This window comes from Bufo bufo, chromosome 11 (genome assembly GCF_905171765.1).
Source record: "Bufo bufo chromosome 11, aBufBuf1.1, whole genome shotgun sequence".
NCBI lineage: Eukaryota > Metazoa > Chordata > Amphibia > Anura > Bufonidae > Bufo > Bufo bufo.
Window position 1 is genome coordinate 78,009,128 of NC_053399.1, and position 72,089 is coordinate 78,081,216.

General features: G+C 44.9%; 1 protein-coding gene across 1 annotated transcript; it reads left to right on the forward strand.

Annotated features, from left to right (window-relative positions):
* Positions 1 to 18,276: 18,276 nt before the first annotated feature.
* Positions 18,277 to 54,732, forward strand: LOC120981467 (prolactin-releasing peptide receptor-like). Its single transcript, XM_040411007.1, has 2 exons — positions 18,277 to 18,410; positions 53,606 to 54,732. The coding sequence occupies exon 2, from the start codon at positions 53,641 to 53,643 to the stop codon at positions 54,730 to 54,732; it is 1,092 nt and encodes a 363-aa protein (XP_040266941.1). The 5' UTR covers positions 18,277 to 18,410; positions 53,606 to 53,640.
* Positions 54,733 to 72,089: the final 17,357 nt, after the last annotated feature.

Consider the following 72,089-nt stretch of genomic DNA (forward strand, 5'->3'; position numbering starts at 1 on the left):
GCCAGGTTAGGTCAAGTAGGGAGGCACTAGGGCTAGTTTCTCATTGAGGCTACTCTAGTACCTGGCCGTCTGAACACCTAGGATGTCTGTTTTCTTCCACCTATGGACATCTGATGGAATACCTACCTGCTCCATGTGACCTCCTCCTGCATTAACCCTATACATGCGGTTATCCAAGTGAGGCCTCCTTAAGATCTGGTAAGACCGTTCCATTTCTTAACTACCTGATTTCCTACCGTCTTACCCTAGACACTAGGAATCACATGTGTCCTCCATTTTCGGCCCTTGTATCACTTACCATAGGCCTATCGAGGACGGCACCTGGTTGTGTCCGTAGTAATACACACGTGGCACTTCTCTCCAGGGGCCTTGTCTGTCTTTTTTGTGTTTTTTTGTTTGTAAGGGGTCTTTTACTCCCTCTTGGGAGAACAGACATATTAAAAGTTACATTTTAAATCGTTACTGCTCCCCTTCTTTTCATATACTTTACTCTCTGAGCGGTACCCAGGTGAACTGCCCCTGCAGCCATATATCCTGGGAAGACACCAATTATATTACTGTCCAACATAATTTGTCACTCGCACATCCTGAGAGAAGGTCATTGTTCTCAGTTCATGTTATCAGGGCTACTCTGAAAGGTTTGCGGAATAGTAGTTCAGGTACTAGTTCCCGTAGACAACCCATTTCCGGCACGGTATTTAGAGGCATGTCTGACTTACTTCATAGGAGCCCCTTCGGTTTCATCCTGTCCTTACCGAAAACCAAAACTTCTCAGTCAGGCTCTCCCACACAGATCAAATTTTTCCGCACTACGCACCGATGGTGTCCAGTTCAGGTGTTACAGAAGTTGTTATGTTCTTTGGCTGACCGCAGTGCAGATAGTCCTTTGTTACCCTTTCGCTCGGTGCCTCTTTCCACCTCCCAATTCGTATCTCATGTGCGTATTTTGGCCATAAATTTAGGTATCAACCCGGTCACCATTTCTGGGCATTCTTTTAGGATAGGTGCTGCATCGACTGCTTCTAAGAATCAAGTGCCTGCGCATATTATTCGTAAATTGGGCCGTTGGCGCTCATCATGCTTTAATAGGTATATTCCTAACCCCGTCCAAGAAATTTATTTTACTGGTAGCCCCGACCACAATTAACACTTGTGCGTGCATAAATATGGGCAGACATTCTGCCCCAGTAAAAGAATAATTTTTGGACATTTGTGGAGGACAATACAATCTTTCTTCTTACAGTTAACACTTGTGCGTGCATAATTACAATATGCAATACTATTGCTATCATTGCATTCAGGAGCTTGGGAAGGAAAGGAGGATGTAGAGAAAGAGCAACATTTCTTTAAAAATGAACAAAAAGAGATATAATCTATTCATAAAAAATCTGAGTCCTAGCTGACTAGATAATGTTATGTACCAATTTTCAGGGCAATTGGAGCAACTTAAATTCACAACAAATTGATTCAGGTCCAAACCGAACTTTTTGAAAAAGTCATCAAAGTTCGCTCATCTCTAATAGACACCCATCCCGACTCCAGTGCTACTTCATTCTTTTTTTCTCATGCCATGACTGTTCACAGCTGAGATTGGCAGTTGTTATGCAAGCTGCAGCTCCCGATTCTTCTTCAGTCTGGAAGCTCCATTCTAGCTCTAAGTGGTGTCGGTTTGCCCTGGTGCCAGAAAATGAAATGTATTTAAAATAACACTCCACCCGTAGATGTTCCCTGATTACAGGGTTAGTATCTATGTTCTGCTACCTGATGTTTTGGCTTAATTCTGTCGTTTCTTTTGTGTGTACCCCTTGGACTTAGTGAACTTCACTTTTTCCTGCTATAGACAATTTTTTTGTCCATACCACACCAGATTTTAACACTTTATATATATGTACATTTAACTCTGTGCTGTATTTTCGAAGAATTGCATACCATGATTCTGCTTAGCAGGCTTGTATGTCATGGAAGGCATACAAATAGAGCAGGGTTGTAAGAGTGTTAAAGGGTTTCGCCATATCTGGTCAACAAATTTTTTATCAGAAACAGCTGTCTATAGTTTTATGTCTTTTCATAGCAGCATATGGGGCTTTCAGATGGAGTTTTCTTCTGTCAGATTCCATACTAATGTCAATTTTGCTATGCTTGCCCGAACACTTTATTACAGAGGCAATCTCCTGTAGGTAGATGTCACGATCAGTGTGGGGGGGAACTCCCCACTGAAAACAGGAGGGAAGGGGAACAGTAACTGGGCCTGGAAACTAGGGAAGAAATAGGTCACCCTCTAGACAACCCTAATCCGGGCCCTAACTACCTATCAATATGAATAGACCTTGAAGGTAGGAATATTTATAAGCAATATACCTAGGCCCTGATTTCCCTATAAGGCCCTGGAATAAGTATAGGACCAGAAACAACCCATTCCTCCCCAGAAGGACAAATGGAAGTCTCTGTCTCAGGCCCAGATACAACAACAGGGAATATAACAAATACAAACAAACGTGACACTTAACTTCTGTAGAGATGCAATAACAAGAACACCAGAGAGGATCTCACACCAGCTCAGCCAAACCCAAATGAAGCTATCTACCGCATAGTCAGAAGGGTGGGCTGAGACTATAAAGGGTAGAAGTGATGACCACTGAGCAACAGCTGAAAAAAGGGAAGTGGTCATTAACCCTATCAACACCGAATCAAGAGAAATCAAGGAGGCTGTTAGATTTCTCCACGCTCACCCAATCTCCTTGATTTCCTGACATCAGTCACCTGAGGGACCGTGACAGTAGCTCAGAGCATTAATTTTGCTTGTCAAAGGTGTGAAATTGTACTTGCAGTAAAATAGTTAATATATATATATATATATATATATATATACACAGTCAGGTCCATAAATATTGGGACATCGACACAATTCTAACATTTTGGGCTCTATACACCACCACAATGGATTTGAAATGAAACGAACAAGATGTGCTTTACCTGCAGACTGTCAGCTTTAATTTGAGGGTATTTGCATCCAAATCAGCTGAACAGTGTAGGAATTATAACAGTTTGCATATGTGCCTCCCACTTGTTAAGGGACCAAAAGTAATGGGACAATTGACTTCTCAACTGTTCAATAGCCAGGTGTGTGTTATTCCCTCATTATCCCAATTACAATGAGCAGATAAAAGGTCCAGAGTTCATTTCCAGTCTGCTATTTGCATATGGAATCTGTTGCTGTCAACTCTCAAGATGAGATCCAAAGAGCTGTCACTATCAGTGAAGCAAGCCATCATTAGGCTGAAAAAAAAAAAAAAAAACCCATCAGAGAGATAGCAAAAACATTAGGCGTGGCCAAAACAACAGTTTGGAACACCCTTAAAAAGAAGGAACGCACCGTTGAGCTCAGCAACACCAAGAGACCCGGAAGACCACGGAAAACAACTGTGGTGGATGACCAAAGAATTATTTCCCTGGTGAAGAAAACACCCTTCACAACACTCTCCAGGAGGTAGGTGTATGTGTGTCAAAGTCAACAATCAAGAGAAGACTTCACCAGAGTAAATACAGAGGGTTCACCTCAAGATGTAAACCATTGGTGAGCCTCAAAAACAGGAAGGCCAGATTAGAGTTTGCCAAACGACATCTAAAAAAGCCTTCACAGTTCAGGAAAAACAATTCAATGGACAGATGAGACCAAGATCAACTTGTACCAGAGTGATAGGAAGAGAAGAGTATGGAGAAGGAAAGGAACTGCTCATGATCCTAAGCATACCACCTCATCAGTGAAGCATGGTGGTGGTAGTGTCATGGCGTGGGCATGTATGGCTGCCAATGGAACTGGTTCTCTTGTATTTATTAATGATGTGACTGCTGACAAAAGCAGCAGGATGAATTCTGAAGTGTTTCAGGCAATATTATCTGCTCATATTCAGCCAAATGCTTCAGAACTCATTGGACGGCGCTTCACAGTGCAGATGGACAATGACCCAAAGCATACTGCAAAAGCAACCAAAGAGTTTTTTAAGGGAAAGAAGTGGAATGTTATGCAATGGCCAAGTCAATCACCTGACCTGAATCCGATTGAGCGTGCATTTCACCTGCTGAAGACAAAACTGAAGGGAAAATGCACGATGAACAAGCAGGAACTGAAGACAGTTGCAGTAGAGGCCTGGCAGAGCGTCACCAGGGATGAAACCCAGCGTCTGGTGATGTCTATGCGTTCCAGACTTCAGGCTGTAATTGACTGCAAAGGATTTGCAACCAAGTATTAAAAAGTGAAAGTTTTATTTATGATTATTATTCTGTCCATTTACTTTTGGTCCCGTAACAAGTGGGAGGCACATATGCAAACTGTTGTAATTCCTGCACCGTTCACCTGATTTGGATGTAAATACCCTCAAATTAAAGCTGACAGTCTGCAGGTAAAGCACATCTTGTTTGTTTTATTTCAAATCCATTGCGGTGGTGTATAGAGCCAAAAATGTTAGAATTGTGTCGATGTCCCAATATTTATGGACCTGACTGTGTATATATATATAAAATTATTTATAGGGCATTTTGGTCTCTTTCACTCCTTCCCTAAATGTCTTAATAAAGGGTAATTGACGTGTTGATAAAATAATATGCAGAAACAGGTATAGGGCAGGAAACACAAGGGGAAACAAAATGTTCTTTGTCGATTTGCATTGACCCCAAGGCAAAATTAATATAGGTACATGCTGACTAGACACACTTCTTGACAGGTACGCCTATGTGATTTGGCAGCTCTGTCGGATACCTAGCACCATTTGTATTTTCTGGAATGCATTTTAGTATTTAAAGCATGGTTTATGTGCAGCATTTCACATAAAAGGAGAGGATTAGAAACACATTGACGCGGAGGAGTGGTAAGCACTTTTGTTAACAAGCAATCATTCAGACCTAGTGCTGTACGGAGAGACATCAATGCTCCAATCACTTATTCTGAATTTAAGTGGAGGACATGCGGACTTCAATATTCATCGACTACATACAGTACAAAAGACATTAGGAAATGTGAGCGGAAAGCCTTGACAATAGTATTTCACATTGGATAGTTTTATCTATTATTCTTGCCGCTGTCCTGTCACTAGGAACAGAATCTAGTGTATGAAGAGCAAATACAATGAGTGGCTAATCAGTGGCTAAAGCTCATCAGGGACTGTATACCTGTTATAAAGTATACTGCCTATAAAATGTATGCAGACACGGTGACCAGGTAGGCACACAGAATTATAATTCTTGCATACTGTACTTGCTTTACTAGAACATATACTATTCTTCCATTGGATGGTGAGATTGAACCATGTGACCAAAGGGGTTGCCATTTTTTTTCCAGAACTAAAATATAACTACTTAGTGAAACATTGTGAATATGTTTGTTATCTGTGCAGACTGTGCTCTGCTAATAGAAGCAACGGCGAAAGCAGGAAATAGCTATCGCTAGGCTAAATGTCCAGCCCTGTCACTCTTGCACCAGGTGGGCTCTTCTTCACCTGCAGGGACAGCCCCCGTAATGAGACAAATCGATTTGTTAGAATCAATTTGCTCATCTCTAATGCAAAGCCATTAGACCATGAGGCTCAAAGTTTAGTTTCCCTTTTCCCAAGAAAATGCAGTATTGCCTATCCACAGGATAAGTGCTAAGTATCAGATTGCCAGAGTTCCTAGAGATTCAATGTTGACAGTAGAATATACTGTAGTCGTAGTATTAAGTCTTTTGGCACAAAATGCCTAAATTTGGTGCATTAGATGGCAGCCTCCAGCTGAGAATTGGCATAGATTTGAACTATCATTTGTTGGCTTTGAAGCACCACCTGCTAAACCTCACCCCTTTACAAGCCACTTTGAAAAGTGTTGAGAAAAGATAAAAGCCCTATATCATGGCTTAAATAAAATGCACACCATAATTTTCAACTATGGTAGCATAAACCCCCATTTAACATAAGCAGAGCTCTGTTAGTTCCATAAAAATGAATAGAGTGGTGAATCTACATGTACAGTACAGACCAAAAGTTTGGACACACCTTCTCATTCAAAGAGTTTTCTTTATTTTCATGACTATGAAAATTGTAGATTCACACTGAAGGCATCAAAACTATGAATTAACACATGTGGAATTATATACATAACAAACAAGTGTGAAACAACTGAAAATATGTCATATTCTAAGTTCTTCAAAGTAGCCACCTTTTGATTTGATTACTGCTTTGCACACTCTTGGCATTCTCTTGATGAGCTTCAAGAGGTAGTCCCCTGAAATGGTCTTCACTTCACAGGTGTGCCCTGTCAGGTTTAATAAGTGGGATTTCTTGCCTTATAAATGGGGTTGGGATCATGAGTTGCGTTGAGAAGTCAGGTGGATACACAGCTAATAGTCCTACTGAATAGACTGTTAGAATTTGTATTATGGCAAGAAAAAAGCAGCTAAGTAAAGAAAAACGAGTGGCCATCATTACTTTAAGAAATGAAGGTCAGTCAGTCAGCCGAAAAATTGGGAAAACTTTGAAAGTAAGGGCTATTTGAACATGAAGGAGAGTGATCGGGTGCTGCGCCAGATGACCTGGCCTCCACAGTCCCCGGACCTGAACCCAATCGAGATGGTTTGGGGTGAGCTGGACCGCAGAGTGAAGGCAAAAGGGCCAACAAGTGCTAAGCATCTCTGGGAACTCCTTCAAGACTGTTGGAAGACCATTTCAGGGGACTACCTCTTGAAGCTCATCAAGAGAATGCCAAGAGTGTGCAAAGCAGTAATCAAAGCAAAAGGTGGCTACTTTGAAGAACCTAGAATATGACATTTTCAGTTGCTTCACACTTGTTTGTTATGTATATAATTCCACATGTGTTAATTCATAGTTTTGATGCCTTCATAGTCATGAAAATAAAGAAAACTCTTTGAATGAGAAGGTGTGTCCAAACTTTTGGTCTGTACTGTACATTACTACATTACCGGATCCACCCAGGACAGGGTCAGAACATCTATAGAAGCAAACTGTCACACCCATGACAGGTGGTAGAAGATCTGAAAGACTGGCTGCACGTCAGTGATCTGACAGATTCTTTTGCTTTCACTTTGTCTATGTGTTGCTGGGATGTCCACACCTCCTTTTCAGGTGTAGATCATGTGACCATTACTACTCCCTTCTTAGTCTGGCTTTACCCATCACTCCTTGCGGTTGAAAACTCATTCTGGTTATGGATCGTTTGGTGTCTGAATTTTGGCTGAGTTCCTGCTTTCCATTTACCCGGAGTTAAGTGTCTTTCCTTTTTGTATTGTGTTTATTTCCCTGTCTCTTGGTACCAGACCTGAGGCAGACTCTTGTTCCTTCAGCTGGAAGGAACAGGTCATCTGTGGCCCAATCACTATCTTCAGGGCCTTCAAGGGTGAGCCAGGCTTAGGTTCCTGTGGATGAACAGTCCTACCATCGGGGTCTGTTCATTCTGTTAGCAGTCAGGGCTCGGATTGGGATTTATTAGGTGGTGACCTTACCCCTTTCTCTAGTTTGTAGGCCTGGTACTTTCTACTTCCCTTTTGTGTTTGGTGTGGAGTTACCCTCCCACACCACGCCGTGACACAAACCAGATGTAGAAAAGGAGGTGCAGAGAAAGCGCAGTAGAGTAACCTGTCTAAAATGACTTTATAGAACTTTAGAACCGTTAGTACAACTACTACTACTACATTCCTGCGGGCACTCTTTGGTACTCTGGTGGCCCAGTCAGTCCTGACCCTGTTCTGATAACAACCTACTGTGGCTGCAGGGCTTCCACAAGCTATTGCAATACCTGTCAACAGACCACACTGCATTGACCATACAGGAATCTGCTTATGACACATGCAAGGTAATGGCAGAGAATTTAAATGTGCTTGTAGAAATATCAATAATCCCATTATATTAGGGTATGGAAGTCATTTTCTCCAGAGGTTTAACTTGTCATGACACAGTAGCACTATAATTACAAGCATCAATAAGATGCCTATGAGCAGTAGATATAGCTAATGACTGATGGGATGTTCATCCTCAAGCACGACCCATTCTATTGAAAGGGACTGTGAAAGTAGCAAATGACACTCAGGACCTCTGGTTTGGGTCAGAGGACTCTATGCACCCACTTTCCAAACTGCTCATATGCATCTTACTATTGTCTCATAGCACCTTATTTAAGAATTTTGAGATTGGAGCGACAATGAACATTGATTGTATATATAAAAAAAAAAAGCTAAAATCACACATATACTTCATAATTATTGTTTCTTCTCTCTGGTATTTAGATGTTATGACCTGGGTAATGTAACCCTATGAATATCCATGAAGCACCACGTCTTAGGATGCTACTGTATGTACGTCCTATACACAAAATGAAATTCAGGTCTTACATATATGTCTAGAACTGAGCGTTAAAGGAATCAGGGTAAATTTACAAGTATGAATGTAGAAACTATATAAAGCTTTTCAAAATAAATTTTAAAAAGTAAACTGAACTGATGGGGTTTTCCAACATGATAGGTGATAAATGTGTGATTGCTGGGCATACCATCACTAGGACTCCCACTGCTGGAAGAATGATCTTAACTGCCATATACCCTCTTACTGCATTACCACAGTCTGAATGTAGGGGTGGTTGAGCATATACCCAACCTTTTAATTCAATGGTGCTGGTATAAGAAGCTGGGTGCTGTGTATGCCATCTGTTTCTGGCATTTTCATAGACGCTTGATCACCACTCCAGTCAAGCTTTTCCTTACTGTGGTCACACAGTGTGGGTCCCAGCAGTAGGTCCCCAGTGATCAGAGATTTATCGCCTATCTTGTGTATAGGTAAACATTGCTCCTTGTAGGACACCCCTTTAAGCTTTATTTCCCTTAAAAAAAAAATCCCAGTAAATATAACTCCTTGAGTTGTCCTCTTCTGGTAAATAGTTATAAGGGGTATTCCCACAATAAATATTATCCTTAAAAGGTGTTCCCTAATCTTAGAGATGTCACATAGGTACGGATCCCACCTCTGGGACGTTCACCTATCCTTAGACTGTAACCCCTGAAGTGAATGGAAAGCCGCCACGCAAGCATGGCCAGCCTCCATTCATTTTTATGGGACTGCCAAAAAGTGCTGGCTTGGCTATCTCAGGCAGTCTCATAGAAGTAATTGAAAAGATAGCTGGGCTTGCATGGTGTTCTCTCTATTCTTTTCTATGGGACTTCCAAAAATAGGCAAGTACGGCTCGTGTGTGGGAGGAAAACACCACACTGAGCATAGGAGTGAAAGGGGATACCGGAATAAGGCCTGGAAACTAGGTAAGGAAAATGGACACCTCCTAGAAAAAACCCTAACTCCAGGTAGGCAAGTTCATACTCCGGATACCTAGAATCCTAGCTCACCCTATAGGACCCTGGTACTAATGTCAAGACTGAGTCTACCTATTCCTCCAAAAGGAAGGACGAACAGGAGTCTCCCTCAGGCCTAATGACAAACATACTAGCGACGTGCACCTGCGCATTGGGATGTGCTGACCCCTCCCCCCCTTTTTGTGTTTGTAGTATTATATATAGGAGTAGTGGCTGACTCCTATGGTCGTGCACTCCCTTAGCCTCTTCTGCCTCACAGGCTGATTTTAATTAGCATGAGTATATAGTCTGCTCAGCATGCATGCTGGTATTTGTAGTCCCTGGATTCAATGAAGGCCATTTTGGCTCCACACAGATATGGATCAAAAGGGGCCCAGCATGCATATGCGACCTGCACTTCCTGGATTTCATGGTTGCTGTTATGGCACCCAACAGGTGAGCTTTAGTGTTAGGACCCGTCTTCTAGAGATCGCCTTGGCGTGCGGCAGACGGGCTCAAATTATTTTGTACAAAATGTATTTGCTAAGCATCTCTAAGTTATTAGCATAGCATTTACAATGTAATATAGTTTTGTACTCTACTTTTGGTTTGTAGATTGCTGTTGCACTATGTGTTTGTCAGATGTATATTTGCAGCCACACTAGCGACGTGCACCTGCACATTGGGATGTGCTGACCCCTCCCCCCCTTTTTGTGTTTGGAGGCCTAATGACAAACAACAGGAAAAGGCAACACACACATATATCAAAACAAAATACAAAAGAGAACGGAAACACTTATCTTCAATGAAGCTTTGGTAGCACCAGGAACTCAGCTGAGAACCAAACACAACTCCAACAGAAGCTTTAAACCGCATAGCATAGTGGGAGAAACAACAATAAATCGAGAAGGTTAAATGACCACAATAGCCACACCTGGGGAAAGAAGGTGTAGCAAGCATCAGAAACAATACAGACGTCATTTGATCCAATAGGAAAACATGGCAGATCAAACCACGTGTTGCCAGTCTCACAGATCTGCCACCTGTCGCAGGAACGTCCGTGACAGTGTAACTTAGACTTATTTTCAAAGTTGTATGGTTCCAAAGAAAGATTTCCTCCAATTAAGCCAAATCATTTGTTATCCAGCAGCTACTATATGCAGCTCATGGAGGCGTTGAATGACAGGACTTCCTAGTAGTACACCCGACACCCCTGTCACTACATAACTCTGCCTCACAAAAACTAAATGAGAAGGGTATGATTGCTGTAATGGTGGGTTCACTAGTTCTCACCCAGTTTTCTCAGAAAAAATATAAAAGGAGGAAAGCTGGATGTACATATTTTTAAGGGTAACAATGTTTGGAACTTTTGACTTTCAGGCTTCATACCATATTTCACCATCCACTACAGCCTCGAATGTGAGACTACCATCATTGTATAGACATCCATCTTGGCTATCTCATACATAAATTGGACTTGCATATGATTAGTTATGCAGATTCTTGTTATGTAACTGCATGGTTACTGTTTTGTTCCTACAATTCTAAATTTTTATTATTTTGTTAGCAGTGGCGTCTCTAGCTTTCAAATTTTGGGGGGGCACACTGGGGGCCAGGACAAAAGTAGGGGGGGCAGCTATAACAACGATACATTTACACAAGTACGCTTAGAAATGCTGCAATACTTTACCCAATACCTAAAACCGCAACAGGGAAGAAAAGTCCAGCTGTCTGTGGATGACACTTTTATAGAGAGGGGGATCTGTGGGTGACACTGCTATGGGGGGATCTGTGGATGCCACATACCGTATATAGCATCTTATGCTATATGTGTCATCCACAGATCCACCCCATGACAGTGTCATCCCCATTTCCCCCTCCATAACAGCGTCATCCACAGATCTCCCTCCCTATAACAGTGTCATCCACAGATCTCCCTCCCCGCCTCTCACAGGAGTGTACATATATAAAATAAACATATTTCACATGAAAACATACAGTTACTTGGCTTGGCCCTTGGGGATCTCGGACGCCACTTCAACACTTGGCTGGGGGGCTCGGCGGAGCTGATGTTGTGTTTTATCCTAATGAAAAAGATTTCATAATAAGGATTTGGAGAAGGGGCAGAGGGATAGCAGAGCAGGGAGAGGATGGTGCTGCTACTAGGGGGTCATACCATGGGGGAGTAATAAAACCCACCATAATGCCCCCCAGTAGAAATAATTCTCCTTATAATGTGCAAAACATACCCCCTTATGCCCCCAGTTGAGCTAATTTCCCCCATAATGTGCCAGTATAAAATACCCCTATATAGTGCACCAGTAAATGCCTCCATAGTGCTCCTCTCCCCCCTTCCTGCTAGTGCCCCCCATAATGTACCAGTATAAAATGTCCCATATATCGTGCCCCAGTAGATGCCCTCAGTGTCCCCCATAATTTGCAAGTATAAAATACCCCTTCTTAGTGCCCCCCGTAGATGACTCCATAGTACTCCTCTCTCCCCTTCTCCATAGTACCCACCATAATGTGTCCCAGTATAAAATGCTACTGTACAGAGCCCCCCATATAAAACACCCCTTCTTTGTGGCCTCAGTAGATGCCCCTATAGTGCCCACCAATAATGTGCCAGTAATAAGTGCCCTCAATAACGTGCCAGTAACAAGAGCCCCCCAATGTGCCAGTAATAAGCCCCCATCACGTGCCAGTAACAAGAGCCCCCATCACGTGCCAGTAATAGGCCCCCCATCACGTACCAGTAATAAGCCCCCATCACGTGCCAGTAATGAGCCCCCCATCACGTGCCAGTAATGAGCCCCCATCACGTGCCAGTAATAAGCCCCCCATCACGTGCCAGTAATAAGCCCCCCATCACGTGCCAGTATTAAGCCCCCCCATGTTCCAGTATTAAGTCCCCCCATCATCATGTGCGAGTATTAAGTCCCCCCATCATCATGTGCGAGTATTAAGTCCCCCCATCATCATGTGCCAGTATTAAGTCCCCCCATCATCATGTGCCAGTATTAAGTCCCCCATCATCATGTGCGAGTATTAAGTCCCCCCATCATCATGTGCCAGTATTAAGTCCCCCATCATCATGTGCGAGTATTAAGTCCCCCCATCATCATGTGCCAGTATTAAGTCCCCCCATCATCATGTGCCAGTATTAAGTCCCCCATCATCATGTGCGAGTATTAAGTCCCCCCATCATCATGTGCCAGTATTAAGTCCCCCATCATCATGTGCCAGTATTAAGTCCCCCATCATCATGTGCCAGTATTAAGTCCCCCATCATCATGTGCCAGTATTAAGTCCCCCCCATCATCATGTGCCAGTATTAAGTCTCCCCCATCATCATGTGCCAGTATTAAGTCCCCCCCATCATCATGTGCCAGTATTAAGTCCCCCATCATGTGCCAGTATTAAGTCCCCCCATCATGTGCCAGTATTAAGTCCCCCCCATCATGTGCCAGTATTAAGTCCCCCCCATCATCATGTGCCAGTATTAAGTCCCCCCATCATCATGTGCCAGTATTAAGTCCCCCATCATCATGTGCCAGTATTAAGTCCCCCCCATCATCATGTGCCAGTATTAAGTCTCCCCCATCATCATGTGCCAGTATTAAGTCCCCCCCATCATCATGTGCCAGTATTAAGTCCCCCATCATGTGCCAGTATTAAGTCCCCCCATCATGTGCCAGTATTAAGTCCCCCCCATCATGTGCCAGTATTAAGTCCCCCCCATCATCATGTGCCAGTATTAAGTCCCCCCATCATCATGTGCCAGTATTAAGTCCCTCCCATCATCATGTGCCAGTATTAAGTCCCCCCATCATCATGTGCCAGTATAAAGTCCCCCCCCATCATCATGTGCCAGTTTTGTAATAAGCCCCCCCAATGTGCCAGTAACACTATTGTAAAAAACAAAACAAAAAAAAACACTTATACTTACCTAAGTGTCAGCGATGCGATGCAGCCTCTTCCTGTGTCCCACGCTGTAATGTAAGGCTCAGGCGGCACGATGACGTCATTGCGCCGGCCTCTGATAGGCTGCCGGCCTAGTGCCAGCAGCCAGGGGCGTACATAAAAATCACTGGGCCCCATAGCAGGAATCTAAATTGGGCCCCCATTCCCCTTTTATAGCCCCTCCCTTTGTTCCATGAACTATTCTTGCTGCTGCGTTTTATAATTTATGCCATCAGGGCCGGAATGGGATTACAAAACAGCCCTGGCACACAAAAGAGGTATAATAGATGCAGATGTATATTATATACAGCAGTGTACAGTTATGTGAGGTACGCGGTATAATATATGCAGTGTGTACAGGTATATAGTATATTCCCTAGTGTTCTGATATGTGAGGTACAGGGTATAATAGATGCAGTGTGTACAGGTATATAGTATATTCCCTAGTGTTCTGATATGTGAGGTACAGGGTATAATAGATGCAGTGTGTACAGGTATATAGTATATACAGCAGTGTACTGATATGTGAGGTACTAGGTATAATAGATGCAGTGTGTACAGGTATATAGTATATACAGCAGTGTACTGATATGTGAGGTACGGGGTATAATATATGCAGTGTGTACAGTATATACAGTAGTGTAATATGTGAGGTACGAGGTATAATAGATGCAGTGTGTACAGCTATATAGTAAATACAGCAGTGTATTGACACCTCGTACCTCAGATATCAGTACACCGCTGTATATACTATATATCTGTACACACAGCATCTATTATACCTTGTACCTCACATATCAGTGCACTGCGGTATATACTATATATCTGTACATATTACATGTATAATACTGTGTAATATATGCAGTGTGTGTGCATGTATGTGTGTGTATCTATCTATATATATATATATATACAGAGCAGTGTATTGATGTGACACATAGAAGGTATAATACTGTAGATGCAGTGTTTATAGAAATATGTGGTCAGTTATGCATTATAGTCACTGTGAGGTACATGAGGTAGTGGTAACTGTCTGAAGTAGTATACATGAGTGAGCAATGAGTAAAAACAGGGCATGGGGGGGAGGTAAATGATGAAAAGTGGAGGACCTCCTCTTACCTCTCCATTCCAGTCTGTATGGATCAATGCAGAGCTGCTTGTGAACTTTTAATACTTGCTGTTAGGGGTTGAAGGACCTGTGATGATGTCATCACAGGTCCTGGCAGATGTACCTTTGAAACCTAGGAACTACACCATTTTTGGTGCAGTTCCTTTGCTAAATTCTGCAGGACCTGTGATGTTGAAGATGATGTCATCACAGGTCCTGGCAGATGCACTGTTCTAACCTGGGAACTACACTTTACACTGTGCAGTTCCCTTACAGGACCTGTGATGACATCATCTAAGGTCCTTTAGCTTTAGAAAGGTAAACAGGAATAATTAGGGGGCGGGGCCTCTCCTCCACTTCGGTGCCTGCCTGCAGCCTATCAGAGGAAAGGAAAGGGACACGCCTCTCCCTCCCCTGCACCTCCGCTAGCACAGGCAGTTTACAATGGAGATGAACGCAATGGAAGCGCTCATCTCCCTGTGCCCGGCGGCGGCTGCTCACTTGGGGGGGTGGGGGTGTCATTTTAGTTGGGGGGGCACATGGGGGGGCACAGCATGATGTAGGGGGGGCCGTGGCCCCCTCTGGCCCCCCCCTGGCGACGCCACTGTTTGTTAGTATTTTCTAAATCCACCTTTGGCTTTCAACATTGCCTGAATCCTTCTGGGCATGCTCTCCATCAGATTCAAGCATGTCTAGACTGAAATCTGTTCCCAGGTCTCTTCTACAGGTTCCCAATGTTGGTGCATACTGGTTGACTCACTTGGATACAAATACAGCTTTTTCTTCAACTCTACCCACAAGTGTTCGATTGGGTTTAGGTCTGGGGACTGTGGGGGTTAATCCAGTACCTTTACTTCATTGTCATTGAACCATTTTTTCATCAATCTCGACGTATGCTTCGAAAAAATGCGTATAGCAGCACAACGAAAAATTAAAGTCTTATCTTGTGGTGGTGCCAGCCGTGTTGGGAGCCAGTCAGAAGTTCCCCCTTGGATGCGTCATATAGAATAAACCGCAGCACTATCCTGTCTTCAATTCAGTGGAATTTATTTCACCAGCAAAAAAAAAAGCGACGTTTCGACCGTAAAGGTCTTTCTCAAGCGAGAAAGACCTTTACGGTCGAAACGTCGCATTTTTTTTGCTGGTGAAATAAATTCCACTGAATTGAAGACAGGAGAGTGCTGCGGTTTCTTCTATATTATGTATGCTTCGAGTCGATGTCCTGCTGGAATATTATGTCGTCCTTTTTCAGGTCACCATTTCAGTCTTGTGTAATGCGTGTTGCATGGTGTTTGCATGGACATCTGTGATCTCACTATTACGAGGCATACAAGCCACCTCCACTGCCATGTTTGTCACGCCAGAACAGATAGACCTTGTGATGAGCTGACTTGTTGACTCCAATATTTTGCCTGGACGTCCACCTCTTGGCTTTGGAATGGATGGAATTCATTTTGTATTCTTCCAACCGTCATGGCGCTCACATGATGCTGCTTGATGATTTTCTTGGCCGAGATACCACTATCGATGAGCAGGATAATGCTGTTTATCTTTTCTTGGGGAATCTTCTTCATGGCTGCTTCTGGATTCCACCCAGTGACCTTTCATTTGGGAATCAACCTAACACACTGAGCTATTAGGGAATGTGAGAACAGGTTGTAATTTATAGTATAGAGGTGAAACTAGGAAAAATTAGAATATCGTGCAAAGTTCATTTATTTCAGTAATGCAACTTAAAAGGTGAAACTAATATATGAGATTATAACAAAATAATAACAAAGACAGGTGCACTCTGCGGTCTTACTAAACCCTCAAACTGATTTTAAAATTGAGAGATTAGCCAACATATCCTACGGTGTAGGACATGTCTGAGCCCGAGCACCGCGCCAAGGTTTGTCAAGTAGCTTGGGGACCTAACACTCACCTACCTGGGCCATATGGGCTATACCAGGAGCCACATGAGGCCGACTCACAAACAACTCACCAGTTACCTCCAGCATGTAACCATGCTTGCAATGGGAGGAGGGAGGAGTCTGCGAGTCCCACTCAAGACTGGCTGATAAGGCCCAGGCCTCACAGGTGCACCTAAATGTAGCCTGTAGATGGAAAACAGGCACATTTAAATTGGAGTTTATACACCTCCAGGTCCCCAAGCTTACTTGACAAACCTTGGCGCGGTGCTCGGGCTCAGACATGTCCTACACGGTAGGATATGTTGGCTTATCTCTCAATTTTAAAATCAGTTTGAGGGTTTAGTAAGACCGCAGAGTGCACCTGTCTTTGTTATTATTTTGTTATATTGTCATATTGATTATCACATCCACATAATTGCTATCTTGTGTAGGATGTCTATTGTGGTACTTGTGGTTCGCTGCGGTCCTCCACTGTATGCATTTTTGCTGGGGATTGTCATTAGCAACGGGCCACAAGTGCAGGATTTGCTCCCCTATATATATATGCACAACTGCATGTGCATTCTTTCCAGTTTGTAATATATGAGATTGACTCATTACATGCAAAGCGAGATATTTCAAGCCTTTATTTGTTATAATTTGGATGATTATGGCTTACAGCTTATGAAGACCCCAAAGTCACAATCTCAGGTACCCTTTGTTCAGGGGGTATGGATTAATTAGCTGACTAGAGCTTAGAATATTGAACCTTTTCACAATATTCTAATTTTAAGTTGCATTACTGAAATAAATGAACTTTTGCACAATATTGCAAGATTGGTCCACCACCAGGAGCAAAACAGTAACAATGCAGTTACACGACAAGAATCTGCATAGCTAATCATATGCTAAATAGCCGCAAGTCCAATTTATGTATGAGATAGCCAAGATGATTGTCTATAAAATTATGGTCGTCTCATGTTTGAAACTGTAGTGGATGGTGAGATATGGAGCCTGAAAGTCAAACGTTCTAAACATTGTTACCCTTTTGCTCGTCAGTGTATATTATTCTGGAGAGAAAGAAAGACATGAGGCAGCGCCTCGTGTGTATTTCCGTTTGCCACAAGATCGCAATAGATAATAAATTGCTCTTACCATATGATGTTGTGATGAGTCACAACACCTTTGTTTTGCCTTGCTGGTGTTTTCCCGTCCAGCTTGCGGGGAATCTGCTCTGCTGCCAAGGTCTTTGCCCTTACCGCTACAGTGGTTTTCACGAACGAGAAACAGTAGTAAAAAGGAAGAAACACAGGACTTTTTCACGGCGCTGATGCAGAAGATGTGGGACCAGAAGGGTATCGGTAAAACAGTAACAATTCTTTATTCCGGGTCTACGCATTTCAGGGGCGAACAGCCCCTTTCATCAGGACAATAAAACATTTACCAAATGTTTTATTGTCCTGATGAAGGGGGCTGTTAGCCCCTGAAACGCGTAGACCCGGAATAAAGATTTGTTACTGTTTTACCGATACCCTTCTGGTCCCACATCTTCTGCATCAGCGCCGTGAAAAGGTCCTGTGTTTCTTCCTTTTTACTACTATATATTATTTTGGTGATTTAGTGGACTTTCAGAAGAATTTTTTAAACCATTCCATGTGTCTGTTGATGAAGGCAATACATTTAAACCAGTAACTAATCATGGCTCTTAGAAAAGAAGTGACATTTTATTTCTCCAGTTTTAGAGAAGTAGAAGTAATTGCCTCCTCCCTGCAAGTTAATTCCCATTATTGTGAGAGGAATAAAGGCTGGATTCAGCAGCAGAGCTCTGGACAGCTCCCTCTGCCTCCAGTGTGTGCTGTGGGGGCTGATCACAGGCTCCTGTACCTGACACAGGCTGGACTATCCCCTCACCACACTATATACAGCTAGGATCTGACTGCAAAATCTGTGCCTTTCCTTTCTGAGATTTCCAGTGCCAGGTCTGTGCACAAAGCTGAGCTCCACATTTAGTGACTGCTGTCGCAGAGCGACCTTTTCTCAGTCTTCAAGTGCTGAGCTGCAGGTTCAATCCCAGTGCTTACTGGATTCTGCTTACTGGGAATACAAGCACATAGGATCCTCAAACTATGTGAGTATGGATCAACAGGTCTGTGCCTATCCTGTCTTCTCTTCTGTATGGGTACTCCTAGGAGGAAGGAGAGCACAGCTCTAGCTTTCTGACTGTCCTGGGGTGTAATACTAGAAATATATCTATATAGGATGCTACATATGTAAATGGTATTCAGATTGTATTTAAGATGATTATGCCTATTGACAGCTCTCTATATCTATCTACCATCTCTTTTCTATCAGTTCCTATCTTTTATAGTTTATGTTTCTTTATCTATCTATCTACAATATTTTTTCTGTTTCCCATCTTTTATAGTTTGTTTATTATGTATCTCTCTTGTTATATTTCTATATCTATCTACTATGTATCTCTCTACCTTCTATCTATCTATCTATCTATCTATCTATCTATCTATCTATCTATCATGTAACATAAATGCCACAGAAAAGTACATTGACCGGTTATCCACAACCCTAATCTTAGCCTTTGGCTTTAGAGCCACACAGGGTTTTCACAATTTCCAACTTATCTAAGTGAATTCGGAGATAGCCATGCCAACATCTGCCCGTGAGATGTAAAATCACTGAAGACGACTAGTAAGCAACATATGAACAAAAACTGAAATTCCAATGAAACTGGAGTAATACAATAAGGAAAGGTCAGTCCATTAATTATTTTCCGAATTCCTGCTGAGATAATGAATCGTGTTTTGGTTAGCATAATAGATTTTATAACTGTACAGAGGACAGCCTCATAGGCTAATGATAATAAATGAGGGACACAGTACTTATGGTAATGTATACCAGCTTAGTGTGTTAATTGCTGGGTAATATACATGATTGAATGACCTTTCCTTTGAAGAAAATAAATGATTGTGACCTTTAACGAGTAATCCAAATTTGATAGTGTTTTAATCCTTTAAGAGCCCATTCAAATGGCGTATAGTTGATCCAGTGGTGGGAGAAGTGTGAGTATTGTATAGGTCTCTTAGGATCTCAGTGAATGTGGTGTAAGCCTTTATGAGGCTCATTATTCACACCTTCCACCCTTACTCTAAGTAGTGTGAAAATAATCGAAACAAGACAGTGTTCCCCTGAGAGGCATCGTTCACTGGTAATCAAATTATTGCCTCTGAGATCCAAATAGCCTCCTGCAAGTGGAGTGCACTAAATCCACCAGTAAAATATGCTTCCAGTACTGGTTAGTACATACAGTTAAATATAAATCAATACCACTCAAATACTAATATTAGTAATATAAATAAGAAGCCCTCCTCTAGTAAAAACTATGTACCATATCTACTATATACATCAATAATCTAACCCTCCAGTGCTGGCATCAATATACTATACTATATACTCACCCAAAAATATTCAAACCATAACCTAACATAAAACATAGTAACATAGTTTATAATGCTGAAAAAGGAAATCTGTCCATCCAGTTCGGCCTGTTATCCTGCAAGTTGATCCAGAGGAAGGCAAAAAAACCCTGTGAGGTAGAAGGCAATTTTCCTAATTTTACGGGGAAAAAAATTCCTTCCCTACTCCAATCAGGCAATCAGAATTAGTGATGAGCGGCAGGGACTACATTCGAATTCGCAATATTTCACAAATATTTTGTAGCATATTTATCATATATTCGCGAATTTCGAGAATTCGAGATTATTTTATTGAATGCAATAAATCGGCAATGTAAAAACCGCGTAATGCGAATTCGTAATGCGAAATACAGGCATGGGTCACTTTGGCTACATTTTTCAAGCTGGTATAAGTTTCCTGAGACTGGAGAAAATGGTTGGCACGGCAGAACATTAGAATAGCTTTATATGCAGATACAGTCAAGTGCTCCAATATAGTCGCGATTGCGCTAATCGGCAGTGATTAGAATATAAGCACTAAGTATTGTTGTGAACTTGACATTGCTTCCTTCTCATTGGCCCACAAGCAAGAAGCAGAGAAGAATCATGTGTTCAGATGGAAAAAAATGCAGAATATTTGATATAACGAATATATAGCACTATATTCTAAATATTCACAAATTCTCGAAGTGGCGATATTCGCGATAAAAATTCGCTATTCAAATATTCGTGCTCAACACTAATCAGGATAACTCCCTGGATCAACGACCCCTCTCTAGTAGCTATAGCCTGTAATATTATTACACTCCAGAAATACATCCAGGCCCCTCTTGAATTCCTTTATTGTACTCACCATCACCACCTCCTCAGGCAGAGAGCTCCATAGTCTCACTGCTCTTACCGTAAAGAATCCTCTTCTATGTTTGTGTACAAACCTTCTTTCCTCCAGACGCAGAGGATATCCCCTCGTCACAGTCACAGTCCTGGGGATAAATAGATCATGGGAGAGATCTCTGTACTGACCCCTGATATATTTATACATAGTTATTAGATTGACATTCTTAATCCCAGGACGATAGGTGACAGTGAAATTGAATCTGGTTAAAAACAGGGCCTATCTGGCTTGTCTTGGTTTCAGTCGTTTTGCCGACTCCAGATAAGCCAGATTTTTGTGATCAGTGAATACCGTGATCGGATGAATCGCCCCTTCCAACCAATGACGCCATTCCTCAAAAAACTATTTAATGGCCGGCAACTCTCCGTTATCATTTTTCTCAGCGGGGGATAGTTTTTTTCTAGAAAAATGCACATGGTCGCCATTTACCAGGTGATGGGCCCTGTGACAAAACTGCTCCTATCTCCACCTTGGATGAATCCACTTCCACAATAAACGGTTGTGACACATCTGACTGCACCAATATGGGAGCAGAAGAGAAGCATTCCTTATACGCAGAAAAGGCTTGCAATGCCGAATCAGACCATACAGAGACATCCGTCCCTTTTTTAATCATGTCCGTTAAGGGTTTTACTATTGTCGAATAATTCTTAATAAATTTTCGGTAATAGTTGGTGAATCCTAAAAACCGCATAAGAGCCTTTAGATTTTCGGGTCGATCCCAGTCCAATACTGAATTGACTTTCTCAGGATCCATTCGAAAACCCGAAGATGACAGCAGGTAGCCCAAGAACTGCACCTTGTGAACCGCAAAAAACACATTTCTCTAATTTTGCGAACAACTTATTATCCCTTAGAATCTGTAACACCTGTCTCACATGATTCTGATGTGTTTCCATGTCAGGAGAATAAATAAGAATGTCATCCAAATACACGATCACAAACCTCCCCACCAGGTGATGAAAGATGTCATTCACAAAATGTTGGAAGATCGCCGGGGCATTGGTGTACCCGAAAGGCATGACCAGGTTCTCAAAGTGCCCCTCAGGAGTATTAAAAGCGGTCTTCCATTCATCCCCTTCCTTGATCCTAACCAGATTATATGCCCCCCTTAAGTCCAACTTGGAGAACACCTTGGCACGAATAATCTGGTTAAACAAATCGGGAATCAAAGGAAGACGGTAAGGATCACAGATAGTAATCTGGTTGAGTTCACAAAAATACAGACATGGCCGAAGATCTCCTTTTTTTTTTTTTTACAAAAAAGAACCCTTCAGCCACTGCAGACTCGGAAGGTCTTATGTGCCCTTTCTTCAAACTCTCGGCAATATATTCTCTCATGGCCTGCCTTTCAGGTTCAGTAAGATTATACAACCTAGATTTAGGCAATTTATCCCCGAGAATAAGATTGACAGGGCAATCATATTCCCGATGGGAAGGTAAATCCTGACATCCACTCTCAGAAAACACATTGGCAAACTCGGATATAAAAGAGGGTACAGCATTAGTACTAACCACAGAAAAGGATGTATTAAAACAATTATCAATGCAATAGTCCCGCCAATCCAAAATCTGCCAAGCTTGCCAATCGATAGTTGGATTATGCTTGGTAAGCCACGGCAAACCCAGAACCATAGGTGCAGGGAGACCTTCCAAGACAAAACATGAGATAACTTCTTGATGAAAGTCACCCACTCTTAATCTGATATCATACAAAACTTGCGACAAGCACCTCTGAGTAAGAGGGGCAGAATCAATGGCAAATACAGGAATGTCTTTTTTTAATGTACTTGGTGATAACCCATGCATGTGGACAAACTGAGCATCAATCAGGTTCACCCCGGCCCCGCTGTCGATAAATACTTCAATTCCCACAGTTTTTGACTCTGCCACCTCGGCAGTCAGGAGAAATCGGGTACTACTGGCAAAGGACAAATGCACATTCTCTGACTCCCCACTCACACCTCTGATGGGATTTAGATGCCCCTTTTTGTTTCTATTTTTGCAGCTGAATGCTTGGACATATATTGGCAAAATGTCCCCTTTGACCGCAGAAATAACATACTCCCTGCTTGCGACTCCTACTTTTGCAAGCAGATCCCGGAGTCGCTCCCCCTAAGTGCATGGGTTCATCCCCAGGTATAAGCTCTTCACCCAAAGAGTCAAAGGAATACGGTATGTTATGTAATAGAACGTCCTGAGAGAGTAGGCCCTTAGATCTCTCTCTCAGGCGTCTATCAACACATATAGCCAAATACAAAGCGGCTTCCAAAGACTCAGGATTCTCATGAAAGGCCAAAGCATCCTTCAGCCTCTCAGATAATCCCTGACAAAACTGGCTATGGAGAGCTGGATCGTTCCACTCAGTATCTGTAGCTGTCATCGCCAGTTCTGTGAGAAGGTCTGACAGACGTTCTTCTCTACCTCTTGTATGACATTCTTTGTTTTGGTTTCACTTTGTCATCTCCTTTCCTTCTGCCAGGTGTCACTTATTTAGACTAATAGTCTTCCTTTATATTCCCTCCCATACTGCCTCACTTTGCTGTTTATACTACTTCCTGGATGAAGTGTTCACTGCTGGAGGCTGCTGCTGCTGTTTGCTCAGATAAGTATTTTCCTTTATTGTGTTTCCTTGATGGCTTGATTCTAGTTGACCCTGACTCCGTCCGTATTAAGTGCAGGGAGCCGGTGGTCGGGTCCCCTCACTATTATAGGGTTTTCAGGTGTCACACAGTCTTAGGTACGTGGGCATGCAATCGTCTACCATTGAGACCCTTGCATGTGCATAGCAGTCAGGGAGAGCTCTTAGGGCTCACCTATACGCTCCTTAGTTTGGGATCAAGCCAGTTGGTTGTTTATTTATAAGTTCCAGCTATCTGCAACTTCACCCGTGACATTATAAACCGCCTAAACCGTCTTAAGCATGGATCCGGTTTCGGCCTTGATTGACCGCATGCAAGGTCTTTCGCTGGAGGTAGCAGATCTCCGTAAAACTGTGTCTCAGTTTCAGGTGACCGGTTCTGCTGGCGTTCATGGAGCTTGTTCCGAGCCTAAGATCTCGCTTCCGGATACGTTCTCTGGGGGTAGTGAGAATTTTGTTCGCTTCAGAGAGGCTTGCAAACTCCATTTTCGCCTACTTCCCCATTCCTCTGGTGATGAGGAGCAAAGGGTGGGGATCATCATCTCGCTGCTTAGGGATAACGCTCAGTCTTGGGCCTTTTCGCTGCGGTGGGGGCACGGCCCCTGCGATCGGTGGATGAAGTTTTTGTAGCCCTGGGGAACATATATGATGACCCGGATCGTATTGCTCTGGCTGAATCTAAACTGCGTCTTTCATGCCAGGGTAAACAGTCCGCAGAGATATATTGTTCTGAATTTCGGAGATGGGCAGCTGATACTGGTTGGAATGATGCTGCACACCGAAGTCAATTTTGCCATGGTCTTTCGCATTGCATTGCTTTTCATGAGAGACAAGCGTCGTTAGAGTCTGCCATGTCTCTAGCTGTTCGTGTTGACAGGCGTCTTAGAGAGAGAGAGAGGAGACTACTCTTTCCTGTCAGATTCAGCCTAAGGACAGTAGGGGTGTCTCATTCAGTGAGCAAGGGTCTCAGGCTGTCTCAATCCCCTCTGAGGAGGAGGCCATGCAGCTGGGTTTGCTTGCCTCTGATAGTAGAGGATTCAGCTCTCAGAGGAGGGTTTGTATCTGTTGTGGGGGTATAAATCATTTGGCTAATGTTTGCCCCTCTAGGAGATTCATGGAGTTTTCTGAGGGTAAAAAAAAAAAATAAAAGAAACCCTCTAAAAACTTTCCATTTGCTACTATTGGCAAGGTTGATGCGGAAATTGAAGGTTTGCCGTTTGCTTGTAGTCCCCGTTTTCTCTTACCTGCCAGGGTGGCGCTAGACAGCAAGAACATTGTTTGTGAGATTTTTGTAGATAGTGGAGCAGCTGTCAATCTTATTGATAATCAATTTGCAACAACGCATGGTTTCCAGGTGTGCACTTTGGAAAAGGATATACCTGTTTTTGCTATCGATTCCGCTCCACTTTCTCAAAGATCGTTAAAGGGCATAGTTCACAATATCCGTTTGAATGTGGGTGACGCTCATGTTGAGGATATGTCATGTTTCGTCTTAAGCAGATTACCTACTCCTCTAGTGTTGGGGCTACCCTAGCTCACTAAACATAACCCCACCATTGATTGGCAAGCAAGGCAAATAAATGGTTGGAGTGAGTTTTGCAGAGAGAATTGCCTCACGGCGTCTCTTTCAGAGGTTTCTACCAAGACTGTGCCATCTTTTCTCTCTGAATTTTCTGATGTGTTTTCCGAGAGTGGTGTCCAGGAGTTGCCCCCTCACCGGGAGTTCGACTGCCCTATTAATCTCATCCCAGGCGACAAGCTGCCAAAATCACGATTATACAATCTCTCCCAACCTGAAAGAGTCGCTATGTGTACTTATATCTCTGAGAGCCTGAGAAAGGGACACATCCGACCCTCGAAGTCACCTGTTGCCGCTGGTTTTTTTTTTGTTAAGAAAAAAGATGCTTCTTTAAGACGTTGTCTGGATTTCAGGGAGCTTAACCGTATCACGATTCATGACCCATATCCGCTTCCTCTGATCCCGGACCTGTTTAACCAGATTGTTGGGGCTAAAGTTTTTTCTAAGTTGGATTTAAAAGAGGCATACAACCTAGTCAGGGTCAGGTAAGGGGACGAATGGAAGACGGCATTCAATACCCCTGAGGGTCATTTCGAGAATTTGGTTAACAGCATTTTTTATCATTTAATGGGGAAATTTGTACTGGTGTATCTAGATGACATTTTGATTTTTTCTCCTGATTTCAAGACTCTGGTTTTCGGATGGACCCTGAGAAGGTCCGCGCTGTGCTTGATTGGGGACTTCCTGAGAATCAGAAGGCGCTGATGCGGTTTTTGGGTTTTGCCAACTATTACAGAAAGTTCATTTTGAATTATTCCTCTGTTGTTAAGCCACTCACTGATATGACTAAAAAGGGGGTGGATTTTTCCTCGTGGTCGGTAGATGCGCTTAAAGCCTTTTCTAGTATTAAAGAGTGTTTTGCTTCCGCTCCCATTTTGGTACAACCTGATGTCTCTCTACCTTTTATTGTTGAGGTGGATGCGTCTGAGATGGGTGTGGGTGCGGTCTTATCTCAGGGTCCCTCTCCTGCCAAATGGCGACTGTGTGCCTTTTTCTCAAGGAAACTCTCCTCTGCAGAGAGAAATTACGATGTGGGAGATAGGGAGTTGTTGGCCATCAAATTAGCTTTTGAGGAATGGCGCCATTGGTTAGAGGGAGCCAGACACCCTATTACCGTGTTTACCGACCATAAGAATCTGGCCTACTTGGAATCGGCCAAGAATCTGAACCCGAGACAGGCCAGATGGTCTTTGTTCTTTTTCTAGGTTTAATTTTGTTGTTACGTTCCGCCCTGGGGTTAAAAATGTGAAGGCGGATGCCCTGTCATGTTGTTTTCCGGGAGGGGGGAACTTTGAAGACCTGGGTCCCATTTTGGCTGATGGGGTGGTCGTCTCTGCTCTTTATCCTGATTTGGAGGCAGAGGTTCAGGCAGCCCAGGCAGAGGCCCCTGATCTTTGTCCTCCTGGGAGGTTGTTTGTGCCTCTCGCTTTACGACACAAGGTTTTTAAGGAGCACTACGATACTGTCCTTGCTGGGCACCCGGGGAGTAGAGCCACAGTGAATCTCATTGCTTGGAGATTCTGGTGGCCGGCTCTTCGTAAGACGGTTGAGGGTTTTGTGGCAGCCTGCGAGACCTGCGCTCGTGCCAAGGTCCCTCATTCACGGCCATCGGGTTCTCTCCTCCTGTTACCCATTCCTTCCCGTCCTTGGACGCATCTGTCCAGGGACTTCATTACGGACCTGCCTCGTTCCTCAGGGAAGACTGTGATTCTGGTGGTAGTGGACCGTTTTAGCAAAATGGCGCATTTCATTCCCTTTCCTGGGTTACCCAATGCTAAGACGCTGGTGCAAGCGTTTGTTGATCACATTGTTAAATTGCATGGCATTCCTTTAGACATCATTTCTGATAGGGGCACGCAATTTGTTTCCAGATTCTGGAAGGCCTTCTGTTCTCGCTTGGGGGTTCGGTTGTCGTTCTCTTCTGCTTTTCACCCGCAGTCGAATGGTCAGACCAAACGCGTCAATCAGAATCTGGAGACATATCTGCGCTGTTTTGTGGCGGAGAATCAGGAGGATTGGTATGCGCGTCCCTGCTACATGTGCCACCTGCATGACTGTATTGAGAACGCTCCAACAAACTGGTACACAAGCTCTATCTACAATTGAAACAAGGCACCAAAACGGGCCATTTTTAGAAGGAACAGGCAGTATACACCCAGCTGCACTTAAACTAAGGTGACACAGACGATAAAGGGGTCGTCGAGACTCCGAAATACATTGTCTCGTAATAAACTTTGTTGTATCCTGCATCGGGTTGTGGTTATGCGCCTTACGATCGTCTATTGGCTGGATCACTCCACCGTGACAAGCTGACATACGTTTTCCAGCTAGTTAGAAGGCAGGAAGAAAATCTATAAACCGCACATCCAAGAGTGAGAAGCGGCTACTTATGGGAAAAGTAAATTACCAACAAGCAACACCTGAAGCAAGGGGTGTGGCATTTACCAAAACACAGACACAATAAGATCCACAGTGAACTTGTCAATTTAACCCACGAGTTGCCAGTCTCTCCAATCTCCTGGTACCTGCCACGGGAACCTCTGTGACAATAATCTTACATTTGTCAGTGTTAAACCTCATCTGCCACTTCTCTGCCCAAACCTCCAATTTATCCAGATCCATCTGTAGCAGTATACTGTCCTCTTTCATGTTAATTACTTTACAAAGTTTAGTGTCATCTGCAAAATTTTATATTTTACTGTGCGAGCCTTCTACAAGATCATTAATAAATATATTGAAGAGAATAGGGCCCAATACTGACCCCTGTGGTACCCCACTAGTGACCCCTCCAATACTGACCCCTGTGGTACCCCACTAGTGTACAGTACTATGTGGTACAGTGTTAAATGCTTTCTAAAAGCCAATATATATGACATCCATTGATTCACTGCGGTCAAGTCTAGAACTTACCTCCTCATGATTATATTAGTGTGACAATACCGATCCCTCATGAAGCCATGCTGATATGGCGTTATTTGTTTATTTTCATTGGGGTACTCCAAGATAGCATCTCTTAGAAAACCTTTAAACAGTTTACCCACGACAAATGTTAAACTTGCCGGACTATATTTTCCGGGCTATGTTTTTGGACCCTTTTTGAATATTGGTACCACATTTGCTATGCGCCAATCCTGTGGAACACTCCCTGTCAGTATAGAGTCTTTAAATATCATAAATAAGGGTCTGGCTATGACATTACTTAATTCTCTTAGGATACGGGGGTGTATGCCATCTGGTCCCGGCGATTTGTCTATTTTAATCTTTTTAACATGCCACTATACTTCTTCCTGGGTCAGACAGGGCACTTTTAATGGGGAATTTACTTTTACATTCTGCATTTTATCTGACATTTTATTTTATTCAGTGAATACAGTGGAGAAAAAAATATTTAATAGCTTTGCTTTCTCCTCATTATTCTCTGCAACTCCCTTCCCCCCCATCACTCTGTAAAGGGCCTACCCCTTCAGATTTATACTTTTTACCTTTTATATAATTGAAGAACATTTTATGGTTAGTTTTACTCTCTTTGGCACTTAATCTCTCTGTCTCTAGTTTGGCTGCTTTTATTTGTCTTTTACATATTCAATTTTTTTCTTATAGTTTTTTAATGCTTCCTCACTACCCTCCTGTTTTAGTGATTTAAATGCTTTATTTTTGTCATTTATTGTCTTCTTTACATTTCTATTGATCCACATTTTTCTTGTTCCTTAACCTTTTATTCCCATAAGGTATGTACCTCAGAATTTGATTTTAGGACGCTTTTTAAAATATCCCATTTTGTGGCTGAATATTTGTTTTTGAGGACTTTGTCCCAAATACCTAATAGCCTCTATTAGTTGGCTAAATTTTGCTTTATTGAAGTTTTGTATTTTTGTTCCTCCCTAAATAAACACTCTTTAAAATGTCAATTGGAAGGTTATTATTTTATTATCACTATTTCCCAGGTGTCCCCCAACCTACACATCTGTTGTTTTGAAATGTGTGAGGTATAGTGGGCACTCAATAACTGGCGCTACACATCAGGTCTATCTTATTATAATCATAATACATTTATTCAACAGTCATTACAATAAAATACTTCATATTAATATGCAATTCCTAAAATAAAATAAAATACTGTCTGTTAATAGGTATTGATTTCAGATATATAGTCATATATAATAAAATCCTCTAAAACTGATCCATAGAGTTCACATGTGTTAATATAAGCGCTGATCTCTTATTCCTGGCGCTTCAGAAAGTCTCAATCGTGTGGCTCACTAATAGGGAGTACGGTCCTCAGTCTTATGAGATGTACCAGTGAGTATAGATATTAGGTTAGTACTCACTCTTTGAAGTCCGGCTTGCTTGTCTCTGCCTGTGGCGGTGTCCCACCACAGGTCAGTGCACTCACCCGACTTCCTTGCTACAATGTGGAGTATCCTCCGATACTATGTTTCCACGATGCCGTTACGGTAGTTGACAGCCTCCTCGCAGCTTTCAGCTCAGCGTCCCACGTGTTGCTGGCGTCCTGCGTCTTACCAGCATTCCACGTGATCAGGGCGTCAGAGGGATCCTTGTTTGTTGATTGGTTTAAGGAATCGGGGGTGGTGTCAACTGCCGTCTATGCGATTTTCTCCGTAACTTACGTGTTGATCAGCTGATATTTCCAATATGATGAGGTGTCTTTTTCAATCTAAGGATCTCATCCGCAATACGCGTTTCAAGGTCTCAGACCTCTTCCTCAGTAGCTGGTTATGAGATCCTCCATTGCTTCCTTATATACCCTGATGGGTTACACCTCTTTTACTTAATTAGGATTCATTGTAAAATCTGGTTTGGATTGAAGTAATTTTCGGATCTTTCATTATATTCTTAAGCTGAGATTTTCAAAATTATTTCTCCTTAATAAGCGTATGAGTTAATAATCTACATATACTTCTTATTTATTTTATATATTGAAATATATATACAACAGACCTTATTGAGATGCGGTACATATTTTCATAACAATAAATTTCTCCTTTATCATCTTGTATGCCTGTTTTAGGCATAGAAAAATCGAAAGGGAGGAAGCTGGCGTCGATTTAGGCGGGTGGTGGATGCGCCTAAGATATGTAAAGGCTGGTGCGCAGGGTTATTAAGACCAGCGTCTTAATAAATGATCCCAAATACATTTTCTATTTACATACCACAGAAAATCTTGCCCAATCCCTTTTTACACAGTCCATCCACAGTGAATTGTGGGGAGGAACAAAAGTAAAAAGGGAGGAGGAATGAAATAAATAGAAGCTTTGCAACCCATACACTATGTTTAATATATCCCTCTGACCTCATCTGGTACAAACCTTATGCAGGGATTTCCAGACGGATAAAATTGTGAACATGGCCTTGCTGTAAAAAACACACACATTTTGTCTAATAGGTCGGAACTCTGTAAGACATCCAGAATCAGAGGATCAGTATTTTAGCACCTTTTAGCGCTCTGACTGTCACCCCATCGGCATACTTAGTGGTTATAACAAGATATATATCCTCCAATAAACATGGCCTCTTTAAGATCTGCACTCCCCAGCCAACCTCGAGAAATCCTAACTCTTCTCATTGAGTATGCTACGGTAATACACAGTCCACCTCAATTCCATGCCTATTTTAGGAGAAATAACCAGGGCTGACTCCATGGTTATGTAGGACCCTGAATGTAGATGTCTTAGGGTGCTCCTTTGCAGTAAACAGGACAGACTGACAGACTAACTAAACCAGAACTGACCACTGGAACAGGTCACACAGGGAGAAATAGGTGCTAAACGTGTGCACCTGCAGGAACACGCCCACCTACAATTCAGAAGGATTAACCCTATCGGGCAGACGAAGCATAAATACCAGAACTCAAGCAGAAGTACCGGATGTTACCCCTGGCAACCAACATACATAGAATACCACGGCCAGAATGCGAGGACATCCAAAATCCGGGCACTGGAACTGAACCACAGAACACAATCAGGGAGGGAAAACATACACAGACAGTTCAACACGGATACTGCCAGTATGCAGCCCCTAGCAACCAGCCTGCACAGGATTTCAACCTGCAGCCAGTACGGAAGGGCGCATGCAGCCAGCCTACACGGCAACTCAGGCACAGAGAAGCGCACTGTGACCCCAAGTAAGTAAACCTTTAGGATTGGTAGATCATTTAAAGGTGAAATTAGAGTCATGTGTTTTCAATCATTGGGATTGCAATCAGTGCACGTAATGTTAACGTTCATGAGTTTACCATCAGGAGATCACTGAAACGATAAAAAAAACATTGCTACCTTTCTGCAGTCTGCTAAAGATCACCTTGACAAGCCGGAGGCTATTGGAAAAATGTTTTGTGGATGGATGCCCAGGAGGAAAAAGGACCTGTGGGGACGTCACTGCACTCATCACATGATCCATCACCATGGTGATGGATCCTGTGACGGACCATGTGATGAGCGCAGTGACGTCACCACAGGTCATTTTCCTCCTGGCATCAAAGAAGACAGAAGAGAAGCTGGGCTGCGAGAACAAGTGGATGAGGTGAGTTAAATATATATTTTTTAACCCCTCCATCCCTATTTTACTAAGCATTCTGTATTAAGAATGCTATTATTTTCCCTTATAACCGTGTTATAAGGGAAAATAATAATGATCGGGTCTCCATCCCAATCGTCTCCTAGCAACCATGCGTGAAAATCACACCGCATCCGCACTTGGTTATGGATGCTTGCAATTTTTAAGCAGCCGCATTCACTTCTATGGGGCCTGCGTAGCGTGAAAAATGCACAATATAGAGCATGCTGCGATTTTCCCTGCTCATGTGCACAGCCCCATAGAAATGGATGGGTCCGGATTCAGTGCCGGTGCAATGCGTTCACCTCACGCATTGCACCCGCGCGGAAATCTCGCCCGTGTGAAAGAGGCCTAACAGCACAGTGTAAGACTACATGCACAAACGTTGTTTGCTTCCGTGTCTGTCCCATTTTTTTTGTGGATAGGATGCGGACCCATTTATTTCAATGTGCTGTCCGCATCAGTATGTCTGTTCCGTAGCCCCGCAAAAAAAAAAATAGAACATGTCCTATTCTTGTCCGTTTTAGGCATTGTTACAATGGATCCGCAAAAAAAAACGGATGGCATGACGATGTCATCCGTTTTTTGGGGGATCCGCAATTTGCGGACCGCAAAACACATACGGTCATATTCCATACAAGCACTGTAGTCTGACCATCTTCTTTTGACATAAGTATTAATATATCAGTAGTAATATCAGAGCAACTGGACTGCAAAAGTTGGTTCATGTCACTCAGCAATACAACAGAGGATTTTGAGAGAACGAGGCCCATGTCACCCAGGCACAGTAGGGGTTCATTCACGGCAAAAGGGGGTTCATGTCACCCAGCAATAGAACAGACGATTTTGAGAGATTTAGGCCCCTGTCACCCAGGCACAGCAGGGGTTCATTCACGGCAAAAGGGGGTTCATGTCACCCAGCAATAGAACAGAGGATTTTGAGAGATTTAGGCCCCTGTCACTCAGGCTAAGCAGGGGTTTGTATGCGCCAAAAATGGTAAAATGTCACCCGACAATTGAAAATAAGAATTTTTTCAATTTAGGGCACAAAAATTGGCACTAAAATTAAAATGGCTCTAAAATAGTCCTTGAAAAGGCTAGAGGGATGTAAAAGGCAGTAAGAGCATGGCAACTGCTCTGCAAACAAATGTGGATAGGGAAATAACAAAAAATTACAAATAATTAACCTGCAACTCAGAGAAGGAGGTGAATATGGAGTCGGAGGCTGAGGAGGCGGTGAATGTGGTGTTGTAGGTGGAGGCAGCAATGGAGGAGGAGGAGGTAGCCAACAATGTTTTTTTTTATTGGGGTAAGTAGCCCCCAAAATATTGGGACAAATAAAAAAAAAGAAAACAACGAATCATTGCACTTGACTTGAGTACAAGAATGTATGTTTGATGGTGGTATAAATGTCTATTCTGCACAAGGTACAGACAAGTCTTGTGGGATCCAAGCCTGGTTCATTTTAATGAACGTGAGCTTGTTCACGTTGACATTGGACAGGCGGCTACGTCTGTCTGTAATGACGCCTCCTGCCGTGCTAAATACACGTTCAGAGAGTACACTGGCTGCAGGGCAGGCCAACACCTCCAAGGCATACAGGACAAGCTCTGGCCATGTGGACAATTTGGAGACCCATAAGTTGAATGGGGCAGAACCATCAGGCAGTATGTGTAGGCGTGTGCACAGGTACTGTTCCACCATGTTGTTCAAATGCTGCCTCCTGCTAACACGCTCCATATCAGCAGTTGGGGCCAGTTGTTGCGGCGAGGTGACAAAGCTTTTCCACATGTCGGCCATGCTAAACCTGCCTTCTGAGGTGCTGGCGCTGACACAGCTGCGTTGGCGACCTCTACCTCCTCCCCTGCCTTCGCCTTGTGCCTCCACTTGTCCCCCGGCGTCAGTCGGGAATGCTCTCAGGAGCGCATTTACCAGCGTGCGCCTGTAGTCGCGCATCTTCCGATCACGCTCCAGTGAGGGAATTAAGGATGGCACATTGTCTTTGTAACGGGGATCCAGCAGGGTGGCCACCCAGTAGTCAGCACACATTAAAATGTGGGCAACTCTGCAGTCGTTGCGCAGGCACTGCAGCATGTAGTCGCTCATGTGTGCCAGGCTGCCCAGAGGTAAGGACAAGCTGTCCTCTGTGGGAGGCGTATCGTCTGCGTCCTCCGTATCCCCCCAGCCACGCACCAGTGATGGGCCCGAGCTGAGTTGGGTGCCACCCTGCTGTGAACATGCTTCATCCCCATCCTCCTCCTCCTCCTCGTCCTCCTCCTCGTCCTCCAGTAGTGGGCCCTGGCTGGCCAAATTTGTACCTGGCCTCTGCTGTTGCAAAAAACCTCCCTCTGAGCCACTTCTAAAAGACTGGCCTGAAAGTGTTAGAGATGACCCCTCTTCCTCCTCCTTGTCCTGGGCCACATCCTCTTCCATCATCACCCTAAGTGTTTTCTCAAGGAGACATAGAAGTGGTATTGTAATGCTGATAACGGCGTCATCGCCACTGGCCATGTTGGTGGAGTACTCGAAACAGCGCAACAGGGCACACAGGTCTCGCATGGCGGTCCAGTTATTGGTGGTGAAGTGGTGCTGGTCCACAGTATGATTCACCCGTGCGTGCTGCAGCTGAAACTCCACTATGGCCTGCTGCTGCTCGCACAGTCTCTCCAGCATGTGCAAGGTGGAGTTCCACCTGGTGGGCACGTCGCATATGAGGTGGTGAGCGGGAAGGCCAAAGTTACGCTGTAGAGCAGACAGCCGAGCGGCAGCAGGATGAGAGTGCCGGAAGCGCGCACACGGCCCGCGCTTTATGCAGCAGCTCTGACATGTCGGGGTAGTTGTGAATGAATTTCTGCACCACCAAATTCAGCACATGCGCCAGGCAAGGGATGTGCGTCAAACCGGCCAGTCCCAGAACTGCAACGAGATTTCGCCCATTATCGCACACCACCAGGCCAGGCTTGAGGCTCACCGGCAGCAACCACTCGTCGGTCTGTTGTTCTATACCCCGCCACAACTCCTGTGCGGTGTGGGGCCTGTCCCCCAAACACATCAGTTTCAGAACGGCCTGCTGATGTTTACTCCTGGCTGTGCTGGAGTTGGTGGTGAAGGTCTGTCGCTGACCGGATGAGGAGGTGGTAGAAGAGGAGGAGGAAGCAGAGTAGAAAGAGAAGGCAACAGGAGGAAAAGAATGATTCCCTGTGATTTTATCCGATACTTGGTTGTGCAGGGAGGGCACGGCTCTCCTGGAGAAGTAGTGGCGGCTGGGAACGACGTACTGTGGGACAGCAAGCGACATGAGCTGTTTGAAGCTGTCTGTCTCCACCAGCCTGAATGACAGCATTTCAAAGGCCATCAGTTTAGAAATGCTGGCATTCAGGGCCAGGGATCGAGGGTGGCTAGGTGGGAATTTACGCTTTCTCTCAAAGGTTTGTGAGATGGAGAGCTGAATGCTTCCGTGTGACATGGTGGAGATGCTTGGTGACGGAGGTCGTGTTGTTGGTGGCACATCCTCTGTTTGCTGGGCAGCAGGTGCCAATGTTCCTCCAGAGGCGGAGGAAGAGGCCGAGGCCGAGGCTGCAGCAGAAGAGGGAGCAGGAGGGGCCTGAGCCCTTTCTTGGTTTTGAAGGTGCTTACTCCGTGTCTCGCATGTAGATGCCTGGTCATGCAGGTTGTGCTAAGGTTCAGAACGTTAATGCCTCGCTTCAGGCTCTGATGGCACAGCGTGCAAACCACTTGGGTCTTGTCGTCAGCACATTGTGTGAAGAAGTGCCATGCCAGGGAACTCCTTGAAGCTGCCTTTGGTGTGCTCGGTCCCTGGTGACGGTGGCCAGTAGCAGGCGAACTGTTTTGGCGACGGCTGCTCTGCTTTTGCACCCTGCTCCTGCTTTTGCTACGCTGTTGGCTCGGTCTCACCACTGCCTCTTCCTCCGAACTCTGAAAGTCTGTGGCACGACCTTCATTCCATGTGGGGTCTAGGACCTCATCGTCCCCTGCATCGTCTTCCACCCAGTCTTCCTCCCTGACCTCCTTTTCGGTCTGCACAGTGCAGAAAGACGCAGCAGTTGGCACCTGTGTTTCGTCATCATCAGAGACGTGCTGAGGTGGTATTCCCATGTCCTCATCAGGAAACATAAGTGGTTGTGCGTCAGTGCATTCTATGTCTTCCACCCCTGGGGAAGGGCTAGGTGGATTCCCTTGGGAAACCCTGCCAGCAGAGTCTTCAAACAGCATAAGAGACTGCTGCATGACTTGAGGCTCAGACAGGTTCCCCGATATGCACGGGGGTGATGTGACAGACTGATGGGCATGGGTTTCAGGCGCCACCTGTGCGCTTTCTGCAGAAGACTGGATGGGAGATAATGTGAACGTGCTGGATCCACTGTCGGCCACCCAATTGACTAGCGCCTGTACTTGCTCAGTACCATCCTTAGAACGGCATTAGGCCCGACCAAATATCGCTGTAGATTCTGGTGGCTACTGGGACCTGAGGTAGTAAGTTTAGTAGGACGTGTAGTTGTGGCAGAACAGCCACGTCCTCTCCCTGCACCAGAGGCTCCACCAACACCACCACCACGACCGCGTCCCTTATTAGATGTTTGCCTCATAGTTAGCGTTCACAAAGCAAAGTAAAAAGTGGTTAAGTATGTGAAAAATAATTAACCGCCAATATAAACCCTGATGTAGGGTATTGCACTCTATTTTTTTTTTTAACTCTATATGACAGCGGTATTTGTGGCCTAAATGTGACAGTCATCTATGCAAGTGTAATCACAGATGTGCAGTATATCAGAGGGATTTTTCACCACAGTATCTTAAAAGCCTTATTTGTGGCCTAAATAGGACAGTCACCTATGCAAGTGTAATCACAGATGTGCAGTATATGAAAAAAAGTTTTTTTCACCACAGTATCCTAAAAAAGCCTTATATCAGAGGGTTTTTTCACCACAGTATCCTAAAAAAGCCTTATTTGTGGCCTAAATGTGACAGTCACCTGTGCAGTATATGAAATATTATTTTTTTTTTTAACAAAAGTAACCTAATAGCCTTATTTGTGGCCTAAATGTGACAGTCACTTATGCACGTGTAATCCTACATGTGCAGTATATGAAAAAAAGTTTTTTTTTTACAATAGTAACCTAATAGCAGTATTTTTGGCCTAAATGTGACAGTCCCTTATGCACTTGTAATCCCAGATGTGCAGTATATTAGAGGGCTTTTTCACCACAGTATCCTAAAAGCCTTATTTCTGGCCTAAATGTGACAGTCACTTATGTACGTCTAATTCTAGATGTGCACTATATGAAAAAAAAGTTTTTTTAAGCACAGTAAGCAAAACGCTGTATTTCTGGACTAGCAGACATGCAGATATCCTGTGCTGGTGCACTATCGTTGCATAAAATGGCTGCCGATTATGTATTGATATTGACCAACTGAAGTAAAAAAAAGTTCGTTTTCAGCAGTAGTTGGCTCACTGCAGGCTTAAAAAAAATTGTGCACTGCACCCACAAAACACATTTGATGTAGATCGCTGAGTAAAAAGGCAGTTCTTCATAATATTTCTCCCTGATCTCTCCCTGACAGCAGCTGCAGCCTCTCCCTACACTAATCCGAGCAGAGTCACGGGCGGCGCTACGTGACTCCAGCTTATATAGAGGCTGGGTCACATGCTTCAGTTGGCTAATCACAGCCATGCCAATAGTAGTCATGGCTGTGATGGCCTTTTGGGGCAAGTAGTATGACGCTTGTTGATTGGCTGCTGTGCAGCCTTTCAAAAAGCGCCAAGAAAGCGCCGAACACCAAACTTTTACGTAAATGTTCGGGTCCAGGTGCCGAAAGACAAAGTTCGATACTCTAGTCAACTCTAGTCATGACACTCATATGATGCAATTTGTCAATTTTCTAGGCCAAGATAGCGCTATTGATGAGCTGGATGATGCTGTTTCTCTTTTCTTGGGGAATCTTCTTCATGGCTATTCCTGGATTCCACCCAGTGACCTGTCACTTGGGAATCAAGCTAATAACACACTAAGCTATTAAGGAATGTGAGAAAAGGGTGTAATTTGTAGTATAAACGAAGAAACAGATTGTTCCACCACCAGGAGCAAAACAGTAACAATGCAGTTACATGATAAGAATCTGCGGAACTAATCATATGCTAAATAGCCACAAGTCCAATTTATGTATGATATAGCCAAGATGATTGTCTATAAAATGATGGTAGTCTCACGTTCGGAGCTGTTATCGATGGTAAGATATGGAGCCTGAAAGTCAAAAGTTCAAAATATTGTTACCCTTTTGTTCGTCATATTTGCAAAATTAGGCTTGGTCACGAAGGGGTTAAAATGGCCTGGTCTGGAAGTGGTTAAAAAGTCACAAACTTACTACAGTAGTGGGTGGTGTAAAAACCTGGAGTGGTATTTCTAAACAAAACTGTACATTTTAAAGATGAGTCAAATTTATCAAACAATGTGCCAGCTTCCCCAAATCTCTCTCTGTAATAATATATTATCCTCCTCTGTGTTGATTACCTTACAGAGCTTGGTATCATCTGTAAACATTGAAATTCTACTATGTAAGCCCTCCACAAGGTCATTAATAGATATATTTAGAAGGAGAGGCCTAATATTGACCCCCTGGAGTACCCCGTTAGTGACTATGGTCCAATATAACTACACTCTGTTTCCTACCACTGAGCCATTTGCTAACCCAATTACACATATCTTCCCCTAATTCCAGCACCCTCTTTATCTGTACCATTCTTTTATAGGTGTTTTTTCAGGGAGTTACAAAAACACTGAACTTCCAAAAATCTAAATTTGACCAGCAACCTCACCAACTGGGACACAACAGCGACTTAAAAAGATCAAAATAGACAAATCGCCAGGACCGGATGGCATACACCCCCGTATCCTAAGGGAATTAAGTAATGTCATAGCCAGACCCTTATTTCTGATATTTGCGGACTCTGTACTGACAGGGAATGTCCCACAGGATTGGCGCATGGCAAATGTGGTGCCAATATTCAAAAAGGGTCCAAAAACAGAGCCTGGAAACTATAGGCCGGTAAGTTTAACATCTGTTGTGGGTAAACTGTTTGAAGGTTTTCTGAGAGATGCTATGTTAGAGCATCTTATGGGAAATAAGCAAATAACGCCATATCAGCATGGCTTCGTGAGGGATCGGTCATGTCAAACTAATTTAATCAGTTTCTATGAGGAGGTAAGTACTAGACTTGACAGCGGCGAATCAATGGATGTCGTGTATCTGGACTTCTCCAAAGCATTTGACACTGTACCTCATAAAAGGTTAGTATATAAAATGAGAATGCTCGGACTCGGAGAAAACGTCTGTAAGTGGGTAAGTAACTGGCTCAATGATAGAAAACAGAGGGTGGGTATTAACGGTACACACTCAGATTGGGTCACTGTCACTAGTGGGGTACCTCAGGGGTCAGTATTGGGCCCTATTCTCTTCAATATATTTATTAATGATCTTGTAGAAGGCTTGCATAGTAAAATATCAATTTTCGCAGATGACACTAAACTGTATAAAGTAATTTACACTGAAGAGGACAGTATACTACTACAGAGGGATCTGGATAGATTGGAGGCTTGGGCAGATAAGTGGCAGATGAGGTTTAACACTGAGAAATGTAAAGTTATGCACATGGGAAGGAATAATGCAAGTCACCCGTACATACTAAATGGTAAAACACTCGGTAACACTGACATGGAAAAGGATCTAGGAATTTTAATAAACAGCAAACTAAGCTGCAAAAAACAGTGTCAGGCAGCGGCTGCCAAGGCCAATAAGATAATGGGTTGCATCAAAAGGGGCATAGATGCCCGTGATGAGAACATATTCCTACTACTTTACAAATCACTGGTCAGACCACACATGGAGTACTGTGTACAGTTCTGGGCTCCTGTAAACAAGGCAGACATAGCAGAGCTGGGGAGGGTCCAGAGGAGGGCAACTAAAGTAATAACTGGAATGGGGCAACTACAGTACCCTGAAAGATTATCAAAATTAGGGTTATTCACGTTAGAAAAAAGACGACTGAGGGTAGATCTAATTACTATGTATAAATATATCAGGGGGCAGTACAGAGATCTATCCCATCATCTATTTATCCCCAGGACTGTGACTGTGACGAGGGGACATCCTCTGCGTTTGGAGGAAAGAAGGTTTGTACACAAACATAGAAAAGGGTTCTTTACGGTAAGAGCAGTGAGACTATGGAACTCTCTGCCTGAGGAGGTGGTGATGGTGAGTACAATAAAGGAATTCAAGAGGGGCCTGGATGTATTTCTGGAGTGTAATAATATTACAGGCTATAGCTACTAGAGAGGGGTCGTTGATCCAGGGAGTTATTCTGATTGCCTGATTGGAGTCGGGAAGGAATTTTTTATTCCCCTAAAGTGAGGAAAATTGGCTTCTACCTCACAGGGTTTTTTTTTTGCCTTCCTCTGGATCAACTTGTAGGATGACAGGCCGAACTGGATGGACAAATGTCTTTTTTCGGCCTTATGTACTATGTTACTATGTTACTATGTTACTGTCATCAACAAATAAAAATACATGCAGTGGCAGGGTTTGAGGTGGCCCCAACACTACGCTGGGTATCCCGGACACCGTCGAAGTGTCACCACGTGTTGCTGCTCTCCGGAAGGGATGGTAAGGTATGGTGCACCCCAATAGAAAATAAGTCCAGAGAGTCAGGGTCTGCACTAACCAGGGTGCTTCTTTACTGGAGAAATTCAGGTACAAAACAATACAGGCATTGGGCGGGTTTCTCCAGTCTCCTCTCTGGCAGAAGGGTTTGATGATGAGGAAATGCCTGAGCTAGCTGTTCCTCTTTCTCTTCAGAACCCTGGTCCAAGGCTGGTGATCCAGGGTCTGTGGCAGCGTATCCCCGTCTCAGCGTCTTCTTCTGGTCACTCAGTAGTCTGGCAGAGTCTCCTCTTCCAATAACTGGTCCCTAACTGCAGCACACTAGGGGCTCTGACTGCTCGCCTTATATACAGTTTTTACAAGAAGCTCAGCACAAACAGATACATTGTTTCAGCTCCCGTCTGGTATAGACTTACATTAGAGCTTCAATGATACTCAATGGCAAAAACAAGTTTCCAGACAGAACAACATAGCTAAAACCAGACATTTAAAAGGTCAGGCTGTCTGCTTTTGGTGGTAAACAAGTCTGGGTTTTTCCCTCCAAATTATGGTAGTAAACAAGTCTGTTTTTTACTTCAAAACATGGTCTTCTTTAAACCCTATGACAGCTGTGGAAAATTACCAGCTTATCAATCAAAGTCCTAACAGTCTCTCAGTATTCATTAATCCTTTCCACAGAGCCATGTAAATACAGTGATAATGAACAGGATATATATCATAACATATAAAATGCTGGTATACAGTATTAAACAGTATAAGTTAACCCTTTCAAAAGAAATAAAGTAAGAAGTTTTAACCTTGCATAGGGGATATAGGCAAATGTCCACAAATGTCCAAATGTCAAAGTACTCCCTGCTCTAGGGCACTACATACAGCCACAAAATTAGATATTTTTAAAAGCTTTTTAAACTCTCATTGTGAGAGATACCTTAAGAGAATAAAAGGGTCAGGAACAAAAAAACACGATGTGGATGAATAGAAATGTAATGGCAATAAATGACAAAAAGAAAATATTTAAATGACTAAAACATGAATGTAGCGAAGAAGCGCTAAAAAAACTACAAGGAGAAAAATAGAATATGTAAAAGACAGATAAAGGCAGCCAACCTGCAGACATAGAGGGTCGTTGAACTATATGAATGGTAAAAAGTTTAAACCTGAAAGTGTTGAGGGAGGAGATGTAGAGAGCGATGAGAAAGTGAATTTATTAAACATTTTTTCTCCGCTGTATTCACCGAGGAAAATGAAATGCAGAGTGTCAAAGTAAACTCCCCATCAAATGCTGTCTGACCCAAGAAGAATCTGCATCTTATAAAGATTAAAATAGACAATTCACCGGTTCTAGATGGCATACATATTCTAAAAGAATAAAGATATGTAATAGACCTTTATTTATATATTTAAGGACTCTATAGTGACAGGGAGTTTTCCACAGGATTGGCGTTTAGCAAATGTGGTGCCAATATTCGAAAAGGGGTCAAAAAAAGATCCCGGAAACTATAGGCCGGTAAGTCTAACATCTGTTGTAGGTAAAAGTAAAAGTTTCCTAAGAGATGCTATCCTGGAGTATCTCAATGAAAATAAGTGTATAACGCTGTTTCAGCATGGGTTTATGAGGAATTGGTCCTGTTAAAGTAGTCTAATCATGTTCTGTGAGGAGGCAAGTTTTAGACTTGACCACTGCGAATCAATGGATGTCATATATCTTGACTTCTCCAAAGCATTTGAAATTGTACCACATAAAAGGTTAGTATATAAAATGAGAATGCTCGGACTGGGAGAAAACGTCTGTATGTGGGTAAGTAGCTGGCTCAATGATAGAAAACAGAGGGTGGTTATTAATGGTACACACTCAGATTGGGTCACTGTCACTAGTGGCAGCGCTCCAGATGATCGCCAATGTGCCTTAAAATTTGCAGATGGCGATAAGACTTTTTAGTCTTGTCGCCATTTGTGAGTGGACCGCAGCGCGGCAGCTGAAGACATACTTTTAGACCCGGATCGTATCTGTTTGAGAACATGGCAAGTGCTGCACTCAGCGCGCGGCATATTCTCCTCAGCAGCATAGGGGAGAAGGAGGCAATCCCTCCCCCCCTGTGCCGCTGCTGCCGCTGCCACCAATGGACGTAGAAGGGAGGAGGAGAGGAGGGACTGTGGCCACTGCGCCACTAATGAATATAAATAAAACATTAATTTAAGTGTAGGCAGTGGCTTCTGACATGGCGCTGCGATCCCCGGCAATTAACTACTCAGGTGCCGCATCTGAGGGGTTAATTGCCGGGGATCGCAGCCCCATGTCATAGAGGGCGGGTGCCGGGTATGTGATACCGCTGCCGATACTCGCTGCCTACACTTAACAATTAATGTGTTAATTATATTCATTGGTGGCGCAGTGCGGCCCTAACCCCCTCCCCCCAGTATTATAACTATTATAATCATTAGTGGCGCAGTGGCCACATGCACCCCCCCATTGTTATATTTATTGGTGGCAGTGGCAGCTTCTGATAGGAGCCCCAGCAGTGTAATCCTGGGGCTCCGTTACCATGGCAGCCAGGGCGCTACTGAAGTCCTTGCTGCCATGGTAAGCTCCTGCTGCTGTGTGCACTATGCACAGGGAGAGTGTGAAGTCCTATTCACCCTAATAGAGCTCTATTAGGGTGAATAGGACAAGGGATGAAAAGATCCAGGTTCTAGCCCCTAAGGGGGCTAATAGTTATTAAATAAAAAGTAAAAAAAAATAATTAAAAAAGTTTAAAAATCAAACACCAAAATATTAGGTTTAAATCACCCCCTTTTCCAATTTTACATATAAAATATATAAACAATAAATAAATAAACATTTTACATATCGCCACGCCTAAAAAAATGAGAACAATTAAAATATTTTAAAAAATCTCCTATGTGGTGAACGCCATAACAGGAAAAAAAATTAGTGTAAAGGCCGATTCATTGGCCTGTATTTGTGGGAGGGGCTTGGCCACCTACTTCAACGGCCGGCACCCTCCCACATGCGTACGAAGTGCAGAGTTCTCAGGAAGTGTGCGCTCGTACCTGGCAGTCCGGTGTCGACAGAGAAGGTGAGTGGATGTGCGTGCGGTGGTCGGCCCTTTGGTGAGTAGGGGCCGCCATGCGCCGGGCCACTACGTCGCCAGCATACTGCAGGGAGTGGGGCCTCTGCAGTCCGGGGACCCCTCCTGCTCGTCCACAGCGGCGGTACCCCTTCAGCCGCCGGCGGGGGGAGGGAGCCCACGGATACGGCACTCCCCTCCTCCGCCGCCCAGGTCCGAGCTTCTCATTTTCTCCGGCGGGGGGCGGGGCCAGCGGTCACGAGAGGCCCCCCTCCGCCCGCCTCCCCGCCCGCCTCCGTCCACAAACTCAGCCGATGCTGCTCCGCTCCCTCACCTGTGGGCCGGCCCCTAGCCAGGGGAGGCACCCCTGTGACGAGCGCCTTACCAGGGGGCGGGGCGGCATCACGTAGCTCCGCCCATCACGCCGGGAGTTTAGGCCCCGTTATGTCAGTTTGCCAGGGGGCAGCACCGGTTCCCCACGCGGTGGAGGGGCCCAGCCGGCGGTGGGTCGGCCCCTCATGGAGCAGGGGGGCACCCCCGCACTGGGCACCCCATCAGGGAGCGGTGGGCCCCCCACGTGGCACGCCCTCACATTAGAAGGGGGGAGGCTGTGTCTGATAAGCCTCCCCCCATGCCAGGGGGCAGCACCGGTTCCCCACGCGGTGGAGGGGCCCAGCCGGCGGTGGGTCGGCCCCTCATGGAGCAGGGGGGCACCCCCGCACTGGGCACCCCATCAGGGAACGGTGGGCCCCCCACGTGGCACGCCCTCACATTAGAAGGGGGGAGGCCGTGTCTGGTAAAGCCTCCCCCCATGCCAGGGGGCAGCACCGTTTCCCCACGTGGTGGAGATGCCCAGCCGGCGGTGGGTTGGCCCCTCAGAGGCAGGAGGGCCCCCCCCGCACTGGGCTCTCCATCAGGGACCGGTGAGGCCCCCCACGCGGCATTTCTAGTCTTGGCTAGGTGGGGCCCTCGACGCCGGGTGCCCCCCCTGTGTCAACTTCATGCCAGAGGGCTGCGCTGCTCCCCACGCGGCAGTAGTGCTCAGCCGGCGGGCGGCCCAGCCCCGGGACGACAAGGGGCCCCCGCACTGAGCACCCTGTCAGGGACATGCGCTGGCTCTCCACGTGGCACCTGAGACAGGTTGGCGTGGGGTGTCGGTCGTTGCCCAGAGGACCACCCCCACTTGGTTCACGGTGCCAGGGAGCCCCGCGCTCCCCACGTGGTTACCGTGAGGCACTGTGGGGCTCGCAACGGCCCCGCTCCTCGCCCACACCAAAGTCTGGCACAGGCCGCTGTGCCGCTTAGATAGGTAGGGGTTTTCACCGCCAACGTCAGGTAGTGGTCAATGTCAATCAGTATACCTACTCTCGTTAGCCGACTATACCTTTACTCACAACCCACGTTCTACAATTGAGCCTTACGCATTGACTGGTTCTTTCGTTGTCCCATTGTTTTCCAGGTTCAAAGCAGTTATTAGTCAGAGAGAAGTTGGTTTGGATCTCAGTTGATTTTCCTTGTCAACCAAGGTAGTGGGGGTTCACCTTGGGGGACGGGTAGGTACTGCCTTTGTCAGGCTTGTGTCTCATACGTTACTTTACATACAGGTTGTTCTGTGTTCATTGATACTTCCACGGAAGTCAGAGTATAGTGCTTCTCAGTTGGTAAGTACGGCAGGTCTCCTTGCATAGACTACCGGGTGGCGGTTCCTGGCCACTCCTTCACGGCTCTTCTGGTGTCATCGTACATTCCTCACGGGGATAGTTCACCCTTTCATTACATGGTTTAGACTGCTGCACGGTTTCCGGCGGTCATCCAGGCTAGACGGTCATTTTTACGTTACTGTTTTCACAGCCACGATGTCACACGCGTCAGACATCATCGAGGCGTCTGTGGACGAGGTCGTAGCAGAGACATCTGAAGGGGGCAGTATACCGTCCCTACGTGCTTGGACCGTCCCCAGGCTTATGGCGGCGCTGACAAAGCAGGGCGTCCCTTTCCCAGCGTCTGCCAGAAAAGCGGAACTGTATCGCCTTTGGAAGGACTCCCTGGTACCTAGTACCAATGATCCCCCTGCGGCCACGATGCAAACTTCGCTGACTCAGATACATGTCATGCTAAACAGTCTGACGTCTGCCGTCACGTCCATGCAGGCGAGGTTAGAGTCTATCGAGGCTCGCAGCGCAGTCCTACCAGTTCCCTCCCTCGAGGTTGCGGTCGCCTCCACTTCTGCCGCCGCAGACTTTCGCTCTGTCCAGTCCGTCCCCAACGTGACTCCCTCCCACTTTGTCCCGATCAACATCAGGAAGGACATCCTGGAGGGTAGGGATGTCAATCTTGCGTCTCTATTAATAGCCTCCAGGGACCTATCTGACAACAAGGTCATAGCTTGCGGGGAAGTGTCAGTGGTACTGAGAAGCCGCGACCACCGGCTCAACCGCAAATTGTCCATACCGGAATTTGTCATGGCGTTCAGCCTTTTCAGGGATGTGATTTGCACTGCCAGGCCGGACAGGAGGGAAGAACTAGACCTGTATCTCTTCAGGGTCACAGAGTTGGGTCACAGGTATGGAGGGAGCGCATTCTACGACTATCACTGTTCGTTTTCAGCTAAGGCGGCAGCGGCTCTCTCCCAGTTCCAACACGTCACTGACTGGTCCAACCTGGACACTGAGCTTTTCTGTAGGCATTTTGCAGGTCTGAAAGCTCCCTCCTGTTCCGCCTGCCAGTCTATCTTTCACTCTGTCGAGTGGTGCGATAAGTCCGCCGTCAGCACGGCATCCTACCCCTCCAGCTCTACAGCTGGTCCACTCGACGTCTTCAGACCCCCCAACTCAGTAGACAAGCTGGGCCGGCCCATCGTTCAGCTAGGCAGGGCACAGATATGTAACAATTACAATTACGCATCTTGTAATTTCGGTCAATGCCGTCTGTTACATATCTGTACCAACTGTTTTAGGGCCCACCCCCGAGTAGCGTGCTCATTAAAGTCGGTTAGAAATTATATGAGTGTGGTCAATATTAGCCGTCTACAGGAGTACTTGCAGGGTCATCACAATCCAGGGTTTGTACAGTTCCTGGTGTCAGGATTTCACGAGGGTTTCCATACGGGCTTGATCACGACTCCAGAGTTCACACACGAATGCAGGAACCTTCAGTCAGCTGAAAGAAATCCCGCTTCGGTAGACACACTAGTAGAGGCAGAGTTAAGCAAAGGGTTCTTGATCGGTCCCTTCAGTGTGCCCCCCTTTCAACGCTGGAGAGTCAGTCCCGTGGGGGTAGTTACAGGCAAGTTCAGTAAAAAGGAAAGACTCATTATCGACTTGTCGGCCCCACATGGCTCCCAGGTCCCCAGCCTCAACTCCCTCATTCCTTCGGAGGAAGTGGGCATGAGATATGCTTCAATCGACCAGGCTATCGCCATCATCATGAAAACGGGCCCAGGGTCCATGTTGTCCAAGGCCGACATATCGGATGCCTTTAAGTTGCTCCCCATCATGCCAGCCCTCTGGCAGTGGCACGGCATCAAGTGGAGAGGCCTGTATTATTTCTCCACCAAACTCACCTTCGGTTCCAAGAGCAGCCCCTGGCTCTTCGATCAGTTGGCTCAGGCTCTCCACTGGGTTTTGGTACACAGGGTCCTCTGTGAGTTCGTCATCCACTATTTGGACGACTTCCTGCTGATTGAGAGGCCAGGGGCAGTTCCCCTAGGGCTGGGAAAATTGCTTAGGTGCTTTTCCCAGTTAGGTGTCCCGGTGTCCCCCAAGAAGGTAGAAGGCCCGGCCACAGTCATCACCTTCTTGGGCATTGAGTTAGACTCCCAGCACATGTTAGCTAGGTTGCCTACGGATAAGTTAACGAGGATTAGAGAAGTCATCCACAGGTTTACAGTCACAACCGTGGTCACTAAGGCTGACCTTCAGTCTCTACTGGGCATGTTGAACTTCGCCATGCGCATCATCCCGCAGGGCAGGGCGTTCATATCCCGCCTACTGTCGCTCTTAAGTTCCGCCCCGGAACAGGACAGCCCAGTGTGCCTGGACAGTCAAGCCCTAGCGGATCTCCACATGTGGGACCATTTCCTGAGCCAATGGAACGGGGTGTCACTATTCGTACCCGAGCTGTCTTGTCGGTCGCCTACAGTGTTTTCGGATGCAGCTGCGGGCTCAGGGTTTGCCGCCATTTTCGGCACCCACTGGGTTGCAGACGAATGGCCTGCCGAGGTGGAACAAATTCCGGGGTTCCTCCAAACCTCGGCGCTGTTCGAGCTGTACCCCATCGTGGTAGCCGCCCACATTTGGGGCAGTCTCTGGGCGTGTCAGTCTGTTCTGTTTGTAACTGACAACGCAGCCGTGGTAGACATCCTCAACAGTGGGCTGTCTAAGTCCAGCCAAGTCATGTGTTTTCTCAGAAGGTTGGTGCAGCTCTCCTTACGGCACCACTTTCATATTTTCAGTGCGCATGTGCCAGGTGCGCAGAACGGGGCTGCTGACGCCTTGTCGAGGGCTAACTTCTCCCGTTTCTTTCAGATCATGCCAGAGGCAGATGCGACAGGTACCACCGTCCCTCCTCTCGAGTCCTTGAGGATAATGTAACCAACCACCTTGAGACGGCTCACGCTCTGATACGCAATTCCCTCTCACCTAACACAACCAGGGCATACAACACCGGGTGGAAGACGTTCTGCAGGTTTCGAGGGGAATGTCCTCAAGGGGACTCCAGTTTTCCAGAGTACATCCTGGCGTTCATCGGTTACTGCCACTCCGTGCGCAGGCTCTCCCACGGTACAGTGAGGTCGTACCTGGCGGGAGTGCAACACTTCCTCTCTCTTAGCCATCCCGAGCTAGCGTCAGTGTTTACCATACATGCTGTCAAAGCCGCTCTCAAGGGTTTGAGCAAGTGCGGGCCTCAAAGCCGAGTACGCAGGCAAGGGGTCACCGGCCCTCTTTTCCGCAAAATATCCGACGCCTTGGACGGTAATCCTTTCGGGGTTTTGGCCAGCTTGGTACTTAAATCCGCCATCTATCTAGCCTTTTACGGCTTCCTAAGACCTGGGGAGTTCACCTGCGCGCTAGGTAGTAGCAAGTTCCTCACGCTCAGCCAGCTGGTCCAGAACTCCGACGGGTTCGTATTACTGCTCAAAACGTCCAAGACCTCCCAGATGGGCCCCCCTGTTCCGGTGTCCTTCTTTCCCACAACACACCAATGGTGTCCGGTGACGGTACTTCGTCAGTTACGGTCTGCCTTGTCCGAGGCCGGACCGAACAGTCCATTGTTACCCTTCGGGGGGGTTCCACTCACCACCCATCAGTTCATATCCCATGTAAGGTCACTCGTGGCCAGCACGGGCGGTGACCCTGCCACAATTTCGGGTCATTCATTTCGCATAGGTGCCGCATCCGCGGCCTCCAAAAACCGAGTGCCTGCGCATGTCATACAGAAACTGGGGCGTTGGCACTCGTCTTGTTTCAATCGTTACATACCTCACCCCGAAACAGAAATGTCGGCAGCTTTTCAAACTTTGGCTTTGTAACGACTTTGCAATAAATTATTTCTGCCTATCAGTATGTCTTTTTGCCCTCTTTCAGGCGTCCCTCCACGACGCGGTTACGGCACAACTCTGACCGCTTAGGGATAGGGTATCCTAGGTAGGATAGGTACGTACTTGGTTGCCACGACCACAAGTGTAAAGGCCGATTCATTGGCCTGTATTTGTGGGAGGGGCTTGGCCACCTACTTCAACGGCCGGCACCCTCCCACATGCGTACGAAGTGCAGAGTTCTCCCTCCCACCCACCCCTTTCTCCTGTTACTCTCAAAGGGGATGCCCTCTTTCAGGCGTCCCTCCACGACGCGGTTACGGCACAACTCTGACCGCTTAGGGATAGGGTATCCTAGGTAGGATAGGTACGTACTTGGTTGCCACGACCACAATTGAAACCGCGCTATTCGCCATTTTTTAGTCACCTTGTCTCCCCAAAAAAATAGGATTGGACTGTTCAATTATGGGCCGTACGTTCCATAAAATGCGGAATGCACGCTGCTTTTTTGGTGTTTTATTTTTTTTTGCGTGTTACCAAATGGTATCGAGTATCGCAATACTTTTTTATGGCATCGAAATCTAATCAAAATTTTGCTATCACAAAAACCCTAGTGGGGATAGTTTATTTTAACCTATTTTGTGTCACATATAGAAGAATATCTGATTGAAAAGCCCTTTAAAAAATTAACTCCTTAAAGGGTTTGTATACACTAATTTCTGAGACTGGCAGGATCTTTGTTGTGATCATACTTACCTGATCCCCGGTGCTGGGTCCTGGCTCGTATGCTCCCCAGGTTCCGTTGCTTGTCTTGAGTCCCTTCATGAAAACATCCTTTTTTTACGCCGTAACAGCTAATAACTGACCACTGCTTCCCTTGCATTATGTTAATTGGTCATGTGATGCAAGGGGAGCAGATCTCCACTGTGGCCAGTGATTGGCTGCAGTGGCATCAAAATAAAAGTTTTTATAGAGAAACCCAAAACAAGCAGCGGAGGCCTGGAAGCGAATGAGCCAAGGCCCAGCACCTAGGGATCAAGGAAGCATGATCAGCAACACGAATCTGGCTAGTCTGAGAGTTCATAGAAATTAGTGCACAACCCCTCAAGAGCCTCAAGTGTGATGGGGTTAGAAAAACTAATCAAAAGGAGAGAGAAATGGGCAACTACACAAGGTAAGACACGTCTTTTTTTTTTTTGTTATACCATAATTATATGCATTTTAAATTTGGCGACTAAAAATTTCATTTGGCTCCTAAATTTTTCAGGTTAGGAGCCAATGGCTCCTTGATATTTTTTTTTGGTCTGGAGCACTGAGTGGGGTACCACAGGGGTCAGTATTGGGGGGGTCACTGTCACTAGTGGGGTACCTCAGGGGTCGGTATTGGGTCCTATTCTCTTCAATATATTTATTAATGATCTTGTAGAAGGCTTGCACAGTAAAATATACATTTTTGCAGATGACACTAAACTGTGTAAAGTAATTAACACTGAAGAGGACAGTATACTGCTACAGAGGGATCTGGATAGACTGGAGGCTTGGGCAGATAAGTGGCAGATGAGGTTTAACACTGACAAATGTAAGGTTATGCACATGGGAAGGAATAATGCAAGTCACCAGTACGTACTAAGTGGTAAAACCCTGGGTAAGGCCTCATGCACACGACCGTTGTGTGTTTTGCGGTCCGCAAATTGTGGATCCGCAAAACACGGATGGCGTCCTTATGCGTTCCGCAATTTGCGGAACGGCACAGCCAGCCATTGATATAACTGCCATTGATATAACTGCCTATGCCTGTCCGCATCTTTTGCGGCGCCATTGAAGTGAATGGGTCCGCATTCAAGCCGCAAAAACTCGTGGCTCGGATGCGGACCAAAACAACTGTCGTGTGCATGAGGCCTAACACTGACATGGAAAAAGACCTAGGAATTTACGTGAACAGCAAACTAAGCTGTAGAAACCAGTGTCAGGCAGCTGCTGCCAAGGCCAATAAGGTAATGGGTTGCATCAAAAGGGGCATAGATGTCCGTGATGAGAACATAGTCCTACCACTTTACAAATCACTGGTCAGACCACACATGGAGTACTGTGTACAGTTCTGGGCTCCTGTGAACAAGGCAGACATAGCAGAGCTGGAGAGGGTTCAGAGGAGGGCAACTGAAGTAACAACTGGAATAGGTGGACAACAGTACCCTGTAAAAATATAAAAATTAGGGTTATTTAGTTCAGAAAAAATACTAAATGCTTTTACAGTAATTGGATGTGTTTCCATAACCTTTTTTGGGCTCCTAAACTGGAAAAATACACTTCCTTCCTGTGTTGTCTGCATAGGCAGTATAGCAGGGTGGTGTGCTTTATGGCTTCTAAAATAAATCTGGACGGGAGTCAATTGACAAGTATGCCATCTGTCTTTTTTTATGGATCCATTGTAACAATGCCTAAAACGGACAAGAATAGGACATGTTCTTTTTTTTTTGCGACGCTACGGAACGGACATACTGATGCGGACAGCACACGATGTGGACCCATTGAAATGAATGGGTCCGCATCCTATCCGCAAAAAAAACGGAACGGACACGGAAACAAACAACGTTCGTGTGCATGTAGCCTAACTGTCATAGATTTTTATAGTCTATAGGAAAAATAGAGTAGCTCGCTCCGTCCAAGGAGAAGCAGGGATAGAGCCTTATTAGTATTTATCATGTCACTGCCAAGTGTTATCTAGGCTTCCAACAGTATAACAGATGTCCGCTTTGTGTGCCTTCCCAGGGCCTGAGGCTCTATGACCACCCAAATGACACCACATTACACAATGACAGTGCGGGAACAGGAAAGCTATGTTCACACTAGCCAGGGCCGGTGCAAGGATTTTTGTCAACACAAGCGAATCTACATTTTGGCGCCCCCCCCCCCCCCCATCATTTCACATTTCTGCCCCTCATGATTCATGTCCATTTCTTGCCTCCCCCTATCATTCACATTTCTGCCCCTCATGATTCATGTCAATTTCTTGCCCCCCATGTGCTAATATCATAGTGCCATCCTCTCCCCCTGCCCCCTAATATGCCAGTATCAAGTGCCTCTCTCCTCCCCCCTCCATGTGCCAGTATCATGGCGCCAATAGCCCCCCCTCCCCCCGTCAGTAAAGTAACAGTCCGGTATTTAAAAATAAAAAAAAAACACTTTTATACTTCTCTAGTGTTGAAGATTTGGTGCTCGTGTTCTTATTTAGCTTGTCTTTCAGAAAAAGTTCTCCTGGGATTCGAACTCACGACCTTTCACATCAAAGGCAAGGCATTTACCCACACAGCTATGAGAGCTGTATAGCCAGTTACTGAAAAAAAAAGACTTCTACTGTAGATAACTTTGATATCTAGTGTACAACCATACACATGACAGTTGCCCCAGTACACTGTGTATGGATGTAGCAGAGCTGGGTGTGTTGGGGCAGCTGTCATGTGTATGGATTTACACTAGGTATCAAAGTTACCTACAGTAGAAGTCTTTTTTTTTATTTTTATTTTTTTTATTTAAGTAACTGGCTATACAGCTCGCATAGCTGTGTGGGTAAATGCCTTGCCTCTTATGTGAAAGGTCATGAGTTTGAATCCCAGGAGAAACTTTTCTGAAAGACATGCTAAATGAGATTTAAATACACCAGGGTCTCGTAGCTCACAGCCTGTCAGCTGTTACTGAGGGCGGGGCAAGTTAATTGTTTGCCGTGGCTGCTTGGGCTGCCTTATGATAGAGCCGGCCCTGACACTAGCAGAGCACAGTGGGGACACAAGCAGAGCCTCGATGCTGATAAGCCAACCATAAGATTCATACTCTGCTACTCTGACATGTAGAGGCTAGCAAACCTCCTACTGACATGCAGTGAAAGATGTTATGGGAAGACACTCAGCAAATAGATGATATTTTATGAGTCAGCAGGGTGGTGCTGAGCACCTGGAACACCTCATGGAACCTCCTGGGAAGGTCATACAGCACCTGCTGTTGTTTTGGTGTGTTTTCTATAGATTGTGATCAGTGTAGGAATCAGTCCATTAGTGCCCAAGGTAGTGAGTCAACTGGGCCATGAAAAATCCTTTACACAGACACCTACTGTACAGTATATATACTCTATTGGACTGTAAATATTTTACAGAAATTCAGTTAAATTTAAGTGTCCTTCTGTGACAGAAGGGCACTAAAATGGCAATGAATGGTAAATAGGAACTAATTCTGTGCCCATTATCCATTTATTGCCTTACCTTGGTGCTGCTGACTATAGACATGGCAGAGAATGGGGGGGGGGGGGGGGGTTACACTTAACATTTCAGGGCCTATGGTCCACCCTCCGTTTAATGATAAGTTGATTCATCAACTTAGTGACTGCTTAATTACAAGATAGTCAGAAACCCAAGATATTTCTTGTAATAAGTGATAAGCATTATAAGACAAAGGGGAAGATTTCCTAAGCTAATTGTGCCATAATTTATGCCAAAAATCTGACATACGTGCATTGAACCACATTTATTATGTTTTAGGTGCTTTTTGCTCCCCACACAAGGGAGCGTGACTTAGTAGTAAAAGTGTGTGGCTTTACAGTAAAGGAGCATGGCTTACGATGTGCCAACATGTGCAAAAATTTAGCAAAATTCTGGTGCAAAGTAAGACAACCAATTGGAGGTGTAAAGTTATACAAACGTGTCAAACATGCACCAAATTTATTATTCGGCATCAACCAGTTGATACATTTGTAGTCTAAGTTTACATTGTCTAAAGATTAGACAGGATTAGTAAATCTGCCTAAAAGTTAATTAGAACTAAGGATTTATATAATTTTTAATGCATAGATCTCCAATTCAGTAGGTGCTAAAACTCTTCTCTTACTGCTTTTCAGAAATGCATCAAGGACCCACCCAAGCTTGAAAAAAAATGTTCACCCAGTCATCCAATGTGTCTGTAAAGAATGCATCCCAGTCGTTCACAGGCCTGGATCTCCTATTTGATATGAAGCCTCTGTTCATTCCTTTGTATGCGTTGTTGGTGACCGTGGCTTGCCTAGGAAACAGTGTTCTAATCCTTCTTATTGCCTTCACCAAGAAACTTCACAATACTACCAATTTCCTTATTGGGAACCTAGCGGCAGCAGATCTGGTCATGTGCATTTTCTGCGTGCCACTGACAGCCTCCTATGCTTTCGAAGTCCAGGGTTGGCTGTTTGGAGAGTTTATGTGCCATTTTGTCACTTTAATGCAAGCTGCAACAGTTTTTGTATCTGTGTTATCACTGACTGCTATTTCCGTAGATCGATATGTGGTAGTTGTTTATCCTATCCGAAGAAGAATAGGCTGTAAATCATGCATTTATATCGTGACAGTCATCTGGATGGTCTCCATTGGAGTCTCTTTACCAACATCCATGCATACTCATTACCTGGATCTCAAGAAAGTTGGCCATAACATGATCATTTGTGAGGAGTTTTGGAAACACCAAGAAAAACAAAGGCTTCTCTATTCCTGCACTATGTTGCTCCTGTCTTACATGCTTCCACTTTCTGCTGTTACAGTTTCCTACTGTGCCATTGCCTACCACCTTAGAAGGAGGAACGTCCCAGGGGCAGCAACCCACAACCAAGATAAATGGTCTAAAAAGAAGCAGAAGACTTTCCGTATGCTCCTTATTTCCGTCATGGCTTTTGCCATATGTTGGCTGCCTCTTCAGGTGGTCAACCTTATCCGGGATATTGATGAAGAGTTTACTATTTTGGATAAGGATTATATTAATGTAATTCAAGTTACATGCCATCTTATTGCGATGAGCTCTGCATGCTACAACCCTTTCATTTATGCTTCTTTGCATGACAAATTTCGCTTTCACCTTCGAAATTACTTCTATCACCATAAGAAGAGAGCCAGGACAATGTCAAGCAAGAACTCAAGACTCAACACTTGCTCTACATTAGCTGATGTCCCCATGGCACTGCCGGACAAAATGGCCCTCCAGGGGAGATTCTCTTTTAACTAGAAGTTTAATGTATTTTCATGAATGTATTACCGTACAGTGAGAAGTCTAATTACTGCTTAAATATGCTTTGTGTGTTCAGACTCAACAGTTCACATCTTACCTTCATCACCTGTACATAATTATGGGTTTACATTCTCTAAATATTTAAAATAGTTTAATAAGATCATTATTCAATCAAAAGGAGTAGTTTTTAACCAATAGATTTTACTCAGGGACTATAAAAATCCATTGTCCATTGACTAAGAATTATTATGTTATATTTATATTATTATTAGACAGACTTATGTATATCTTACATATATACAAAAACACTGATTAGCCTTAACATGACAGAATTTAATGTGATGGAAGCAGAAAAAATCGTCAAGTGCAAGGATCTGAGCAACGTTTACCAGATTGTGAGGGATAGATGACTGAATCCAAAATGGCAGGACTTATGGGGGGTATGCATTGGTTAGTAATACCAAACATGAACCAAAGAATGTCAACAGGTGAACTGGATAGAGGGTCACAGGTGCCCAAGCATATTGATGCACACAGGATGTGCTTAACAATAAATCCAATTCATGGAGGCTCCACCTCAAAACTTACAGGGTTTAAAGAGGATCTGTCACCTCCCCTGACAAGTCTGTTGTAGTAACTATTTGCATTTCCCATGTAATAACAATTCTCGAGCATCTATTCTTATGATGTTCCATGCCTTTATTATTCCTTTTAGGTCCTCTTTAAAATAATTAGCCGTTAACACCTTTGAAGGAGATACCACTAGACACCTTAATGGATCCTGAGACTTCATGCTTCAACGGATCAGAGCTGTTATGGTAACAGGACGGAGGTTTACAATTTTAGGCAGGTGGTATATATGTTATGGCTGATAGGTGTAGTATAGATTTAATATTTGGTAATATACATATGAGTGTTGTGTTTGTGGGTCAGAATTGTGTTCACTTAAAGTGTAACTGTCATTCTTTTTTTTATTTGTGTAATGTATAGGGGCAGTGATACTGACCAATTTTGTAATATACTTTAATTACTGAAATCGTACATTTCTATTAGAAAAATAGCTCTAAAGGGGCCCATTATGAGCCTTAGCAATGCTCCTCTGTCTTCTGTTTACATAACTGTGGAGACTTGCTCAACACTGACTGTTATGTAAACAGAAGACAGAGGAGCATTGCTAAGGCTCAAAATGTTCTGTTAAGAAGTTGGAGAATATATACTAAGAAGCATTATGAAAATGAATGGTAAAAACTGTGCACTTTCTTGTAAGATACCAGTTTCTTGTAAAGGAATTGTCTAATCACAACATCTTTTAGAATAAAGCTGGCTGGTGATCAGCTGACAGATGGTATAGTGGGTGGTACATTTATAATGTAGTAATATATTGGCAGCGAATGTGATAGATGGGTGAGTCAGAGCTGAGGTCCTGAGAAGGGGCTGCTATATGGTATGCAAGTAATAATTATCTTCTTTAAGAACATTATAATGAAGTCTTGATGATTAAACCTCCATGTTTATGTTGCATATATTTCAAAAAGGTATACACAAGGTAACAAGTAAGTCTACGGTAAACACTAATGACCCAGAAACAATCATAGTTCATCTAAAATTAAAGGCTGGTTCAGCTGCACAGGGGATCAGAGAGGGAGGGGCCCGTCCCAGTGCCAGGGAGGGGCCCGTCCCAGTGCCAGCAGAGGGTTTTTTCATTTATTTTATTATTTTCTTCACTCCCTCCCTCTGCCAACAGGGTGACCTTGGGGTGGAGGGGGGGGGGGGCGGGGTCTGATTAGGACTTACTGTGTATCTGCTGCCCGTTTTGCTTAAACTCCATATCTGAAGGACCTGCGATGACATCATAGTCATGTGATCTTTTCAACAGTGAAAGTGGTGGTAGGACCTGTGATGAGGTCACCATCATGTGATCAGTGCAGAAAAAGGCAGCGCTCAGCAGTGGAGAGAAGTCGGAAGAGAACTGTGATGCCATGGAATGAATATGAGTGCCAGAGAAATGCTGGGAGATGTGGTTCTCCCTTATTAAAACCTTCTACCTGCTGAGTGGAAGGGAAATATGTTATGTAACTAGGACTGTATGTCAGAAGGGCTGAAGGGAGAGGGGTGTTATTTACATGGGACTGTATGTTACAGAACATTGGGGGTGATGACTGGTGTTATTTACATGGGACTGGATATTATAGAAGACTGGAGGGTAAGGGGTGATGTTATTTACATGGGACTATGTGTTGGAGGGGCTAAAGGAGGGGATTTAAAGAGGACCTTTCACCAATTCTTACCCTATGAACTAACTATACATACATGTAGAGCGGCGCCCGGGGATCTCACTGCACTTACTATTATCCCCGGGCGCCGCTCCGTTCTCTTGCTATGTCCTCCGGTATCTCCGTTCCCTAAGTTATGGTAGGCGGAGTCTGCTCTTGTTCTTCTGTAGTGCTGGCCAATCGTATTGCAGAGCTCACAGCCTGGGAGAAAATAACCTCCCAGGCTGTGAGCTCTGCGCTGCAATTGGCAAGCGCTAGAGCAGAACAAGGGCAGACTCCGCCTACCATAACTTAGTGACTGGAATCTCCGCCTACTATAACTTAGTGAGCGGAGATACCGGAGGGCATAGCGGGAGAACGGAGCGGTGCCCAGGGATAATAGTAAGTGCAGTGAGATCCCCGGGCGCTGCTCCACGTGTCTGTATAGTTAGTTCATAGGGTAAGAATCGGTGAAAGGTCCTCTTTAAGTTATTTACATGGGACTGTATGTTATAGAAGACTGTAAGGAAGAGAGGTTATTTACATGGGACTGTATCATATACAAGACTGGTGATAGAGAGCTGGTGTTATTTACATGGGACTTCATGATATAGAAGACTGGAGGGAGAGTAGTGATGTTATTTACATGGGACTGCATGGTATAGAAGACTGAAGGGAGAGTAGTGATGTTATTTACATGGGACTGCATGGTATAGGACACTGGAGGGAGAGGACAGGCATTATGATATATGGGGGCACTACAGAGAAGATTTTAACTTCAGGGGGTATGGCAGGAGGCATTATAATTATAGGGGGCAATGCAGGGAATATTATAAATACTGTGGGCAGAGGTTCCGGATGAGGGGCTACCCTAAAAAAGTGTTGCATCAGGCATATAATAGGGCAAAAAATACAGAGATGATCTCCTCACAGAAAAACGAAGAGAGAGTGAGAAAGTGATCAGATGTATAGGAACATTTGATGTTCAAAACAAACAAGTGTATAACATCTTGAAAAAACACTGGCATGTCCTAAAAGCGGATAAGGACCTGGCACAGATACTTCCAAGGAACCCCAGTATCACATACAGGCGTGGAACAAACCTGAAGGAAATGATGGTAAGGAGCCACTTCCAAAGAACTTCCAGGAAGAAAGAAACGTGGCTCAAAGCAAAAGGCTCGTATCCGTGTGGAGCATGCAGTTTTTGCAAATACATGATTCCTAAGAAAGAATTTGTCAATCCAGTAGATGGAAAGGTGTACAAGATCAGAGAATATATGAATTGTAGGAGCACGGGCCTGGTATATGGAATACAATGCGAGTGTAAACATGTTATATATAGGTAAGACGATTCAGGAACTTAGAAGAAGGATTTCAAAACACTTCAGTGTTCTGAACACGAATGAGGAAACACCGCTATCTAGACATTTGCAGAGGTTCCATAAGGGCCAAACCACAGGCCTGAAGATCTGGGGGATACAGAAAATAAAAGCAAGCCCTAGACAAGGTAGCATAGACAAAAAAATTACAGCAAGAGGAGACAAGGTGGATATACCGTCTCCACTCATTAGTACCCAATGGTCTAAATGAGGGATTTACCTTTGCTCCTTTTTTATAACCTGGAGAGAACGGCATCCTATAAGTTGAGAAACACAAAGGAATAAATACGAAATAAAGAAAAGAGGAACTCTAAAAGAGATTTTAGGGGGGAATCCCTGAAAGAACAAAAAGACTTACCAAGGAGTGTGGGTATCATCAAAAAATGCATTGGAAGGAGATTTACCTGTAAAGAAATAACAAAGAAAATTAGAAAGAGGGACAAACAAAATAAAGTAATGAAATATAAAAAAAAATAAAAAATAAAAAATAATAATAATTAAAAAAATAGAAATAAAACAGGGTACCCCACTTCAAGTATAGGTAAGAGGACCTGAAGGGAAAAAGAAGGTAATCATTCAATCATGCAAAAAAACATAAATAAAAAGAGAGTGGCAAGAAAAGAGAAAAGTGACACTAAGACCAATGCACAGTATCTAAGATTGTATAATAAAAATAAAAATAAACTAAAAATAAGGACCTTAACACTCTGAGTGTAGTGATGCCCCTAATGTGCTGGTGAGGAAGCTCTGGGCCAGATTATAGGCAATGCGCCGCACAGACCTTTCACTTACCAGTAGGAGGAGCTCCCGGCCGGTCACAGACATCGCAGCTCGCAGGTAAGTATAATGCTTCTATTTATTGCTAAGTAACCATGGCAGCCAAGACTGCAATAGCGTCTTGGCTGCCATGGTAACCGATCGGAGCCCCAGCTATTAAACTGGGACTCCGATCGGAACTCTCCGCTGCCACCAATGATGGGGGGGTGATTTTAATTAGGAAGGGGGGAAGAGGGGAGGCCGCACTGGTCACATTTAATACTGGGAATCTGCACTGGCCACCAATGAATATAGAGGGAGGGGGGCCGCACTGGTCACATTTAATACTGGGGAGGGAGGGAGGGGGGCCACACTGGCCACCAATGAATATAGAGGGAGGGGGGCCGCACTGGTCACATTTAATACTGGGGAGGGAGGGAGGGGGGCCGCACTGGTCACCAATGAATATAGAGGGAGGTGGGCCGCACTGGTCACATTTAATACAGGGGAGGGAGGGGGTCTGCCCCCTCCTGCCTGGCAGCACCTGATCTCTTACAGGGGGCTATGATTCGCACAATAATTGTGCGGATCACAGCCCCCTGTAAGAGATCGGGTGCTGCCAGGCAGCAGGGGGCAGTCATGTACACAGTTCTTTTAGTATATTCTAACTTGAAGCGTCCCCATCACCATGGGAACGCTTCTGTGTTAGAATATACTGTCGGACCTGAGTTTTCACGAAGTGAAAAATCAGATCTGAAATAAACAGTTATGCAGACGGATCCGTTCTGAACGGATGCAAGCGTTTGCATTATAGGAGCGGATCTGTCTGTGCAGACACCAGACGGATCCGCTCCAAACGCAAGTGTGAAAGTAGCCTAAGAAACCCACAAAAGGTGCTACCCGGAGGAAAAAAGAGAATGAACTCAACAATAATAAACAAACAAATAAAAATAAATAATAATCAAAACAATAAAAAATAAAAAATAATATATAAAAATAAATAAAGAATTAATATTAAAAACAAAAAAATCCAAAGATAAGTATCTGATTTACGGTGGATATAGAATAAGTGCCAGAGGATGCATTCCTGGTATTAAGAGAGGATTGAAGAATAGGAGGCCGGAAAGAGAGTAAAAAACAACAAATACAGACATAAACAATATAGATATAGCACCATAGGAGAAGAGAAAAATCCTCTGGAGTGGGGATGTAAGAAATTTGCAGCACTCACCGGCAGAGTTACATCATTCGGAGGAGCAAAGAAATCTTTTAAAGTTCCGGCGCAGGCGCAATATAGAGGCGCGGTGATGCAGAACATCGGGACAGGTACTAAAAAGTTCTCTAAGTCCCGGTGCAGGCGCAATACAGAGACGTGATGACGGCATCACCAAGAGCCAGACGTCATCACAGGGAACCTGAGACGCAGGATAGAAGCGTCACAGGAGAGCGACGGAGCGTCATCAGTAGTGGATAGGTCACGTCACTAGGGGGCGCCGGAAGTTAGAAGAGATTGGCCGTAAGAAGCGTCACTCACAAGGATTCCTTTGCTGATTGGATGGTAGGAATCCGCCCATAGGAACCGAAGGCTTAAAGCCCAGGGACCGCCCCCACATGCCACAACCTGCATGCTATCCCCTGAAGACGCCGGTCCTACGGCAAAACATGTAGGGATGCAGGCACAGCTTTTAGTTCAGACCTAGAGAGGCAGGGACCCCAGAAGGGGAAACAATACACAGCTAAATATACAGCTGGTGTACAGATAAGAATAATCGAAGGGGAAAGGAGGAATGACCTGAGAAAGTATCAGGCACCCCGCCAGAATATAGTGTATCTGAAAGAGTGATACAATTAAAATGAAAAATACACATCCCTACCTCTCTAACTCTGAGGAATTTTAATCTTTTTCAGTTAGAGCCCCAAAGAATTTTAAAGAGGAATTAATAAAATGTATGTTTTATAAAAGAATAATACAGTCAGAGAGGTGCACACAAAGCCACGTTTTGGTCCTAGAGATCCCTGAATCTCACATTACTACTACTGAGGGCTCCATAGAAGTGGCTTATAAATTGTCCTTATTTCTATTAGGGGTGCGCTATAGAGGGGCCTTATTAGTAGTGATGGATGAACATCGCGAATCAAATGTTCGCAAACCACAAGTTTGCGGCGGGCCCCATTCACTTTAATGGCAGGCGAACCTGAAAAACCTTCAGGTCCTATTTTCAGCCACCAAATACTTACTAGAAGTGCACAAATCGTCCCACAACATGGACAGTGACATACCAGAGGGGGATCAATGTCAAAAATTCCCACAAAAAAATATGTATTTTAATCAGGGGCCATTTTTATGCATCGTAAAGGGAAACTTTAAAAAATGTGCCCTGCTGGAGCCTAGAAATTTTTTATTTTAGGCCACGGGAGTACAAGCCCCAAAAATTAGGCATTCACCGGACAGAAAACATCAAGTGATTATGTGGCTGAAGGTATATTAGACGGTCATTGGATATTAATTTTACTGCAGGCCAGTGGAGGACAGGCCCCAAACATTAGGCATTCACCGGACAAAAAACATCAACTCATTATGTGGCTGGAGGTATATTAGACGGTCATTGTATATCAATTTTACTACAGGCCAGTGGAGTACAGGCCCCAAATATTAGGCATTCACCATACAGAAAAGATCAAGTCATTATGTGGCTGGAGGTATATTAGACGGTCATTGGATATCAATTTTACTGCAGGCCAGTACAAATACATGTAAAATACATATGGTTTAAAATAACAAAAAATATAAAATTGGATTAAAAACATGGCTAACGAAAAAAATATATATATGGTAATAGGTGAAATTCAATTAAACATCGTCGTCACAGGAGTTGAATTCCTCCGAGATCCATGCCTCATTCATTTTTAGAAATGTGAGGTAGTCCACACTGTCGTGAGCTAGGCGAGTGCGCTTATCAGTCACGATCCCCCCTGCTGCACTGAAATTCCTTTCGGACAGGACACTCAACGAGGGGCAAGCCAAGAGTTTCATGGCAAATTGTGCCAGGTTTTGCCACAGGTCAAGCCTGCACACCCAGTAGTCAAAGGGTTCCTCGCTTCTCAGAGCGTCCACATCGGCCGTTAACCAGATGTAGTCGGACACCTGTCGGTCTAGGCGTTCCCTGAGGCTGGATCCGGAGGGCGGCTGTTGATGGGTTGGCTGCAAGAATGATCTCATATCCGAAGGGACCAACACATCTTCAAATCGTTCTCTTCTTGCATGCGCGGTAGGATTGGTACCCGCAACTGTTTCTCTGTGGGTGGAAATTCCTCTGCCAGCACCCGCAACAGCAGAATGCAGCATCTCTCTGAAGCAAGGCCTGGAAATGCTGTATTCTGACAGCCCTCTGTGATGCTGGTAACATGTCCGCCATTTTGTGTTTGTATCGGGGGTCTAAGTACGTTGCCACCCAGCACTGGTCCTTACCCTTTATGCTTTTTATATGGGGGTTCCTCTTCAAACACTGGAGCATGAAGGCCCCAGTTTGCACTAAATTGGAAGCGGTGGAGTGGCCTGGCTCCTGCTCATCGCCCAGAAGAATGTTGTCCTCGGTCTCCTCCCCCCATCCACGGAAAACACCAGGGATCCCAGAAAAGTTTAAAGCCTGCTCTTCTTGCTCCTCCTCCTCCTACCCCCAGGCACCATCCTCCTCTGACTCCTCTTCAGACTCCTGCTGACTTGTCTCAGATGGAGTAGCCCCCCCCTAAAAATTAATTCAGCATTGCGACTTCCTAATCTTCCTGCTCCTGTTTCTCGACGGCTTGATCAATGACACAACGCAATGCACGCTCCAGAAAGAAGGCGTTAGGTACGATGTCACTGATGGCGCCCTGGCTGCGACTGACCAGTTTGGTGATCTCATCAAATGGCTGGAGAAGTCTGCATGCGTCGCGCATGAGCAGCCACTGGCGTGGTGAAAAAAAAAAAGCTCCCCAGAACCTGTCCTGCCGAAGAGTTTGTACAGGTAGTCGTTAATGGCACGTTTCTGCTGGAGCAGCCTATCAAGCATATACAAGGTGGAGTTCCAGCGCATCAGGCAGTCACAAATCAGACGTCTGATGGGCAAGTGGTGCCGCCGCTATAAGTCAGCAAGGCGAGCCATGGCCGTATTAGATCTTCTAAAATTGCCAGAGATTTTCCTGGCCTGCCGCAAGACGTCCTGGACCCCGGGGTATTTGGCAACGAATCGCTGCACGACTAAGTTCAGGACGTGTGCCAGGACGTGTGTCATTTTGCCCTGTTTCAGGGCGCTCAGCAGATTGGCACCGTTGTCGCACACCACTTTACCAACTGTCAAATTTAGCGGGGTTAGCCACTGATCAGCCTGTGACCGCAGAGCTGAAAGGAGTGCAGGACCGGTGTGGCTCTTGGCTTCCAGGCACAACAGCTGCAGCACAGCATGGCAACGTCTCACCTGGCACGTCGAATAAGTTCTGGGGAGCTGGGGAAGGGGGGTGCAGCGGAAGAGGTGGTAGCAGTGGAAAAGGAGGAGACAGAGGATGGAGGAGAGAGGAGAAGGAGTAGAGGCAGGACATGGAGCACCGGGAGTGTGTCTTTGTGGGTTCTGACAGTGTTGCTCCCATTGGGCTTGGTGATAGGAGGCCAGGTGCCTTCTTAAGGCGGTCGTCCCTAGGTGAGTGTTGGGCTTACCATAACTTATGCGTTGACAGCACAGCCTGCAGATGGCAACACTATTGTCAGCAGCGGACAAGTTAAAAAAAGCCCACACTGTGGAGCCATGTGCCGGCGTCCTGGGAGCGCCAGATGTGACCGTGCATGGTGGATGGCTCGCTCCAGATACATTTGCAGTCTTCTTTTTGCCGCCAGTGTACTGCAAATTCTGCCTGCTTCTCTTACTTCTACCTCCCTGCTGCTCTGTCTCTCCCTCTGAACTCCCCTCCTCTTCCTCTCTTGTGGGCACCCACGTGACATCCATCGACACGTCATCATCGTCACCCTCACCACCACTCACATTAGAGATCTCGGAATAGGCAGCAACAGCGGGGACCTCCGTCCTTGGGCTGATCTGGGTACTGTCGTCAGACTGCTGGGTGGCGGTGGTTGCTACCTCCTCTTCCTCATCCGATGCCAAGAATGGCTGCGTATTGGTAAGGTCTGGGAATGGATGGGAAAATAATTCCTCTGACTCCAGTGGAGGGGCTATGGTGGTGGTGGTGTCTTTGGGGGTGCACACAGCAGAGAGTGAGGAGGGTGCAGATACAGAGTATGAGGATGGTGCAGAAGCGGAAGGCTGAGCGAGCCACTCAACTAACTCTGGTGCATCCTTTGACATAATCGCAAGAACTTTCTCCAGCTTCCCACTCAGGCTCTGGTTTGGTGCACCTGCCCGACCCCTACCATCCCTGTGGAATGGCCTGCCTCTTCCTCTGCCTGTCATTTTCAAAATGACCCTTTGACAAAGTCCCTATACAAGAGCAGTATTTGATGAAGCAAGTATATAGAACCCCTTAATGATTATTTTCTGTAAGCAGGTATATCAAACCCCTTAATCAGTTTTTTTGGGGGCAACAGGTATATCACACCAGTTGCAATTAGTTGTTCCAATAGCGTTTGTCCCTCTGTATAGCTGCGGTATCGCAGCAGAACCGCACATAACTGCTGCACAATACAAATGCACTATATGGAAAGTATATTATAGGTATATCACACCCCTGCTTCAATCTTTTTTTTTTGGAGGGCAACTGGTATATCATACCAGCTGCAATTACTTGTTCCAATAGCGTTTGTCCCTCTGTATAGCTGCGGTATCGCTGCAGAACCGCACACAATTGCTGCACAATACAAATGCACTAGATAGAAATTATATTATAGGTATATCACATATCACACTCCTGCCTCAATCAGTTTTTTTGGGGGTCAACTGGTATATCACACCAGTTGCAAGTAGTTATTCCAATAGCGTTTGTCCCTCTGTATAGCTGCGGTATCTCAGCAGAACCGCACACAACTGCTGCACAATACAAATGCACTATATAGAAAGTATATTATAGGTATATCACACCCCTACCCCAATCAGTTTTTTTGGGGGGCAACTGGTATATTATACCAGTTGCACTTAGTTGTTCCAATAGCGTTTGCCCCTCTGTATAGCTGCGGTATCTCAGCAAAACCGCACACAACTGCTGCACAATACAAATGAACTATAATATACTTTCTATGTTAGAAAGTATATTATAAGTATATCACACCCTCTTTATGTCACACCTATCGATAACACACCTATGCTAGTCCTTAAAAGGACTTTTGTGGCCCTATTAGCTAGCGTTTGGTTTCCCTAACAGTCTGTCCCTGCTCCACACAGCAACCTCTCTCTACACTGGCAAAAGACTGAATGTAATATGGCGGCCAGATTGGGTTTATTTATAGGCTAGGGGGTGTGTCCATGTGCTGAAACGTCTCAATTGGCTGTCCTGCACCACCTGATGGAAGTGTCATGGGTCAAAGTTCTGCACAATGCAAAAGAATATGGCGCCGGCAGACATCCCATAGGTTCGCCTGTTCAGCGAATCGCAAATGTACAAAGTTCGCCGCAAAACGACCGCCAGGTGAACCGCAAGGCCATCTCTACCTATTAGTACTGAGGGCACTGTAGGGAGCCCTCTTACCACTGGGGGTACTATGGGGGAGGCTTCCACCTAGCAGTGAGCTTGGTGATGTCACCGGCACTAATGGACAAGCTTTAGCGCTGCCCTAGACCAGTGGTCGGCAAGCCGCGGCTCGTGAGCCACAAGCGGCTCTTTTGATCCTTCACTGCGGCTCTTTAGTTCGGGCTGGCGGGTGGGCGGCCGCGCAGCCATATCGCGCCGCTCAAGCTGCTTGTAAAATGTCCGTCATGCGCCTGCTGCCCCGTCTGTCTGCTCCTTCCACTTTATGAATGAAGCAGGCAGGCGGGGCAGGAGGGCGGGCAGCGGCGCTCTAGTTCGCCTGCCCACTGCCGGCCATGTGACGAGTGGTGAAGAGGCCGCCGCTCAGGAGGATTGAAATGTCCTGCAGCAGAAAGGTAGGAGCTGCCCCCGGTGTGTGCACTGCAGCGGCCCCGCCGCAAGTGTCCCTGCCCCCTTCCTTCCCCCCACTAATACATTACTTACTGGAAGGCACTTATGGGGGATATCTGTGGATGGCTCACTTATGGGGGATATCAGTTATGGGGGATATCAGTGGAGGGCACTTATAGGGGGATATCTGTGGAGGGCACTTATGGGGGATATCTGTGGATGGCTCACTTATGGGGGATATCAGTTATGGGGGATATCAGTGGAGGGCACTTATAGGGGGATATCTGTGGAGGGCACTTATGGGGGATATCTGTGGATGACACATATATAGCATCTTATGCTATATATGTGTCATCCACAGATATCCCCCATAAGTGCGTCATCCACAGATATCCCCCATAAGTGCGTCATCCACAGATATCCCCCATAAGTGCGTCATCCACAGATATCCCCCATAAGTGCGTCATCCACAGATATCCCCCATAAGTGCGTCATCCACAGATATCCCCCATAAGTGCGTCATCCACAGATATCCCCCATAAGTGCGTCATCCACAGATATCCCCCATAAGTGCGTCATCCACAGATATCCCCCATAAGTGCGTCATCCACAGATATCCCCCATAAGTGCGTCATCCACAGATATCCCCCATAAGTGCGTCATCCACAGATATCCCCCATAAGTGCGTCATCCACAGATATCCCCCATAAGTGCGTCATCCACAGATATCCCCCATAAGTGCGTCATCCACAGATATCCCCCATAAGTGCGTCATCCACAGATATCCCCCATAAGTGCGTCATCCACAGATATCCCCCATAAGTGCGTCATCCACAGATATCCCCCATAAGTGCGTCATCCACAGATATCCCCCATAAGTGCGTCATCCACAGATATCCCCCATAAGTGCGTCATCCACAGATATCCCCCATAAGTGCGTCATCCACAGATATCCCCCATAAGTGCGTCATCAAGTAAAAAATGATAAAGATAAAATGAAATAATAATCAACATCCAAATAAAAGAAAGTACATAAAAGTATGTAAAAACACATTCTGGCCTTATGCCCACAAATGTAAGGGCGCCGTGCCTGTGCTGCGGAACGCAAATAGCGGTCCGCAATGCACGGACACAGACCATGGGGCAGCTGCATGAGGATCGCGGACCCATTCACTTGAATGGGGTTCGCGATTCGCATCAGACTGCCCGCACCGCAAAAAAGTAGCACATGCTGAAGTGAATGGGTCCATGATGCGGGCTGCACACGGCCGTGTGCAGCCCGCATCAAGGAACTATTCACTTTAATGGGTCCAGGATCCGGGCATATGAGTGCTACAGTGTGCTTCCGTGGTGCTTCTGGCTGTGCCTCCGCACCGCAAAAAAGTAGTGCATGCTTACAAGTCGATACTGTGCCGCTGAGAACCGGTGTAGGCCTACACAGAAACAAGTTGATACTCTACCTTTTGCGTGCACGCTGTTCACGACTCACCAGATCCAAATCTGCTATGGCTCACGGTGTCGGCAGAACCCTTCCTTCCTGAAGTCATCACAGGGAAGCTCCTGCTACTGGTATCAGTTGCTGTACGGATCCAAAACTCCAGCACAGCTCCTCAGAAAAACAATCCTTTTCACTGAATAAATCTCTCCCAGACTCCTGCAGCACAAAACAGAGTCTCTTACTTCCTGCAGCCTTTGAACATAGTCCAGCCAGCTCACAAGGGACACAGCGGCATCTGGTGGCTGGAGTTAGTACTACTGGCAATAACAGTCAATAAGTTCCTAACACTGAACTGATGCAGCCTGTGTGTTTCATAGGAGCACCCTGCAAATAATCCCAATTCACATGAAGGTCCACTTTAGGGTATATCCTCACCCTCTCACACCATCACACCTAGAGGCTCTGATTTATTTGCAACTGCTGCTCCCCGTCTACTTTGACAGTGCCTGGCAGTGAAAATGTCATCATAACTGGCCATGTCAAAGTGCAGTGGGTGCGGCAGTTACAGAGAGAGCGGAGCCTCTAGGAGTAATCGTAACGCCCCCCGTTTGCATATAATAAAACATCATTTTTCTCAGCAATGCAGGCAGGTATTAGGATGGAACCAACACAGATGCCTTCAGTTGGCAAGCGCACATGTAAGGCTACTTTCACACTAGCGTCGGAGCTCCGCTTGTGAGCTCCGTTTGAAGGGTCTCACAAGCGGCCCCGAACGCATCCGTCCAACTACCAATGCATTCTGAGTGGACGCGGATCCGTTCAGAATGCATCAGTCTGGCAGCGTTCAGCCTCCGCTCCGCTCAGCAGGCGGAGACCTGAACGCTGCTTGCAGCCTGGCCGTGCGGAGGCGAGCGGATCCGTCCAGACTTACAATGTAAGTCAATGGGGACGGATCCGTTTGAATTTGACACTATATGCTCAATTTTCAAACGGATCCGTCCCCCATTGACTTTCAATGTAAAGTCTGGACGGATCCGTCTGAACAACTTTCACACTTAGAATTTTTTCTAAACTATAAAGCAGACGGATCCGTTCTGAACGGATCCAAACGTCTGCATTATAGGAGCGGATCCGTCTGATGGACCCGCTCCGAACGGTAGTGTGAAAGTAGCCTTACAGGTCAGCCCTTTAATTGTGCAACCGTATGAGGGAGTCCTAAGGGATCTAAAAAATATGGACTTCAGTGGGGGGAGGAAGCCGACACTAAAGTGCCTAGGGCAGCATAAAATCCAAATATGGCCCTGTCTCCATAGCAGCAGCACAATATCTGGGCATAGCTACTGCGAAAGGGGGCACATACTGTATCTGTATGTAACTACTGTGAAGGGGGCACATATCTGGCATAGCTACTGTGATGGGGGCACATACTGTATCTGTATGTAACTACTGTGAAGGGGGCACATATCTGGCATAGCTACTGTGATGGGGGCACATATCTGGGCATAGCTACTGTGATGGGGGCACATATCTGGGCATAGCTACTGTGATGGGGGCACATATCTGGCATAGCTACTGTGATGGGGGCACATATCTGGGCATAACTACTGTGATGGGGGCACATATCTGGGCATAGCTACTGTGATGGGGGCACATATCTGGGCATAGCTACTGTGATGGGGGCACATATCTGGCATAGCTACTGTGATGGGGGCACATATCTGGGCATAACTACTGTGATGGGGGCACATATCTGGGCATAGCTACTGTGATGGGGGCACATATCTGGGCATAACTACTGTGAATGGGGCATATATCTGGGCATTACTACTATGTGCAAGTAAAATGGGAAATAATTATTATGTGGGGGCACTAAGGGGACTAGGTGCGTATAGTTATGCTTTGGGCGGAGTTAGAGGCGTGACCTCTAGTATGAAAAAAAAATATATATATATATATATATATATATTGTAAACATATTGACCCATATTCACAAGATGTTTTTTATTTGCACATATATGTTTATATCTGTATGTGTGGTTTGGGGGGGGGGGGGCGGCAGGTACATTCCTTGCACAGGCAACCTCTGCTGATTGTGTCCGCCCCTGAGGGCCAATAATATAGTACAGACAGACATGTTCAGCGCTATGCCTACCTAGAATTTGGTAAAGTCTTAAGGTGGCCATACACCTTAGATATGCCAGCCAGACACCTCTAGTGGTGACTTATTGCCCTTGAAAAGTAAAAAAAAAAAAAAAAAGGATTGGGCATACTGAAATCTGACTCTTCTTTCCCTGCCTGGCCAGCCAATATTCAATTAATGTGTGCTGCCATGAAGCCATCAATTTGTTATAGTTAAGAGTTTACAAAAATTGGGTAAACTAATTCCTGTTACTTTGCTAGTTAAAATACTTTAAATATTAGGACCCTATTTTTCAAGCATTTTTATGGCTGTTTTAGAAGCATTTCTGGTGGCATTTTTAAATTTTGATAAAAATAATGCACAGCGGCTCTACCCTTTCAAAATACAAAAAAATATATATATAAAAAGTTGATAAATAGTAAATCGTCCTTTGCTGAGTGATTATAATAGTCAATTAATATAAGTCAAATAATCTCTCAAGGCACAGGACCCTATAAATTACTAATATGGATTTATTGACAATAGATAAGAGAATAATGAATATATAAAATCAATTATAGTGGAACAAACTAAAAATATAAAATCATACAAACATATTAGAAATTGCTATATATCCCAATAGTAGAATCCAAGTAATAATGCACAATTACTTGCATCGAGCAAAGCAATAGGACTCTACTATTGGGATATATAGGAGTTTCCAATATGTTTTTGTATGATTTTGTATTTTAGAGTTTTACTTAGTTCCACTATATGTAATAATACATATAATGTACAACAGTCAGATGTATGGGCTCTGCCGAGGTGAAATGTATGGGCCCCGCCGAGACTTCGGTGAAGAACTTCGGCATTCGATTTTACAACTTGAAAACCATTTTAAAACTGCAATCCGAAGTCAGCTTCGGTACCAAGGTTTGTAAAATTGAATGCCGAAGTTCTTCACCGAAGTCTCGTGAGACTTTAGACTTAAAGGGTTTATCCCATGATTGATGTAAAAAATTAAAATCAGACATCATATAGTACATGACAATCCCTTTCTAACAAAGCTAGAACCAGCCCTGTACCTCACATGGATCCAGAGATCTCCTCATTCATTGCTCTACTAGATTTATATCAAGCTGACAGCTCAGGGGAGTGTCTTTTCAGATGTAGCTAATTATTCAGATCCAGGTGCTGGTTTGAAAGCTGTAGAATATTTTTCGTGGGACAACCCCTTTAACGAGTTTCACCTCAGCGGAGCCCATACATTTGAATGCTGCACAGAGATGGGTCTCCGTACAACAATCAAATGAAGTTTTGAACAAAGGACTTTGAATCTAATATCTGAAGAGCGCTTTGCTCAACACTAATAATAATAATAATCATCTTTACTTATATAGCGCCAACATATTCCACCACGCTTTACAATCAGGGGGTTCAAGTACAAACAGAGTCATAAATAACATAGCAACTAGAGATGAGCGAATCGAAGCTGAAGAAGTGGAATTCAATCCAAATTAAAGGAAAAATTAGATTCGCACCGAAGCCGAATTTCCTTGCGATTCATCGTAATGAATCATATTTTTTCCTAAAATGTCTGCTGCACGTGTGAGGACATGAAGCAAGGAACTCTGGGAAGACGGGATCACCCATAATGCCATGCATGCAGCTAATTAGCAGCCAGCCAGCCCTGTGATGTCACAGGTCTATAAATAGCCTCAGCCATTTTCCAGTGTACTTAGTGCAGGGAGAGATGTCAGCAGGCGCTAGGGACAGTGCTATGAAAAACGTAATTGTGCTAAAAAAAAAACTATTTACAAGTGTAGGGAAAGATTATTCAAGGTGTAGGGAAAGGATAGGAAGGAATCATTCCACAGCTTTTATGTTGAACAGGGTTCAGTAGGGGAGGTTACAGCCTGGGTAATAGGAACAATCCTATTACACCTTGCTGCACTGACTGGGGATCCAAATTGCGATTATACAGCTCTGTAATTCCAGAAAAACGTTCTTGTTAGGGTGCAAATGCTGTTTGATACAGGCATTAACAGGGTGTATTACAAGGAAATATTACTATGTCTTATTTGCCCTTGAGTGGTGCAGTTATATGTTCTAAAGCACTTTTTGGCTTGTATTAGTGAGAAAAAAAGGGCTTATTAGCTGTTGTGTGGTAAAGTGCTAAAATCACAGCCCTTTTTGTTGTGTATTAGTGGCAAAAGTAAAATATATTTGCCGTTCAGTGGTGCAGTTATATGTTTTAAAGCCGTTTGTGACGTGTATTAGTGGAAAAAGAAAAAATATATTTGCCGTTCAGCGGTGCAGTTATATGTTCTAAAGCCTTTTGTGACGTGTAT

Excerpts from the sequence above, each read along its gene's own strand:
- LOC120981467 (XM_040411007.1), top strand. The coding sequence starts at position 53,641 with ATGTTCACCCAGTCATCCAATGTGTCTGTAAAGAATGCATCCCAGTCG.